Consider the following 72,089-nt stretch of genomic DNA (forward strand, 5'->3'; position numbering starts at 1 on the left):
AAGTAGGTCAATTCTGAATCATGAAGATTCAAAGGGTAGAAAAATATCCAGAGTTTTGCTGTACTTTCCCTTTTTGTTCTGAATCACAGGAGTTTGGTTATGGGTACCTGAAGTTCTCACCCCATGTTTTGCATCAGCACATATGGCTAGAAGGCTCTTTAATTTGGTATGACACCATTTTCCTTAGATAAATGGCTTACATGATTTTCCTTTCTATACCCAGCAACATTGCATCAGAGGACTATAGATGTCTCATTCAAGGACAAATAAAATCATATGTTCCTCTAATTGCAATTGCTCTTTTGAAACTGCACAACCAACCAGGAAATGCACACTGAAATGTTCAATTTCCAGTACACAGAAGAGAAAAAATGCACTGCTTTTTCTGAATACAACCACTAATGCTGTTAAAAACTACATCCCTCTCCTAGTTTGCGGGACAGTGTTCTAGCACAGCACATCCAAGGTCACTTGGTTTTCTGAGGGCGATTTGTAACTTTGATCTGTTTTAAATCATAATCTTAATATTTGTTCTCTTGGAACAAATTTCATTTTTTATGGGAAGACTTAGCGTTAGGATTTCATATCTTAAAAGCCTGTGGCAAACTTCAAGGAAGAAGCTGTTATTTTTGTGCTTTGTTATTTTGGATGTTCATTGCACGTGTGTATTTATAGTTGCACCTACCTACCTCATCACGGGCATTTATGAAGAGGCATTCAAGATGCAGTCAAGGCATCCATGATGAAGAGCACCCAACGAGTGGGTAACAAGGACCATCATGGCTCAACACAAAATAATATTCCATAAGTGTACAAGAGCAGTTCTTCCACTTCTGCAGTTTATTTAATGCACGGAATACTTGTAAACTGAATGCAAGATCACTGAATCACAGAATTGCAGAGGTTGGAAGGGATGTCAAGAGATCATCAAGTTCAACTCCCCTGCTGAAGCAGGTTCCCTACAGTAGATTGCACAGGTAGGCACCAAGCTGGCTCTTGAATATCTCCACAGAAGAAGACTCCAAAACATCTCTGGGCAGCCTGTTCCAGTGCTCCATCATCCTTACCATAAAGAAGATTTTCCACATGTTTGTTTGGAACTTCCTATGTTCAAGTTTTTAGTCCCCTGCTCCTTGTCCAATCACTACAACCACTGAGCCTGGCCTCATCCACTTGCCTCCCACCTTCCTTTAGATATTTATAAACATTTGTCAGATCCCCTTCCAGTCTCTTTTCCCCAGACTGAACAGACCCAGGTTACTCAGCCTTTCCTCATATAGGAGATGTCCAGGCCCTTTATCATATTTGTGACCCTGCACTGGACTCCTTAGAGCAATCCTTAGGCAGATCTGTGGACTAAAGGATTGGCCATCTTCAGTTTTTGCATTGTGACTTGAGAAAAGTTAGCAACTGACCCATCTGGTAAAACCATATATACAACACAATTTTTTCTCACAGAATTGTCATGAAACATGGAGCAGGAAAAAGGAAATCCAACTCAGATGGAGAGTTGAAATAGCTGTATAATTAACTTCCTCTGAAACTTCCATCTGAGATGGCAGAGCAGAGGGCTTGGAACTGCAAGATCCAGTGATATAACTTGTGTAAATCCTGTGCATTCTGGGCTATTAGGCTTACTGCAAGATCCAGGCAGTCTCTTGCAAACACATGAAGAAAGCAAGTTTCCACCAAACAACTACTGAAAAGTAATGGTTGCTCTAGGGCATTGTCTAGATAGTATTACTGTCTACTATTCAAAATTGGGAAGTCTTTCCTCAGCCTAGCAAAGCACGTAAGCGCATGGTTAATAACACACAGTGTAATAGTTCCAGGGACTCCAATCAAATTAAGCTATGTGCTTACAAGCTCTGCTGAACTGAAACCAGATTGCATTAGCTTGCTTTAACCTCTCCACAGATCACAAACACTAAGCTGGAGACACCTGCTTAGAGAACTGGAGGTAATAGAGTGATGCAGGAGGGAATGCTCTGACTGTGGATGTGTTGGGCTGTTGGGATGTGTTGGGCTGATGCTGAGCCCAGTATGCGACTCTGGGCTTCAGCACACCTAAGATTTAATTCTAGTGCTGTACCATGATTTGGGGAAATGAAGTCAAACTAACCAGAGACCTTGGGCAGGATAATTTTCTTGATTTTGATAAACATGCTTCTGTGTGCAGAAAGAATGGAACTTCTACATGTAGAAAGAGTGAGACACAAAGTGGTCTGTTGACAATATCCAACCCTATAAGAGATGACTGATGCAAGATACAGGCTGGTTTGAAGACTGTGATCAGTGGAGTGACAGCTGCTTCCAATCTGCGTGAACTTTGTGCTTTGTCACTTGGGGTTTTCTTACATTAGCAAGGAGTGTTACTGACACAGCTCAAGCTAGACTAAAAAACCCTGCCACTGCCATTGCTGTTACCCAGTGCTGTCCGTACAAAGACTAAACTGCTTAATGTCCTTCTTTTTAATTGAAATTGAATTTTTTGTCTGAGAAACAAATGATTGGTGTTGCTGGAAATCTAGTACTTCAAAACCATTGCAGATCTCATGTGAAACATGCTGGTTTTGTGTTATATCGGTGCCAGTCACAAATGGCATAAACTCCTTGAATGGTATACTTCGAGAAACATTAAACATGTTCAGTGCTGGAAATCTGTCAGAGATTGCTGACGGCATCCATTTTGGAGGCTATTACAGCTCTATCTAGGGACTTTCTGGCAAACTGCAGGTATCTAGGGACCATGTCAAAACAGTCAGATTCCATTTTTCATACTTAAAGCCTTTAGTTGTTTAAGGACCTGATTCTCTTCATATTATTTTCATCAAGCCATATCACAATAGGCCTGGGCATGCTAAAGATGAAGAGCAATTCCTGTATTTCTGTATTTTCTTTGGTTTTAAAAAGTCCTCAATCATGCACTGCCTTTACCAGGAGACTGAAGATTTGCTGTGGAAAACCCTGAGATGTGAAATGAATACCATGGGCACCTGGTTCAAACCAAAGCTCTCCATACAAAAAATAAATATAACATTTATGTGAAACACAGTCAGTCTGAATATGCGTTGCTAGCATTTCAGCAGTGGTGCTCACTATATTATAGTTATAAAGGCTTCTAAGGGGGTTTTCTGGTGCACAACAGTGGACACTCACAGCTGCTAAAATCCATCTCCATGGTCTACAGAGGGCTTATTAATAGTGGCCAGAGCCAGCTAGCTGCTGACACTTGGCTTTTCTTCCTCAATGTCTCACCTCACCAGGGAGGCTGGAGCTGCTGGAGCCATGCAGAGCCCATAGAAACTCTGCCAAAGCCCAGTCAAGCAGACAATGCCTAGGGGAGCCCTGGGCTGCTGCTCCAATGCTCTGTTCACTCCTCCAGCCCTTCCCACACACATGTGGCAAGGACCTGTAAGTCTGCTCTATGGCTTTATGTCACCATGACAAGTCTCCTTTTTTTTTTTTTTTTTTTTTTTTTTTTTGTACACAGCAGGAGCCTTTGAAATGCAATTTAGAGCAAAGCAGAGATTTGTTGTTTTAATCATTGTCACACAAACACTGGCAATAAAGGCTTGTTCAGTTTGTCCGTAATACTCTAACAAATACAGAACCAGAATTATATTCTGCTCTACTCTACTCTACTCTACTCTACTCTACTCTACTCTACCCTACCCTACCCTATTCTACTCAATATTATTAATGTGATACCGTATGAACAGTGACAGAAAGGAAGAAAAGAATGCTCTCTGAAGGCAGTGCAATACCTTGGCTCATTTTGCAAAGCTCAGAGAATGGTTTCTCAACTTGTCTTCCTAGAAACAGAACAACACCAGCTGATGACAGGAAACAACATATAAAATTAGAGGAAACATCTTTTTATTTTTTACAGTTACCATTCAATCTGTATAAAGAGACTAGTATGCTCTCTTTAAAATTTGTATACCACTTCAAAATGTCACCAGAAAGCTACATTATGACCATGACAGTATAGAAATTCTCAGTGCCATTTACTGCTATTTCTTGCACAGGGAAGGAAGATAGAATGAGTTAATCCATACCTTTTGTATTTCCACAGTTTCAGGGAACATTTCCCTAGTTTATTTCTCATATTCTAAGAGTCCCATGTGTTACTTGTACAAACTGCCCTTTCTTCAATACAAATAAGTGTATTTTTTTTTTTAAGATTAATTTAGATTGCTACTCTTGTTGCAACTCTTGCTTGCAACTTGCAGGCTACTGCTCAGAGGCTACAAGTTTGTAATTGTATCTATTACCATACTGGGAGAATAAAGTGTAATATTAAAAGTACTTCAAACCTTGTTTCATAAGAACACTTTCTAAGATAAAAGCATCGAATGTCCAGAGAAGTCAGCAATAAAATTCACATTGATTTACTTGGTACAGAATCAGTCCCATAGAAAATCTTGAATGATTTGGTCTACAGACTTCAGCTCTGAACGTCTCACAAAACTCATCTCACAGATAATAATGATCAAGTGTTATTTCATCAAAATATGAAAGCTAGCAGTGAAGAAAAGCTGTTACACAGTGAAAGCGCTCATAATATGAATACTCTGACCAAAACATTTTGGCATACCTCCTCACTCTTATTTTTTCTTGTTCTTGGGGGCATATGTCATTTCTGTGATACTTCCTACAAAAGATCAGCTCTTCTGTCACCATTAAAACACAGGTGGCAGATTTCTGTTATTCTCTCTTACACTGATAAAGAGTCTTCACTCTCCTAACAAAAGTCTATGGAATTAGCTCAGATTTGACTTGACTTCTGGGGAGCAGAAGGTTCTGTGTCACTTCTTTGGCCATTCATCGTGGGCTGGCATGACTTCAGTGACGTTATGGATTATTCAGACTCATTCTCCGACATGTTGTGCGAAGCAGTTTAACACAGGAGCCTTAGTTTCCATAGGAGGACACAGCAAATACACTGGATATTCACACTCACGATTATGTGTTAAATGTAGACTAGAGCCAGTTGTGGCAATTTCAGAAAAGGAAAGCTTTCAGAATTGCATTCCTATAGTTTCTATGACAGCAGTTCTCCAACATGCAGTGAAATAATGCCTTGTCTCAACCAAGCACTCAATTTTACTCTCCATGATTTGGATCACCCAGTAACAAAAACCTGTCCTTCAAATCTGGCAGAGCTTGGGCTTAACCCCCACCTCCTGTATCTTAAGCTGTAATCTAGGCATTGTTCTGCATAGCTTTTTCATGGAATTCAGCTTAGACTTCATTCTTGTGCTTCTGCAGGACACCACACATGTGTAACTTCCTTTTTGGAAGAAGGATTTAGCAGCTGCTCATCAAAAACAAGTGCGCTTTTCCAGACAAATATTTATGTGAATGCACTCAGGAAGAGCTTCTCTAACCATCTTCAAAGGCAGCCCATGTTACTACTATATAGACTTAAGCAGACATTGATTCCCTTCTTCTCAAGCCAAACACTTCAGTGGTTAAAGTATATACTGGTATATACTTGCAAATAAATGTGTTCTAGACTTAGTGCCCAAATTCAGTTCTTTATGAATGCTTTCTTTATAATAGGGCTTTGTTTAAAAACTGCTCAAGAAGATTATGAATTTCCTCTGTTGTTTTCCACTTGCTCAGGATAGGTGTTATATCAGCTGTATGGACCCGTATTTACTATTCACTGTCATAGCTCTCTTCACTCCAGGACAATATGGTTACAGGTGAAGTATCAGCCACCTCCCCTTGAAATCTGGCAACATTTATTTATCTGAACGGAACAGAGTGAAAGGTTGCTGCCTTTTCAGCCCTGCAAGCTGTACTTTCGCTATCTGGCCTCCTTAAAGTGGCAACAATCATAGAATCACAGAATGGCCTGGGTTGGATCATGAACCAAGGATCATGAATCTCCAACTCCTCTGCCACATGCAGGGCCACCAACCTCCCCATTTAATGCTAGACCAGGCTGCCCAGGGCCCCATCCAACCTGGCCTTGAATACCTCCAGGGATGGGGCATCCACAACCTCTCTGGGCAGCCTGTGCCAGCACCTCACCACTCTCTCTGTAAAGAACTTCCCCCTGACATCCAACCTAAATCTTTCCTCCCTCAACTTAAAACCATTCCCCCTTGTCCTGCTGTTATCTACTCTTTCAAAGTGTTGAAATCAATCAATCACATGCAGGTCCCACTTGGGGCTAGCTGTGGTCACATCTTAACTGGGGCTGCCCCCATTCTCATTCAGTTTGAACAAGCACTGGGAAATGCTACTGCCTTGCATGCATTAAACTCGAAATTATTTTGTTTATTCAGATCATAATCAGCGCAAACTTCCTCACGTAGCTGCCGAGTAGGCTCCGTGCTTATCCATAGGGAGCAGTGTTTTGAAAGCAAACATGCTTTGCTAGGCTGCTCTTGGCATATTTGCCATAATTCTCCCATTATTCACAGGGTGGGACCTGGGGTAGGGAAGTTAGGCCATTTGTCAGAGTACAACACTTACATAGGGGACTCGTTTTACTGAACTGTGACTGGTGCTGAGGAGCGTATACAGCTATATGTTTAGGTCCTCCAGTTTCCTACTGCAGCACAAGATCCTTGCTGATTAATCCCTTTACCCTTGGCAATCCGTTTATGTAACTGTACAGTCAGGGATATTTTTGCACTGTAAAAAGAGCAGGGAAATTACAGCAGTTGCTTTTCCCTTTTGCTCAGTTAGTGCAATTCTTTTCTCTCCACAGAGCCTCACTCCTTTCAGCAAGGGGTCACTTTCTGAGAACGAAGGAGAAAAGTTTGACCATTAATTGTGTTGCATGGTTAGACTTGTCTTTAGTCCACAGTTCCAACAGGATATAAAACCATTAGAGAGCAACAGGGCCCGAAGGAACGGCATGGAGCTGTGTCGGGGAGGGCAGCTGGGGGTCAGGGAAAGGGTCTGCACCACAGGGCGGTGGGCATGGGATGGGCTGCACAGGGCTGTGGGCACAGCCACCAATGCCGGAGTTCTGGGAACAATTGGACAGTGCTCTCAGACATAGGGTCTGATTTTGGGTGGCCCCGTGTGGAGCAGGATTCAGTGATCCTCATGGGTCCCTTCCAACTCAAGATATTCACTGCTTTCCTGATATATAAACAGAAGTGTGAAAATATGGATGGAAAGTTCCAGTGGCAATGTTAAAAAGGGAGGGCAATGACATAGCAAATTTTGATTTCATTATTTTGAACTCATTGATATAAAGAAAAAAAGTGTGCTTATTTCCGGACTTCAGCAAGTTGGACATCTGTAAAACAATGGATGAGTAGCAGTATCATGTTCTTTTGTAAAGTTTTACCACAACCTTAAATGTCTTTCATCTATTTAAGTCCATCATAGAGATGCATATAAATATGTATCTCCTTATTACACAGTTTTCTTATTCAGGAAAGAAGGAAGTTTGGGCATGCAAGTACTTCAGGATTCCACTTCTTTTAACTATCAACAGATAGTGAAACAGATGTTAGCATGCAATTGCTACTTGCATTGCAGGTCTGGAATTACAAACATAAGAGCACAAGAAAGGCTTCCAGCATCCAGACACTGATTGCAATCACACGGTCTTGTAGTTGTTGTGCATGTACTACTGTGCATGTAAACGTGCACATAGTCACAGCATATTGAGACAGGAGCTCTATCAGTTCAGTTTACCAGTGCATAATACCTGTGTAAATTCTAATATGTACATACAGAGAATAAAATGAGAATTGAACTGTGAGCTGCAAAGCAGCCTCTGAACACACATAGTTCTAGCAAAAATACAAGATTCTCAACCCACTCCCATCTTGGTCACTCCCTGAAAATACTGCAGTGAAGACTGCTGAGTGCTGTTTCCACTATTTAAAACTGAATACAATAAAATTAAATGTGTACATTTAAAAACAAACAAACAAACAAAAACAAAAAACACACATTAATCAAATAGGCTGCATAAAATCACAAAATTCCATTGTACAAAACCCACAGTGTCAGCATGAACCACTTACTTGTTTGCATGCTTGTACAGGAAGGTAGAGATGTTGAATTAATTCATTGCTCTTTCACATCTTTCTTATGTCACCCACCCAAGGCACCTCCAGGGTGTAAACTGTCCCACTCTAAGAGAAATGCCACAGTGATGAGATTAATACATTCTGAGGGGATCTCTTTCCAGAATAGGTACAGAAGGAGCCCACATGAAACAGGCATAGACCAGATGCTTACCTTCTACAAGGCTGAAGTTAAGAGAGAAAAATTCCTTTTCTGTATTTGTTTGAGTCTGCTTGGAAAGCTGAAGATAATGGCATTTCACTCTCTCAGACTGTTGAAATGAAGAATACTGGTGTATTATTACAGTATAAATACTTTTAAGAAGGAAAAAGGTTTCTGGAAGAAATAACTCTGAAATAAATCAGCCCACTGTTTCACAAGGCTTGGGGAATACATCTCAATTGGGTAAGAAAGTACAGGAATGATCCAAAAAGCTTACTTTGAATACCACTGATGTATGAGTAAATCCATTCTACTTAGCAAACATCTTAAAGTTCAACTTTCTGAAAACAAGGTGTAAATGTAACCAGAGGCAGGTCATTCATATCAGGGATTCCAGTTTAATAAAAATATACTGAGTATTCCAGGATAATTGAAAGCACAGAATATCACCACTTCACGGAGAACTTACTATATTATCTTGGTCTGATTCTCACGAGGTTGAAATGGCTGGACATTGCACCAACGTATATGCTTATTAGTGACATCAGTTGTGGGTATATAACACTTAAAAGAGTGCATCGCTGGCCTCATTCGCACAAACCATCTGTGTGCTTCTCCATGGATACTTTCCTCAGCCTATGTGCGATCCAACTTTTCTTTTTTCTCTTAGCCAAAAAGGCACAAGCTGTGCCATGTGATGTTTAACTTTCAGTAGCCAGTTATCAATTTACCACATTTATTTCACAAATCAAATCCAGTGAGAAAAAGAGGCTTTGAATCTCAAGGATCATTTCAACCTGTGATATTGTTCAGGCAATGCTAGTTAGTAACTGCTTTTGAAAGTGTTAGTGATTTTGCACTAAGCAGAAATATTGTCCTTGGAACATGATTCTAGGGCATTTCCTGCCCTTCAACAACTTTACTTTTGATTTCAGGTTGTCTTCTTAAAAGAATATGCCTTTCTGTAGCAGCAGGTATAGAATGGTTATACCTTATTGAAAAATTACTGGAGCTTTCCAAACAGAAATACTGTCACAAATGCTATTTTAATATAATAATATGAACTAAACCTTGTATTAAGAACAGCAAACTTGTGAAAATTTCCACCAATTCAATAAAATCCTTTCATCCCAAAGGGTGAGTACTCCAGCTCCGTACTGAGGAGAAGACAAGATTTGCTTCATACCAGAGTGGTGTGCTGAACACAGAGCAAGATAGGAGAATAATATTCTCGACCAAATGTAGGCATGTGACCATGCTCACTGAGTCAGCTTCCTTCAGCTCAGTACTTCTAAATATCTTCACAGAGGTCTTAATCGTCTTGCAGCTGTGCAAAAGCATCCTTTAGCTTAAACTTCAATAAACAGAGTTCAAACCAATGCACACTACTGCAATTTGGGCACATGAAAAGCAAACTCCACATAGTTGCTGAGTAAAGTGGGTCAGCCACCTCGTATTTACTGGCTCACTTAATTAAAAACTTACGAACTATGTGATATTCTGTTAAGTAACTTCTTCAAGGAGGTTATGTGAAAGCCTGAATCAGAGGGGAGTTTGGCTGTTCTCTTACTTTAAAAGCAAATGTGAGTGAGGGCACTTGATACCTGTGAATATTTATCATTTTGTTCAATTGCATCTTTTATTTTCCATTTTCTGAATGAAGCATTACAAATCCAGAGTGCACTTTCCTGCACCTTTCAACCCCAGATATGTACTACTGCAGGCCATGAACAGCCCTCCTCATTGGAGATCACTGACAGACGGGGAGAAGGGAAGCTGTGATAGGTTTTGGAGCAGCTGGTGGTCAGGCTACATGTTTTAATCCTCTGCTACTGATGTGGGCTGACCCAACCCATAGCCAAGTAGCTGTATAGCCATTCCTCCACTCTACCAGTCCCAGTGGGACAGGGAGAGAACAGCAAAAGTAAAAGCAAGAAAACTCATGAGTTGAGATGAAGACAGTTTAATAGGCAAAGAGGAAAAATAATAGTAAAGAAAAAGCAGTTCATTGTTCACTGATTCCCACAAGCAAAATGATGCTTGGCCAGTCTAGAATGGCCATATCTGAAGCAAAAAATACCTGAAATTTGTCTGCCTCTAACATAGTTTTATTGCTGAGCATGATGCTCTATGTTATAGAATATTGCTTTGGCCAGTTCAGGTCAGCTTCCTGGCTGTGTCCCCTGCTGATCTCCTGCCTACCATCATAGAACTTGTTGGGGCCAGAGTGGGAAAGCCTTCATGCAGTGTGAAAAGAAAATCCTGTTTGCCAGAGGTTGGTGCTGAAAGAAGAGACTGAAGAGTTTATTCAAAAAAAGAGTGGACCCACAGACACAAACTCCCATGGAATCCCTCGAAAATTCTAGAAGATACAACTCCTTTTATTTCCTAACTCCTTCCCACATGAGACACTCCTTTTTACCCACTGACCTTCCCAGTTCACCTACCCAATCATACATCCTATGCCTGACTACCTCCCTGGCAGCCTTGATCAAACTTCTTTTTCTAAATTCTAATTGATTCTCTCAAACAAATTAGTAACTTTGTTAAGCAAGACTATTTACAAGATCCCCTTCAGAAGCAGAGTGGCGTCTTGGTTTTTGACATCTTTGGCATCTTTGGTTTTGACAGGGCATCCTGGCCCTGTCAAGTGCAAGTACTGTTCAGTCATAGACAAAACACTGTTGTGTCAGCAAGGTTGCTTTAGCCCTTGTAGAAATCACAGAACAATATGGGCTGCTATAAAGAAAGTGAATTCCAACCCAGCCAGACCCAGTATAATTATTGATGGGCTGAAGAGGTTGCATAATGCAGCCTTACCAAGGGAAACCCTAAAAATAAATTACTTTTTTGGTAATGAATCAACAGTCTGTCCTGTCTTCCATCTATACAGTTCTGAGTTGTCCAAAAGACAGGACCCTTCCATGAGCCATGGCTGCTGTTGGCCTTAGCTGTGCTTCTTCCACCTGCCTTGAGTGGAGTTGTTACAAGGGAGCACAGGGGTGTGAGACAGATTATGCATATTACAGAATCGTAGAATGGTCTAGTTTGAAAAAGACCTCACAGATCATCTACTTTCAACAACACTGCTATGTGCAGGGTTGCCAACCTCCAGACCAGGCTGCTCAGAGCCACATCCAGCCTGGCCTTGAATGCCTCCAGGGATGGGGCATCCACAACCTCCTTGGGCAACCTATTTCAGTGTATCACCACCCTTTGAATGAAAAACTTCCTCTTAATATCTGCTCTGATGGAGATGGTCTCTAGCTGTCCCTCCTCTCATCTAAGGTCTCATGACCTAAAGGCAGTTGAAATGGATGAAATTGGATGTCAGGGGGAATTTCTTTACAGAGAGAGTGGTGAGGTTCTGGAACAGTCTGCCCAGAGAGGTGATGGATGCCCCGTCCCTGGAGGTGCTCAAGGCCAGATTGGATGGGACCCTGGGCAGCCTGGTCTAGTATTGAATGGGGAGGTTGGTGGCCCTGCCTGTGGCAAGGGGGTTGGAGATACATGATCCTTGAGGTCCTTTCCCTCAACAGGAGAAGTTATTTGTCAACTGCCTCCTCACAGCTCAAGACCTAAAGCTCTTTTACCAAGTCTTAGGACATCCACTAACAAATCAGCTTTGAACTACTCAGTAAGTCCTGTCAAATCTAATCAAATCTACTAAAGAGGAAGTATGGACTGCATCTCTCACATTTGCATGTGGTTTTTCAAACAGGAAGGTTGTGAGATCAATCAACATATATGGCCTGCCTATTCTTAGCTTTCTAGTACCATTCATTCAATGCTTTGGTTACTCCCAGATTCATAATTTGGGGTGGCCACTATTGTTTTGCAAAGACTGAGGGGCAGGATCAAGGGACAAAGTGTACCTGCAAGAAATTAATCTAAACTCTAGGCAGAGTGCAAACAGGGGATGGGATGTCCTCTCAATTCTCACTCCTGGCTCAAAACTAGTTATAAGCAGTTAATTAAGGTGCATCTTCACAGTAACGAGAACACTGTGGAGGATGTGCTGGGCCCCTGAGTATCCATCCCCCTGTGCTGGAGCAGCTAGTTGAGCATTTTGCTAAGCTCCAAAACAGAGCAAAACAAAATGCAATGCTTGTGAGACAGGCTAAGTGCTGTGTTTTGGAGGAACCTTCCAAAAAACTTGGAAGACTGCATCAAGTTCTCAACCAATAGGTAACTGCAAACTGAGAGGAGAGGAAAGAATTTCCTTTGCTGGCCAGGAAGCCATTTATAAGTCAGAATTAAACGATGAGACATTTACAAAAAGATAAACTCAGACATTTCATTCCCTGTCAGGAGAACTGAATAAGACTGAAAAAGCTGAAATGAATCTGCATTTATCATCTCCTGGTATTAGGGGTGTCAGGGTAACCTGCTTTTATGTAATTGAACTAATAGCTGTGTTTATTAAGATCATTAAATCAATGCTGTCTAGTAAACTTTCCTTTTATCTCACATCACCTTGTCTGCCCTGGAGAAAAGAAATGGTTTCCTAGAAGTGCATCCTTCCGCATCATACATGAATTGGGTGTCAGGCCCTGACACAGACTGATCCAGGGCTGCACACTGATTGTTTTAATGGCAAGGAGGAAGTTGCTGTTCTTAATACACACTGTTACAGCTATCACTGCACTGCTGCACTTTGGCTAGCAATGACTGCAAGCAATCCTTGACAGTACAGACACCCCCAGTTCACAGTATTGTTGTTAATCTTGCAGGTATAAGATGCAGCTGTAACTAAGGAAAGGGGCAGCGTGATCTGCTTTGCCAAAGGGAATCTCAAAGCAAATGAAGATTTTGTATTGGCTTGTTTGGTAGGAAAGGATTACAAGAGGAAAACACCTACTTGTGTTGTGCCTCTGCCATTGTGATGAGTCTGAAGTTTTCAAGCCTGCAGTTTGCACAGAATGAATTATTAAAGGAGATTCTACACTACGAAAGAGGGCTGGATATGCTGGGGGCACTGCATGGCAAGCAGCATGCACTCAAACAAGTATCAGAGGGGAAAGAAAAGGAAATACAGACCTGAGGAGTGCTATCTTCTTCCAATATGTTAGTGAAGTCCCTAACCATTCACATCTAAACCTATAGCAGTAGCTAGTGAAATCTTCAGATCCTGCCAATGCTGCCTCTCTTTCTCAGCTTTAACTGTCCCTGCTGCCAGGGTGTGTTCTTCTGTATCCTCCACAGCTAAGCTGACTTCTGTTTTTTATAAGTCCCAAGTATTTACTTCCTCAACTAGGGATGCCATACGAAGAGTATGTAGGTACAGACTAGTGTAAAAAAGTGGTAGGATGTAGAAATAAAAGCATGTGAAAATAAAATAGCTGTGTAAGCCATGAGTAGAATACACAAGAAAGAGGAAAAAAAACTTTCTTGACTTCAAAGGATTGGAGAGTGTGTTTTGAATGATAGGTCCACAAAGACAGAAAAAGCTGAGGCAGAGGTAGAGGAGAGCATCAGGAAACTACTTGCATATCCATACACCATGCATATTGGGCCTACCTAAAAACTCTGAGGGACAGTTTTGCCAACGTTCATCCATAGCCCCACCAGTAAAAGAAGAATTGCTGAGGGTGGGTTTCTGCACTACCACATCTCTTCCTTCTGCCAGCTCCACTCCCCTTGCTTCTTTTTCTACACAAAGGTGTGTTTCGTGTTAGCAGGAGGAAGATATACAGTATCCTCACTGCAGTAGATAGGTTATAATGATTTATATTTAGCTGCATCCCAGCACATCTATGGAGCGAGAGCTTTGTCAGAGGGAGCTGCTCCTGTTCCCAGGGGAATTCACTTCATCCAACCTCTAGCTTCGGTGGGATGCCTGGGAGTCCTTATTCCTGGGTGGTAGACTCTGTTTCTCTTGTTGCCCTATGTGTTGATAGCTGTAGTCATTTTGTGCATTACCAAGCTGCCAGTCACTAGCAAATGTATTTTTAGAAACAAACCCAGCAAACTTCCACATTCTAAATATTAGCGTTGTGTGAGTGAAATGCTGTAATTATGGTCTAGCAGTGCTGACCCAAAAGCTCCTTGCAAAGAACTCCACCGATAACTGTTTACCAGTTCATTTGTTGTGAAGTTTTCCTCCACACTTAGCAGCAAACTCCAGGAACCAGTCAATACCTTATTAGGTTACTGTACATTTAGACACAAAAAGCACAGTTGCTTCACTAATGTGGCTGAATATAAAAAAAGGTAATGCACTGTGAAGCCTTTTATTCTAATGGCCACAATAATGACAAAGAGTGAAATTATGGTCATGCCAAACAAAATGCCATTTACAGTAGCTTTGACAATGTTTTTCATGTCACTTACTTTGATTAAAGGTTTTTCAGTGGAACTGCTGCCAGAACTTTTGTTCTCTGAAAGAGCTAATATTGATATAGCCTAAAAATGTCTTTTCTGCAAAGTGTTATGATTGCTCAAAAGCCTAAATGTAGAGCATCCCAATGAGACAAGCTCCTCTGATTTGTCATCCTGGTGAAATAAGTTTCAGAACATAAATCACACATACTTTAAGGACCTTGCTGAATCAGTGCCTAACTACCTACATTTAAGAAGCTTTGTCACTGCCATAGTCACAGATTTCACAGACTAACAGGTCAGAAGAAGACCTGGCCAAATGCAGATGACGAAAATCCCAGCGACTCTTGGTTCCCTTTCCCTGATACTCAGAAGACCTCATCTTCCCTTTCCTGTCACTGGCCCATGTTGCCCTATGGATCTAATACTGTGACCCTGTGAAGTTATCTTCTTACAGAAATATCTTCACTACTGTCTGCTCTACATATAGCCTGCAAGCAGATAGTTTGGAAGGTGGGAACTTGGGGAGCACTGCCCTTCCTGCTGTAAGTGAAGATCAGGTTTGTGACCACCTGAGGAACCTGAACATTCATAAGCCTGTGCTTCCTGATGAGATGAATCCCAGAACTCTCAGGGAGCTGGTTGATGTAGTCACCACAACACTCTCGATGATACTTGAAAAGTCATAGCAGTCAGGTGAAGTCCTTAGTAACTGCAAAAAAAAAAAAAAAAAAAAAAAAAAAAAAGCAAATTAATACCCATTTTTAAGAAGGGTAGAAAGGATTACTCAGGGAACTACTAGTCTGTTAGCCTTGGCTCAGTGCTGGGGAAGATCATGAAACAGATCCTCCTGAAAGCTATGCTTATAAGGCATGTGGAAGACAGGGAGGAGATATGAAATAACCAGCATGGCTTCACCAAGGGCAGATCCTTCCTGACCAACACTGTTACTCTTTATGATGTTGTAACTGTGTCAGTAGACAAGGGAAGAGCTACTGATCTATCTATCTGGACTTCAGTAAGGCTTTTGACATTGTCCCCCACAGCGTTCTTCCCTCCAAATTGGAATGATATGAATTTAAAGGTGGACTGTTGGATGGATCGGAAACTGACTGCCATTCAGACTGGCTCAAGCAGTGGGCCCAGTTGAACTTCATGAGGTTGAACAAAGCCAAGTGCATGATCTTGCACCTGGGTCGTGTTAATCCCTGCTACCAGTATAAGCTGGGGGATAAGGATGGAGCATAGTCCTGACAAAAAGGACTTTGGGGGTACTGGTGGATGGCAAGCTGGACACGAGACAGCAATGTGTCCTTGCAGCACAGAAAACCAACTGTGACCTGGGCTGCATCCAAAGAAGCATGGTCAGGAGAGCAAGGGAGGTGATGCTGCCCCTCTGTTCTGTGCTGGTGAGACCTCACCTGGAGTACTGCATCCAGATTTGGAGTCCTCAGTACAGGAGAGATGTAGACCTGTTGGAGAGCCATGCAGAGGAGGGCCACAAAAATGATCCAAGGGATGGAACACCTCCCCTACGAGGTCAGGCTGAGAGATGTTCAGCCTGGAGAGGAGAAGGCTCTGGAAGTGGCCTTTCAGTATCTAAAGGGGGGCTGTAACAAAGAAGGAGACAGACTCTTTATCAGGGTCTGTTGTGACAGGAAAAAGGTAAATGGTTTCAAACTAAAAGAGAAGAGATTTAGACTGGATTTAAGGAACAAGCTTTTTACAATAAGGTTAGTGGGGCACTCATACAATTTGCCCAGAGAGATGATGGAAGCCCCATCCTGAGAGACATTCAAAGTCAGGCTGGACTAGACTCTGAGCAACCTGACTAAGCTGTAGATCTCCCTGTTCACTGCAGGGGAGTTGGGCTAGATGGCCTTTAAGGATCTCTTCCAACTCAAATGATTATATGATTCTATGATGTTTTTTTCAGAGATGGTAGTTTGCACCTTCAGTCTCTATATTAGACATCATAATCTATGGTCTTCATAGAATCACACAATAGCTTGAGATGGAAAGGAACTGAAAGCCCATCCACCCCAAACCCTGCCACAGGCAGGGCTGCCCCCCACCAGCTCAGGCTGCCCAGAGCTCCATCCAACCTGGCCTTGAGCCTCCAGGGATGGAGTACCACAGCTTCTCTGGGCAGCTTGGGCCCATGCCTCTCTGCATGCTCAGCAAAAAGTTTTCCTGACATCTAATCTAAATCTTGCTTCTTTTAGTCTCAAACCGTTCTACCTTGTCCTTTCGCTATGTATCAGTCTTCTGTCCCATTCATGTAATAAAAACTAAAACAGACAAACTTATCTATATGTTGTTTCATGCTGGGCAGTGACATGTTCAAATGCTATTCATGCCAAATCAGAAATAGCTTAACTCCTTTTGGATGTTTTTGCTTTGCACTGGACAAGATTTTTTCTTCATCAGGTATGATGATTTTTAGATGTCTTTCTTACCTGCAGAAAAATATTCCTGGTTTCAAGTAAAATCTCTTATTGTTTTCTTTCCTTTCCCTTTTCTTTTTCTTTCTTCTTTTCTTTCTTTTTTTCACCACCGAGGATAACACTGATGGCAAATGTGTTTGTGAGCAGGCCTTTCAAGTCAGCTGAGGGCTGCTATTGTGTGGCAGAATACAAAGGCTACATTGAATCAGAAACAAATTGAGGAAATTATAATTTCCAACCCCTGATGTCTCTGGGCTGGGTGAGTATGCCTGTGTGCATTTTCCATGGAGCTCACTGCTCTCCAGAGGTCACCTGCACACTGCACACCTCACCTGCACACCGAAGGCCTCATGGGACTGGTGGCCCTGAGATGCAAAGGAGAGAAGATCTCACAGTACTAAATAAAAGCCTTGGGTTTCCTTTAAATCCTGAATCAAAACAAGGCCTAAGAGCAAAATGTGCCCTACAAATTCAGGTTCAAAAAGAGTTTCCCTTTCTGTACGCATCATCCTCTATGTGGATACACCACACGTTCTTCCTTTTATACTAGATGCAGGTTTGAGTTAATCCAGATTTCCCTGGCTAACATCCCAGAGCAACAATTCCAGTTTCCACACTGTTCACATTTGCATGGTTTTGTCTTTCACCAGAAGGAAAGGGAGACCACAATTCTTACCACAAGCACCTATACAGTTTCCTCACTGGAACAGTTTCCACAGAGCAGAGTTTGGAGTGGAAAGGCTGGCTGTGAATAGTAAGGTTTTTCATTAAGTAAAAACCTAGCGGAGAAAGCTAGTGCCCAGATTTGATGAAAAGTTAACGAAACACGTGGAACATCCCTCTGATCTGCAGCTCGTTTTGAACAGAAGCTGAACTCAAACAGGTGCATCTGAGGTTTTTGATAAATGTTTCATAGGTATTTGTGCATACTCCCAGAATTTGGAGGCAGCAAGGGACCTAGCAGTTAAACTGTGAGGTGCACAGAGAGAACCAGGACAGTGGGTTGGAAGAAAGGTCCTTCCATGTTTTTAAATGAGAAAGAGAATGCTAATAAGAAAGTGCTTTTTAATTTACTATTCTTTGTCTATCAGCTATTACCTCTGAGTAAATTAGCTGGTAATTAGTTGAAGGAAAGACAAATATAATTAAGATACATTGAAGTACATGATCCCATTTACGGTTTTGCTGCTAGAAGATTGGAACTAAAATGTTGGCTTACATTTTGCAATCTATTTTTTGTCTTTAAAGCTTGCTTGTGTTATTCATGTTAAGTCTGGCCTGCACATAAGTCATTATAGTACAGAAAAGGAACACATAATGTGTGCAACGCAGCTCAGTTCTCATTTTGACAGTAAATACATTAGAAAGTTGGTTTGCTGTAGTTGGTTGACATCTAGCAAAGAGGGTGGAAATCTTTAATGCTATCAAATACTCAAATACTGCAAAACAAAGAGACACTGCAATTGAATTTGTTTTGAAGTTTATACCATCATGTAACATAACCCAAACCAAACTGCAATGCTGAATACTTAAGAGTTTACAATTGCTTTTTCAACTATGTGTAAATTATAAATGCTTGTTTCTTTTCCAGACAGTGTAGTTAATGAGACTCTATCTGCTTGGAAATAGACTTGTCTGTTTAGAGAGGCAAGCTATGTGTGAAACACAAATGGATAACCAACAGGCTCACAGCTCTGGAAGTAACACTTCCTGACAGCACTGGGACAGCACTGCTTTAGCTAGGAGAAGGCAGTCAGAGTCGCTTATGCAACATAACATGCCCTGGCTGCCTTAGCATGTGAAGGATTTTTCCCTGCTTCACCAACCCCAGTGAAAGAGCCGTCCATTAGAAAAGCACTTCCCAGCAGCCCCATTCCTCCCTGCATCTTACCATTGTGTCATGTCTCAGGCACATCAGATGCATCTTTTTCTCAAAGATGCTGAGTAAAACTCAGTCATTTGTTAGCTCTAATTAGCGTGGAAGTAGCAGGAAATGCTGAGCTTATGGAAAGCAGCAGTGCAGACTACAAAACCTTGTAAAATATTTATCTCTAGTTTCTATAGTACACTGTGTATATGGTATTAAAGAGCACCTTGAGTCCATACAGATCTTTTGTCTACATGTTGCAGAAGCTTCCAGAATAAAATGCCCACTGTCTTAGGAAGGAGAGAGTTCCATATGTGGCATTATGGCCTTCTATTTCTCCAGTCTTTATAAAATGCAGGGTTCTCTTCCCACTTTCAGATTAACTTTGATAAAAACAACACCATGGATAGTGGGTTTATTCTGCATACCAGGAAGCTGAGAAGTAAAACTCAAAAGAAATCAAAGGATGGGAGGAAGAAATGGGAAGGAGCATCTGCTTTGTGAGGGGGGGCAGTGCTGCTCAGCAGCACCCTGCAACTCCCTCAGGAGCTTTTCTCCAGAGGCTTCCACCCCGAATTCCTCCTCCCCTGAGTGCTTCATGTTGCAGGGTTCCTGGCTGCCTCTTGGGCAGAACAGATAGGTACCCAATTTCACGTTTTCTTTCCTCTTAAAGTCCTCTGTTTCCTGCTGGCAATTATTTGCTGCTTCCAGACAGGCTTTGTAAAGCCATGATACACTGGGGAGTCATTGGTAGAGCAGCCTCAGAAGTGTTGCTGACCTGATTGCAAAGTATCACATTAACAAAACAGGACTTTTTTTTTTTTTTTTTTCCCTTTGCTCAGCCCACTAGTAGAGTTTCTGCTCAATCACTCCATGTGTGTGGGAAAGAAATCCAGACGCTGCTGCATTACTCACTGGCCTGAATATGGAAAGTGTTTCCATATGTTTTTTATAATGTGTGTGTACACATTACAAACTGAACTTTTAAATCAGATGCTTTGAATTTCTAACAGTGATAAGGGATCAGAATTAGGCTGTCTCTGTCACGGAGGAAAAAAAAAGGCTTTTAGCTTACCCATCTAATTTTTTCCTTGGTTTTTATGCCAACATTTTTGATGGACACATAGACCTAGATAAAGGAGATGATTACAGCCAAGTTAGCACAAATAACAAATCTACTGAGACTTGAAAGCATTGTTGTGGTCTCTCTTCTTTCCTTCATTTCAAGAAAATATTACTGTAGTGTTTATTCTTGGCTGGTTTTATGTAACTATGATATCAGATGCCTGAGATTCAGATACTATCAATTCATTTATATATAGTTATCCTAAATACAAAGGAAACATTAAGCACTCTAAATTAATGTGTTTAATTACCTTCAGCTAATCTGAATAAAGCAATACCACATGACAGGCAATGAATTTTTCACTCTTTCAACTTTATCTGTTCTCACAGAACATGCTGGGGATGACATAAAGAAATACCACTGCTGTGGTCGTAATTTCTAACTACTGGGAAAGCCAGCCATCACCTAAAAGTGCATTGTCTGTCACAGCTCCTTGAGATTATGAAATGTGACTTGAGATAGTAATGGACAAGAATGAGAACTTAAAAGAATATTGCCAATACCTCCAGTTTGCTCCAATTAAGATCTGGGAAGCCTCTTCAAAGTATTTTGTATCGTGGCTGAGGAGAAATGGCAATGAAAGAAGAATAAACTGATCCACAGATTCAATCAAGTCACATCAGACTTCATTAGCAGTGTAGCACAAATGGGCATCTCTCACATGGGGAGAAACTTAGAATTGTTGAACAGCTTGGATTAGGCTTTGCTGGGCTGCATTCAGCTCATGGGCCACAGGTTTGACACGTCTGGTCTGGTCCCTGATTTTCACCCACAAGCTCTCAACCTGATTGTGGCTATTTCTCAGAGGCAGTTCTTCACACTCTATCCAACCCCTAACATAGAGGACAACTCCTCTGCCCCTCTTTTACTGCCTGTCTTGTCTGATAAGTAGCCCTCAATCATTGTGCACTGGTCATGAGAATCATCCCACCGCATCTGTGATTGCAATTAGGTCAGAATTGTGCTGTGGCTTTCAGCTATTCCTGCTTATTACCCAGGTTGCATGCACTGGTGTAGAGGCACTTCAGCCAGGCTATTGGCAAGGTTACCTTTTCTGAGGAGTCCTTGCAAGATCCTTTGGGACAATTCAGAGGTATTTCCTCACTGTTTCCTAAATTGCTAACATTCTCTGGCCTTTCTCTGTCACATAGAACTCCATCCCCTTCCCCTAGCAAATCCAGTTCAAAGTCCTGGTAATCAATCCAGACAGCATTTTCCCCAGATTTTTTATTTTATTTTATTTTATTTTTGTCCCATCTACTCAGTTGTACTTCATCTGATGATGTCTTCTCAAAGACCTGTCCAAGATCGCTGAACTCAAAACCTTGATCATGCTGCCATCCACTCAACCAGTCATTTACCTCACCTGATCTCTTCCTTCTTTCTGGGTCTCAGCTGCCAATCAGGAGAAAAGAGGAGAACACTACTTTTACTCTTGATGCCTTCAATGTCTTTCCAAGTCACGCAAATTCTCTTTTAAAGATTCAATTTCCTTGTTGCAGACAGCAAATCTGTCTGGAGAGGTTATCTAGGTGGCAAATGGGGATTTCAGTGCTCCTCTATGAGGAGTCCCCAGTTACTAGGACTCTTTACCCTTTTTTGCTGGTGCTAGTTTTGATGTGATTTCTCAGCCGGTCTTGCTTAATATGTTTGTTATTTCCTGGGGTCACACTGCTATCCAGCCTCTCTTCTTTTTCGAGCCCCAGAGCTTCAAATCTGTTGCTCAGGGGCACTACAGTGGTAGTGGATGCCTCCTTCTGCTCCAGGCAGCAATGAGGGTCCATACCCCTTTCACCTTGAATGTTACTGTGATCTTCTTCCTCAAAGTGGGAAGCTGAGTTAGCTTCTTCACCTTGCAGAGACTTAGGACAGGGATGTCAGTCCACGGGTGTTGGCCCAGACTGTTCCCTATCCATCTTCTGCTCTGATTCCAAGATACTCCTCAGCCTGGCCATCTGCTCAAGAAGTTCCCAGATCAGTGACTACAACAGTGGCCATCTCCAAGCTGGCCGAGGTAACAAAGACATCATGGGAGCCATCATGATACTCAGAATCTGTCCTACCATGAGGGAACCAGGCAAGGGCAGGAAGAATAAGAGAATAAAGGTGACTTTTGCAATGGGGAGACATTTTATGGAGGAGACTAAGAGGACAGAAGAGATAGTAGCTTCTGTATGGGAAAGAAGGGCAGGAGAAAGCAGGAAGGTGTGGAAAGAAACTTCACTAACTCATAGGGCACGAAGACAAGAATTTGGAGGGGGCCTCCATAAAAAAGGAAAGGAAAACAGAAAAGTCTGGCAAACCTCGAGTTTTGAAAAGAATCACTGCTTGTAAGGCATCAAAGCACCTCTGGGGAGATAATTGCTCAGGTAAGAGGCAGCCTGAGCCTTATAAGGATAATGTGTTTTTTCTGGTAAAACAGACACTGAAAACTGATATTGTCTAGGTAGAAAGGGTGCATTTGATTTTAGTTGAAATTTATAGGGAAGGGGTAGTTATGGTGGATGATATAGAGGTGTTACCCTGGGTGAAGATGGAAGGAAATCTAGTTTTATAGTATAAAGAAAACCAAAACTGCAAGGTAGTCTGGCATAGATCTTGACAATGACATGGCTTTCAAGGAAGTGTTTCTTCACTGTGTATGGTGTAAAAGCAATGCCATAGGAGACAGACTTATTAAAAAATACATAGCAAGGTTTCTAGAAAGGATAGATATTCATTGAGGAGAGAATAGCTCATGGGATAGTAAAGTATATTGAAGATTTAGCTTTGCAAACCATTGCCAGAGCTAGCCAGGTTGGGATTGCATGAGTAGCCTGAGAGATAGCCTCAATTCTAACCTGATCTTCAAATACATGTGAAACCTTCTGAACCTGTGACTTAAAAAATAGCTCTCAAATGGGCACTTGGGGGCAGTGGTTGCTTGGCTGTGAGGCAGAAACTGTACCTGATTGTCTGTCTGGAATCATGCAAAAGCCACCCTAAGCAAATAACCATAATGAGAAGGCAGCATGGGCCAAACCACAAGCCCTCCAAGTCTCAGAAAGCTTCGGTTTTTGGAAATACATTCATGTTCTTTCATGGCATTGAATTATGAAGTGATTCCTTGGTTTTAACTGGACCTTCAGGTCTGAGGAAAGCATGTGACCATGAAAGGGCTCAAAAAATGAAGAGGTTGCACTTCCAAGTTTGTCCCTTCCTATTTACTTGTTAGCTACACTCTAGCTTTTTCTGTCTTTTTTTCAGTCAGAAGACTGAGCTATGAGAAGCCTGCATTAAACATCTGTGCCAGAATCTTCCTCAGAGGATGTTGGGTTGGATGCTTTTGTTCTTTACTCTCTCCATCTGAACAAGGTATTTAATGTCAACGTTTTTAACACCCTTTGTTGTTTTTGTTGAGCTCCTGTATCTCCTTAAGGCCAGCAAGCACCAAAACAACAGCATCATCCTTTCCTGTATTCCACGATTTCTCATAAAAGAAACCCCTGCAAAGAGGTAGGATGGAAAAGGAGAGGGATTGAAACCTTACTAACAGTCATCAGAAAGTCCTCTGAAAAGTGAATACAGCCAAAACTGTGTTAGTTCTTTTGCATGATTCTTCCTTTCTATGGGATAAAACGTGCTTGGCGCTGTTTCTTCAGGCAGCAATAAGAGGAGGACACAGACAGATGTACGTAGACAGACGTAACCCACTCCCCAGCTACAAGTCACCCTAAGACAGCTGGCCACAAGATAGTTTTGATCCTCAAAGCCGTCTACCTGAGCAACTGTAATCTTCTGCCCAGGAGAAAATACTTCTTTTCAGCTAGTTTTCTTTATCAAAGAGGCCAAGATGGAAGCAGGAAGTGTTCAGCCCTACAACAGAGGGATGACACAAAAGCAGTTGGGGCTTCTTCAAAAAAAGCACTGTGAAAATGTTAGGATTTTATTGCAAAGTCTTTTATGGATTATAACATGAAAGTTCAAAAGGACGACTAGGAAAAATGTCAAGGCCCCATTCTTGGGAATTAATCTGAGGAAGCAAAAGCAATTCAGTAGGTGATTTCCATGGTCAGCCATGCATAAAATAAATGCCCCCATCAGAAAAAAGACTTATAGAATTTTATATTTTAATTTTGTTCCCTTTCTTCTGCGCTAAATGGCCCAAACTTTGTAAAACATTAAAGCATTATAAAAAGAAACACAACTGATGAAATCAAAGCACAACACTGGTAGAAAAAAATTATCTTAAAGATTAAAATTCTTTAAATTTCTTTATCCCCCTCTTCTGAGATCTCTCTGTATTGGTGAGATTTTGGAGGAAAGGGGGCTGCATGTGTGATCTCTGTGACACATACAGCTGGCTACCAAAAGGACCTGCCATCAGCCAAAGCTGAGCCCACCCGCCCAGCTGGTGGCATCTATGTGATAGAATAGTTCAGATAGGCTAAAAAAGACAATGCAGCAGCCATGAGAGAGTGAGAAAATGTGATAGACATAACTCTGCAGGTACCAAGGTCAGTGCAGAAGGAGGGCAGGAAGTGCTCCAGGCACAGAGCAGCAGCTCCCTGCAGCCCAGGAGAGGCTCATGGAAGAGCAGGCTGTCCCTCTGCAGCCCATGGGCAACAAACGGAGCAGATCTCCACGTGCAGCCATGGAGGAGCCCATAGTGCAGCAGTGGATGAGGCCTGAAGGAGGCCCAGCCTATGGACACCCCCACAGGAGCGTGTTTTCTGGCAGAACAGCAGCCTATGGGGGATCCATGCTGGAACAGTCCATTCCTGAAAGTCTGCACCCTTGGTATGGACCCATGCTACACCAGTTCATGAAGGACTGTATTCCATGGAATGGAGCCCACCTTGAAGCAGGGGAATAGTGTGAAGAAGGAGCAGCAGAGACCAAATATTATGGACTGACTGCAGCCCACGTTCACTATTCAGCTGCACCAGTCAGGGTGGGAGAAGTGCTAGAACAGCTGGAAGTGAAAGAGTGAAGTTGAGCCTGGAAAGAAGGTGGATATGGGGAAAGTGCTTTTAGTTTTCCTTTTGTTTCTTGTTATCCTGTTCTGCTATTAAATGGCAGCAAATCAAATTAATCTTCTCCAAGCTGAGTCATTTCTGCATGTGATAGGAACCGGTGAGTGATCTTCCTATCCTTGACCCACAAGCTCTGTCATCTCACTTTCTCCTCCTCTCTCAGTAAGGAACAGAAGTGAGAGAGAGGCTGGGGGGGGGGGAGCTGTGAGTTGGCCAAGTTAACACCACACTTGCTTTCACAATTATTTAAGAAAGAGCTAATTAAATCTATTAATGTAAAACAAAACTCTTTGGTGACATTATATTAAACTTGCCATATTTCATGCACAAATCAAGACTGCAGATTTTATGCATAATTAATTTTTTTAATGCTCCCCTTAATAGCCTTCTTGGTTCATCAGCCAAGCAAAAGAGCACATTGTTTCACAGGAAATCCTGTGGAAAAAAGACTAGGGAAGCTCATTCTTTCTGCGTCTTCCTGACATGAGTCCTTACGAGCTTTCTGTTATCAAGCAGATAGCTAACAGGAGAGTAGCTGGAAGTGTCCCATCTCACTTCAAGGAGTGCACAAAAGGCAGAAGTGAAGAACATTTCCATCGGGAGGGCTGAAGGGCCTGTCTCCTCCTGCACCAGTACTCTGATGATGTTCTTTAGAAACAGATCCAAATGGAGAGATCTACAGAGACAGTCAAACATCTCATACAAATACTGCTATTTTCCACAGGCTTTTCAGTAAACTGGAATAGGAGCCCTGTTTACTTACCTTGGTAATTCTAAGTGCTATCATTATTGCAAGATGAATTTTATTTTATTTTACCTTTATAATTTCTTAATAACATAAAAAAATGAACACCTCCTTTGGTCAATTAGTTCAGCACTCATCACATTCCTCAGCAGAGAGGTAGAAATGAAAGGCCATAGTGTAATCTCAGTAAATTCAATAGAGACTGATATCACTGGGATTGATGCTGAATCTACGTACGTGTTGCCAGAGGCAGATCTGGAAAATGAATAGAAAAGCATGCAAAGCTCGGTAGATATTTGGCTACCATCCATCAGTACTTGATAATTAACCAAAAAGAATAAAATAAAATGTGATCCTGAAGTAATCCTGTTTGTATTGTTTTATTTTGTTTTGTTTTTATAAAAGAAAAACATGCATAAATTAATAATACATTATGCAGAATTAAGAATCTATGATATCTGTGTCTGAAAATGCTACCAAAGTTCTGGATTCCATCACAATTCTGCATTGTCCCAATCAGGTCATTTATCTTTCTCCACTCTGAGATTAACTTTCCTCAATTAATGCTAATATCAGTTCTTTTTGTTCTAATCAGACTCTTCCAAAAGAGCAATAAGCAGTGTAGGATTAGTATTCGTAAGAAAAAAAGAAAAACAAGCATATTATGCCTGCTGGGTTTTCACTGTTAGTGTTCCACTTCCACCTACACTATTAATAAGGCTCTGGGTGAAACTCGTTTCTTTGATGATGGAAAAAAAATAGCAATGTACTTCTAACAGAATTTTTTTCCATGTAGAAATTGTTATAAGCAGAACAATTGCGTGGATGCAATGAAAGGCAAATGTCAGAGTCTGAATCTTTTCCTCTCAAATCATTTAACATTGACAGTGCCAATGCAAATAGTCATCCAAGAAAAGTAGAAATTGCAAAATAAAATGCCTACCACAGTAGTCAGAAGGCCTTAACTTTATAGTATGTCAGCTGCATGGAGATCAAAGATAAAAGAGTCCAGAGGAGCACAGATTATGCAGCATGAGGGCCACCTCACATTCAAGTCCCCTCCTTTCCCCTCTGCCTCAGCCAGAAGCTAAAGAAGCTGTTTGAGTGCATTATGGCCAATTTCTAGTTCTGGTTTTGTCTGTCACAAAATGTGTGAATTTAATCCCTTACAGGTGGCAAAGGTTTGTTGACTGAAGACAGCTTTGAGGAACAGAGCACTTAGCGGTTTTGTATGTTGATGTTTCATGCCTGGATAGAGAAGGGATGATAAAACCTCCACAAGGTTGGGTTTTACACACTGGATAAAAAGCACTAGAGAGGTTTCATTATTACTGCTCTTCAAAAGCTCTCTGCAGTGCAGCCTCACTGAATGTGATGCATTCAAGTCATCAGGAATGAAGAGTTGTGGTATTTCACATAGGGTAAGGCTATGAAACAGGAAATGAGTAAAATGAAAGGCTACTGAGATATCTCTCTGTAGCTGAGAGGGCTCCAATTCAGCCTTATCGGACTATTGCAAGCAGAAGGTGCTTGAGAGAGTGTGTGCTAGGAGTAGAGTCCTTAAGCCTACAGAAAGGAAAGGGCATAGGTTAAGGCTGTGGATCAGGACAAAGCCCACTCCAACCAGAGCGTAGTCATGTACTCAGGCAGGATATTGTCTCCCCTTTGCTGATCAGCAGTGTATCTCAGAGCTTTCCAGGCTGGATATCCTCTTATTGCAGTGATCAAGGGAGAGGCCAAAATACTCATGTGGCTAATGCCTATCCTCTTCTGAATCCCATTTCTTTCTCTCTCAAAAAAGGAGGAAAAAAGAAAAACAAACAAAAAAATTGTTTCAGAAAGCTAGGACTAGTGCATATTTTCTCCTGAGAACATATCTGCTTACAGATCACAGGCTAAAGCCTAAAGATGGTTTGTGAACAGTGCTGTCTGTTGACCACTGCTACTCTGAGTATTTTCAATGTGCCATAGAGTCCCTCAGTGCAGAAGAACACTCCACCTATATGTCTTCATACTACAGATAACACTTTGGATGGAGGCAGCAAGTGGCCTTGAATGCATGGATGGAAATTTCAGGACCTTGTAATCAAGGTAGAAACACTTCAACTTCCCACAAGCAGCTGCTGCCTCCCAGAAATTTTGAGGAACTTTATTTTTTTCCTACAGACTTCTGTTCCCAGCGTAACCCTCAGACGACACTAACCTACATGTGGTTGAACATTTTCCCATAATGGGCTGCAGTTTGGCTTTTTGCTATTATCTGGAAAAATTAACTCTTTAATAGAGGCGTTACTACCAGTACGATCCTGGGACTGGAGCTCTATAAATGAGATGTTTAAGAGAGGTGTAGGATTCAGTAGTGCTACAGATGAGAACAGATGAAGCATATAGAAATTATATTTTTAATCCATTGCAGAAACTGCACTACATAAAAGCCAGATCACTTTTGGTCAGTGCCAGAAGTATCTCTAAATAAAGTAATATGAACAATCCTAGATCAACTGTGTCTCTTTTTAAAAGCACATGTGCTTATTTTTCTTTCAAGCTTTAGAGTAGTAGAAAGTTTTGGAAACATAGAATAGCCTGGTGCAAGCATAGAGTCATATTCAGGCAAATCAGAGCACGGCCAAAGGCAATTTCAGAGGATTGTAGGTTTGATTAACTGGTTTGATAGCATTCTCCTCTGGAATGAACTAACTCCATCCTTATATATGTAGGCATGTAGATATATATGTGGCATATAAACATAGCCACAGTACTGTGCTTATTATCAAACTACAGAACAGGTGTTCATAGTCCAGAGCACAATGATTGATGAAACAAAATCAGATGTATGCCTTGGTATTCTGTTTGGTGGTGTCTGAAACATTTCCTATCAAGAGTACACATTGCTTGTGTCAAATGCATCCTGCAAGAACTACAGGGCAGGGAAGACTGGCATTCCTTTCCTGTGTCTAAGTTTTGGACCTGTCTGCCGCAGATGTATGTGTTGCTTGGTGCCTGCCTTAAAAGAAATGTGACATTTTTATATCCTCTCTTATACTACCAGTGCATATGGCAAACATACTGCAGACAGTTACCTTTTCCATAAAACTTTTTCCAGATGTATCATCTCTACAACTCTGATATTAGTTCCGAGTCCTCATTGCTCTGCCTCAAATTAAATCCTCAGATACTAACTGCTGTCAGCACTTTGCGAAGTTGGATTTATCATAACTTTTGTAGGAAGCAGACACATATCCTATGCTAAGTAGATAATGTTCCTAAACATAGCGGGAAAATAGGAGGATTCACAAAAACCTAACAAAATTACCTCCTTGAGAAAAACTAGATGGAAGCACACTACAAAAAAAGACAGGTAATTACTGTCATCCAGGTAGGGTCTGTAGGTTTTCTTTTGAATGCATTTGAGGACTGACTCAGTGAGTTGGCCCCAGAAGAGAGTTTTCCATCTGTATCCTCATCTCTGGCTTCTCAGGCACTGCTGGAGCTGCAGTACCCTGCATGATGCAGAGGTGGAGGCCCACCACCAGCTTGGGCTCTGTGGCAGCCATTTCTGATGAGCTTGAAGAGCCAAGGACTGGTGTGGAGGCTGCTCCATCCAGCTCTAAAGGCAAGCTTTGCGCTTGAGTGAGTGCTTGGGAGGTTTGGCTACCTTTTGCTCACTGCTGATCATCCTGGCACTGATCCCAAGGATGGGAGTTTGCTCTCCCTCAAAGGCATGATCCCATTGCAAACTGTTGACAGTGAGATACAGCATGTGCGCTGCCCACCAGGAGCAAAGCAGAAGTAGCTCTTCTCTGAAGAGAGAGGGCTGTATTCTGCCTGGGCATGTGGTAAGGAGAAGGGAGCAAGCAGGCCAGATCTCTTGTTGGGAGGCCTCCTACGCCCTGGTGTGCGATGACGTTTTGAGGGTTTCTGGCCACATGTGAGGCTGGATAGCGTAGATATGATGGTGTGTTGGCACGGATTCCATGGCACTCTGTTGAGATGCTAGGGAGGTGGACAAGTTTGCTAAAGGATGTGCCTGAATGCTGCTTAAAGGGCAGGGACCAACGGGATCCTCCTCAAGGGTATGGCTGTTGCTGCTACTAAGGGGAAGGAGGCAGAAATTTGACACTGTTTATTCCTACATGGGGGTTTTTTTCGGTTCAAAGACTTTTGTAGTACCACCCTCCTACTCCCCCACTGAATCTGTTACCTCTCGTTATTAAGCAATGTCAATCATGGGATCTAAGACCATCTTATTTCTTGCCAACGTAGTGCTATTGCTGTCTGAATTTTCTAAAGGAATTAACACTTCAGGCGTCAAATCATGAAATCATTGTAATGGGCAAACATTATCTGCACTCAGGTCACATCTCCGAAGGTCTAACATTGATTTTAAATTCTGCAGCCCTGCTCAGGCTCTGGCAGGCTTAGAGCTGCCAAATCTGCTGTCAGCCACCTTCAGAGGTACACGTGCCTGCAGTGGTGGGACTGTCCAGAAGGAGGAGGACAGGACAGGGCTGGCAGAGGAACAGAGCAGATAGCTCCCAGCTCTCAGCAAATATCTTTATCGTCCAGAACTAAAATCTCCTTTTATACATCAGCGCGCCATATGAATGTACTCTGTGACTGTGAAAAGATACTTATAAAACAAATATGGAAACCCTTCTAATAGAAATGCTCATCAACGGGGTTTTTCCGTAATATGTTTGCTGATGAAAAGTTGCTCACTTGAATGCATTTGTTTTCTCCAGAATACAGTGAGGCTTGGAGGTGGCGGGGACATTTTTTGTTTCTGTCTCTCTCCAAGGGAGAAACTACTTACGCAGTAATGAAGGTAGCCCATACTGTTGAGGCTACTCTGCATCCAGAGGTTAGCCATTAACAACACTTTGTCTGCACCACAGATAATTTGAGTTCTCTTATTTGAAAGCCAAATAGTCATCTTCATTTTTGTAGATGCAGAAAATATTCTAAAGAAGCATTTGAGTCTTTTGTGTAGCCCAGAAACAAATACTGGATCCCTGTAAGTAAAAAATCTTCAGTTCTTAAGTGCCATTAGAATTCACCTTGTTTTGCCTTCCCTTTTCTCATTTTTTTCCTTTGTTTTTCCTCAGATAGTATCAAGAGAGAATACACTGCTGCAAGTGAAATAGCTTTGATCCAGGATTTCTCCATGCTCTGAAATTGCAGTTCTGTATACCCAAGTGACAGCTAGGTAGGGGTTTCAAACAACCACTTGCTTAATGAGCGCTTCTTCATTAAACTCACTGCAGGAAGGGCTTGAAGTTCATCTGGTTCTCCTGTCCTTCACAGATGAGGCTCTGTAATTCCCTCTTGAATTCTCAGTCTGTTTTTTGACTCTAAGCCTTTTAAAAAAAAGTTATCAGTGATGGTCTAGAAAAAAATGAATATAGTTTTATGATTGTATTTTATAATTCACATGCTACATATGCCCCTTTTAGAAGTGATCGAAAGAAAGTGTGGAAGAAAACTCTGGTTATGAACAGGAACTGGTATTCTCAAGACACACACTGTCTCTGTGTCAGTAAACTTTGAAGGCACATCCAAACTAAATCTTCTCACCTCTAATTGCTGTTCCATTGTTATTGCACAAACAGCTGTTGAGAAGTAAACGCAGAGGTCTCCAAATATCTTTTTTTATAGCCCTTTCACTGTCAGAGCCACCTGCCACATGGAAGACTGGTTCCAAATCACCTGTGATCAGTTCTGCAAAGAGCAGATTTTGCACTGTTTTCTCCTTTTCTGTTCTCTTATGTCACAGTCCTTTATACAGTATGTACAGCATTGGGTGACAGTAGAGTACATCTACCAAAAGTCTTGGTGTAAAGAAGTGCCTGAGGTTCATTGCAGCTCCCTTCCATCTCAAGTTGCTGAAGTTCCTCCAGCCTAAACATACCTGGGTAGCTGCAACCCCTGTTGCAATAGAACAGGATGCTGTGGACTGACTATGCCTGCATTTTATTTCAGATAGCAATGGTACTCCCCTGCTATTTAGCATCTGAAGACAAAGTTGAGCACAGCTCAGCCACTCATGACTGTACAAGCATTTTATACTTTCAGCTTTTTTTCCAGGAAACTCTGTGGTACAAAGGGAGCAGTTCTGCTTAGATGAGTCACTGGACATGTACCTATGGGCCAAGCCATGCATGGGATTTCAGCTAAAAGGCACTTTTATGGGAAATATGGAATGTGACAACTGTTTGCACTGGAAGTTTCTTCTCAGACATGGGGCCATGTTTTCCTGAGGGTGTATGAGCTCCTAAGCACTTCCTGGAAAGTGGGACTGAAACATTTTTGCCTCTTTGGGCAATACATCTGCTTACCATATCTATAGCTTGAAAAACCTGTCTCTGGAGCTATGGGCACGTGCTTGTTTCTGTCTCTTTTTCATGCCCCTTCTTATTAACATTTTCGACAGGTTTAGGTTTTTCCCTTAGGAGAGCTAGCAAGAAATGAGTAAATGCTTATGTTGCTGCTTTTCATCTATTTATTTTGCCTGTTTGTTTTTGCTCTTTGGAGACACTATGATGCATGAATAAGCTATGATCTGTCATACCAGAGGGAGGAAATGGGAGACAGTGCGTGGAAAATGTTCTCTAGTTTTTCTCCTTTAATTTTGGTAATGACATCATACTAAATGATCAGGCTTTTCCCCGGAATTGAGTTTGCTGTTTTTTCTTTTAATCATCCCAGGTGTATATGCTCACAGTAAATCTGAAAACAATTTGGAATACTTATCTTTAAGTCTTTCAAGGTCTGTATTATACCCCATTTAAACAACCAATTAATGTTTAATTTCATTGTAGTTTTCCGATACAAGGCAATCACTGTCTCCTGCAGTGCCGATAAGAACTGCAGCAACAAAGGCTAACACTCCAAGTAATAATTTAAAGACAGAGAAAGGAGGTGAAAATGAAAGATTTACCCCTTTGAAATCAAGCAATTATAAGCCTGCAGTGGCCATTTCCTGCTGCGACAACTGCTAGTTAAAAAACGAGAGATATCCTTAGCATATAGGCTTCACTGTCATTTGGGGATGAAATAGTTTTTATTGGTTTTATGCAATTTTTTTCTTAGGATTTTTTTTGTTTTGTTTTCATCTCGGTTGTTGGCAGGTTTTTGGCGTTGTTTGTTTGGTGCTCTTTTTTTTTTTTATCTTTGGTTGTGGAATTGATGGACAAGTTTCTTTGGTCATATTAAGGCAGAACAAGTAGCAGCAACTATAACAGACTCAAAAGCAGTAGAAGTTTCCCCAGTGCTTCCCAGTTTGTTTTAGTGCTGATCTGTGAGTATCCTTTGCTGTAGAGGGAATGCCTTTGAAAAGCCATATAGACTCTTACTTGAGTGTATCTGCAACAGAAGCTCAGCTATCAAGCTTCTAGCATTTGCAGTTAAGCAGAGTGTCTGGTATGTGATGGTTTCATGACATAGATCCTTATCAGGAAGAAGCTAAGCTGAAAATTACTTATTTCATTTCACACAAGACAGGGAATGGAGGCAGGGCTGGAAATAAAGCACTGTAGCTAAATTGAGAAAATTCAAATGGGAACAGCTTTGCTGACTTCACCAGAGTCTGGCTTCTGATTACAGTATTTGAACCAGACTTCTCCAACTGCTTAACACAATGTCTCCTTAGAGTCCTAAGTCAGGATTTTACTAATTAAGACTACATGCCTATATATGCTAGTGTACACATCAGTGTAGTTAAAAGTTTATTTTTTTCTATTATATTGTGTTTTTCTTAACAGTAACAGTTAAAAATAAATAAGAGAGAAGGAGAGACCAGAGATTGGAAGCATAACATGCGCAGGACATCTGCAGATACTCTCATGACACAAATAATACATTAAAAATTCTAAATCTTCAGAGGTTTGACAGCATAGCTGCAAAGGAATGACTACAATTTCAATGCTAGCTGTTTTCAGTGTATTAAAGGTTACTGTCTATGTGTTTCCACAATGATGTTTATGGTACTAGCCTCTTCTTTTTCTCTATTAAAATCTTTAAATTAAAAAGATGGAAAGAAAAAGAAATTTAAAAAGAAAGAAAAAGGAAAAGAAAAAGAAAAAGAAAAAAAGACACCAAAAGACCTTGAGGCAAATTTTCTTTTATTTTTGGAATCCAAACTTTGCCACTTCACTTCCTTTGGCTGCAACACCAACAGTATGGTGGTTCAAGGTCACATGCTGTATTGGTACCTTCTTCTATTTGTTTCTGAAGACCCAGTTTCAGAGGAGAATGGCTGCAGTCAGGCACTGGTGGGCACTTGCCAAGATCTGCAGCCTCAGGCAATAGCAGATGCTTGTCTGCTTCCAGGAGACAGATGCTGCTGGGCAAGCTGGTGGATTTCAAGCACCTGGTCACTGCTAAGTTAAAGCACTCTGTCTTGTGTCCATCACTGCGAGCTCTGCTAGGGCTTTGCCACTGATCACACTCAGAGATGCCCTTGCCTCTGTGTTTTTGACCAAAATCTGGTTTCAGGTGAGGTTAGGTGTGAGGGAACAGGCCTGGATGGATTATCTTATACTGGGAGGTATCTCTGTTGTGGTTAAACCACCCCTGTTGCTGAAGGAGAGCTTCCAGCCCAGGGTGAGTGAACAATGATGATGGCTCCTGTGGTTGCTTGGCCTATAAATACAACAAAGGTCATATACCGCAAGAACTTGACTATCAAGCACCAGCTGATTGAGGAAGCCCTTGCCAGGATTCACCTATAACCATGGTCACACCTATAGCCACAGAGGCATGTTAATGGGAATGCTTCATGCAAGCGCACATGTGGATGCAAGCTCATTACACTATGCCTGGGCATCTCAAGGTCATTTGTTAGGTGCCTAACTTCTCAGCAGGCTCTGAGGTAAGAAAGGGACCCAATCCTCACCTGTTGAGGGAGAGGACAAGTGACTCGAAGTGTAGAAGACATCAGGGTAGAATGAAAGCATGTTCATCTCCAAATGAGGAACAGGTTGGATATTAGGAAAATTTTATTCTTAGAAGGAGTGGTGAGGCAGTGGCACAGGCTGCCCAGGGAGGTGGTGGGGTCACCATCCGTGGTGATGTTCAAGAACCTTGTGGATGTGGCACTGAGGACACGGTCTAGAGCAATCACAGGCATGGGTTAGTGGTTGAACTAGATGATCTTATTGGTCTTTCCAACCTTCAGGATTCTGTGATCCTATGAACGTCAGGAACATCAGCATTTTCTCCAGGCCAGGGCTGAATGGAACTGCAGAGGTGATGTGAAAGAGATCACACAACCCCACAGACAATAGAGGAGTAGCACTATGACAGAAACATACTCCCTTTGTTCAAATGGTGGGGAATTTCCACTGGTTCATGAAATGTAATAAATGTGCATTCTCTGCATTCTCCAGTAAGACATGGATTCTTCTTCTCTTTAAAGTTATTACAGTATATCAGTCCTCCAAATTCATGCACGTTTATAGATTGTACAAGGTAACAAGGTGGTCTGTGGCCAAACTGACAGAAACAGAGTTGAAAGGAAAATGCTGTTTCAGATTGAGGCAGATATGTGGTATGGAGAAGGAGCACAGAAACCTTAGCCATACCGAAGCCAGTCATCCATCCTCATGCCCCTGTAACTTTTACACTGAGTGTGGTCCCTGAGATGAGAATGGTGATTTTCCTTGGGGAGATCACTGTTCTCTCTCAAAGAGGCCATGAGACTGCCAGACTTGTAATGCCAAGCTAGGGTAGGTTTTGACAGTTCAACCATCTGTCTTCTTCTCATGGATGGAGCATGGGCTACCTCTCAGAGCACTCACACCTGCCAGTACAGCTCCACCTTGCTCACACATGGCCACACTGAGGAACCGGCTGGAAATGATGCAGTGGCAAATAGAGGTTGCTAAAAAAGACATCTGCACATGCGGTCTGGTGGTGGTCACCACAGTGAAGTGCTTTCAGGATGGGATATGGAGCAAAAGTCTCACTGACAGCTTTTGCTTATATAAAGTGCTGGAGTCTCAACCAAAAATAATTTGAAAAAAATGTTTGCTCTGAACTGGGGGAAAGAAAAATTTTTTGCTAAAGCTAAAAAATTGGAAAGCAGCAAAGTGAGAAGTAAAGGCAATCAATTTTCATAAATGAAAGGTTTAAATTTTGATAGGAACCACACTTTGTGTGTTCAACTGGGCTTAAATTGCGATACAATGATACTGTGGACCCCAGAAAATAACTTAGACTATATCAACATAAGAAAAATGCATTTTCACAGTTTCAGAAGTACTGTATCACTGTTCTCAGCAAATATTTTTTGTTGAAATCCATAATTTGGATTTAAGTGAATAGGAAATAATTAAATAGTAGATTTGTAGTCAGCTGTTGTGCAAAGCTTATTTGTAACTCACTGTGCTAGGATCCATATTAGAGACCAGTGTTGGACCTTCCTCTGAATCTTGGCACATCACACCTTTGGTCAGGCATTAAAAGAAGGGATCAACTGCAAAGAACACTCCGCAGCTTGTTGTCCAATTTAAAATTTAACTTTTTTATAATAAATGTTGTTTGCTTAGGCTGAAAGCTAAAGAATACGTTAAGACTTAACTGCCTATTAAGATTAATTCAAACCCGAAGTATCATTTAAAAAAGTCTAAATTCTCCATTACAAGAAAAAAAATCCATGCAACTACCTTGTAAATAAATACAAATTTGCCTCAGCATGATCTGAAAGAGCTCCTCCCCCCCAAGACTGGCTTCTTGTCACAGGCAAATGCTTAATAGGTTGTGGCTGGAAAATCCCAGGGAAAGCTGGAGATTTTTATGAGATGAGCACTGATTGTGCAGGAGCCTGCAGCTATTGCTGACCTGCCTCTTGCACAGAAAGAGGATTATTACATAAAAAGAGTACTGGAAATATTGTATAAATAATACATTTTAATTTCTTTCTCAGCAAGAGAATTAAATAGAGAGAAAGGAAATAGGAGCAGGCAGAGGAACTGCTTCTGCAACTGAGTTAGGTGGGATTCCTTTATTTTTATTTTTATTATTTTTATTGTTATTGTTGATACGTGGAAAAGTCTTTAGAGGATCTTATCTGGGTGCAGGTGAACATATACCTAGTCCCACAGGCTCCCTTCATCTCTTCCAGTTACAAAGAGATGGTCTTCTGCATACATAAAAGCACATGTACTCCCATGAGGGTATATATTTTTCTGCCTTTTTTTCCCCAGGATTTGCCTTCTGCTACTCCCTCCTTACCTATTAGACAGATTGAACAGAAAGAAAGGCACTATTTGTCTTTCTAATTACTGTGCACATGGAGGGATGTCAGCCTGAGTTCCTCTCCTAATTGTTAGCTGTCGAGGGGCTCTTCTGTTGCAATGTTTAGTGCCAGAAAGCAGCCTGCCTTCCTGCCTTGCACTGTAGAGTGTGAATACAACACCATAACCTCAATATCTCTGCTTTCCTTTCCCTCACTTCCAGTTGCTCTCACCTGGAGACAGCAGCTGTTTCTGCTCGCCCATTTTCAGCCTCAGGTTCCTCCTCAGGTTCCCCCCTCCATTTTCCATCCCTCTGGCACTGATGTTGCACTTCATGCAGCTTGTTCACCTGTATCCATGACAACTGGGATGACATCAGCACAAGGGCTCAACATCACAGTGAGGACTCCAAACCAATTAAGTGTTAATAACGCCTTTTTAATTGCACTTGAAATACTTCTGGTGCAAAAAAATTAAAATAAAAAAGGGGTGGATGGGTGGTAGATGCAGAAGGTGGGGGAAAAAACTGTCTTTCCTTGCTGGCTGCCGACACAATGACAACACTGCGCTTTCTCCAGGCACCACAGCAGTCTTGGCTGCTGTCAGAAATCATTCTTGCGTATCACCAAAGCAGTCGCTCGCATCCTCAGCATTGCTACGACCAGCTGCAAATGCTTGGATGACCATTAATGTGTGCTTGTGCTTGAGATGGGCAGAGGAGTGACACTGCTACTGCCTTAATTCCTGCTCAATTAGGGAAGCATTCAGCTTTCCTCAGGCCAGATCTCTGCCATCGCCTTACCCTAGGCCATCACTCTGCTGCTGGGAGTTGCTCCGGGAGAGTTGTCCAGAGCAGCCCTTCTCCTGTGAGAACACATGGCAAATCTTATAAAGTATCAGTGCTAACACATCTGGGTAGGGCAGAGCTGCTTCCATTTTGAGCAGAGATGGGCAATCTTGATTCCTTATCCTCATCCAAGTAGGCAACATTTCATAATGTGCAAAATTCCTGAACGCAAAGCAGGGAGAAAAAAACAACTTCCCCCTAATCAGATTTGTATAGGAGCAGCCCTTCTGACTTGCAGTGGGTATTAGCAATGTAGGTCAGGTCAAAGCCTGACAACTGGAGATCTTTCAGCAGTGGGGGAACAACTGTATTCCTTTCGTCCACACATTCTACTTAAATATCTGTTCCTCAAGCCCCCTCCATTACCTAGAGCCAGGGAGCTTCCGCTGGCTGTGTCCCCCATGCTGCCTGGTAGGGCACATGCTGTCTGCACAGTCCTTGTGGTGTGGCTGTTCCATACTGAGCAGGCTTTTGCAGAGAGAGAAGGACATCAGCTCCACAGTTCTGGGGTGGTTTATACTGCAGGGAGCACATTTGTCAATGTTTCATCATGAGTTGGGTGGAGACGAAACTGATAAACTTCATCGAGAGCAAGGCTAGGGTCCTGCATCTGAGGAGGATGCATCAGGACAGGTTAGGGGCTGATCTGTTGGAGAGGAGGTCTGCAGAGAAGGACCAGGATGTCCTGGTGGACAATGGGTTGGCCATGAGCCAGCAGTGTGCCCTTGTGGCAAAGAAGGCCAATGCAGCATAATCTTATCCTGGGGTGCATTAAAAAGAGTGTGGTCAGCAGATTGAGGGAGATGATCCTCCCACTCTGCCCTGTCCTGGTGAGGCCACATTTGTAGTGTTGTGTCTAGTTCTAGCTTCTCAGTTAAAAAAAAAACAAAACAGGTCTTCTAGAAAGAGTCCAGTGGAGGGCAGCAAAGATGATGAGGGGCCTGGAGCATCTCAATTACATGGAAAGCCTGAGAGAGCTGGGAAAGAGAAGACTGAGAAGGGATCTCAGAGACGTTTATAAATTCTAAAGGGCAGGAGCCACGTGGATGGGGTCATGCTTTTTTCAGTGTGTACAGCAGGAGGCAATGGACAAAAAATGGAACAAAGAAAGTTCCATACAAACATGAGGAATAATTTCTTTACTCTCAGGGTGACGGAGCACTGGAACAGACTACCATGAGAGGTTGTGGAATCTCCTTCACTGGAGATATTCAAAACCCACCTGGATGCTTTTCTGTGCAACCTACTGTAGGGAACCTGCTTTAGCAGATGTTAGACATGATGGCCTCCTGAAGTCCTTTTCAACCCTTATGATTTTGTGATACTGTATGTTGAAAGTGTTTCAGCTTCAATTCATTGCCTGGCCAGTGCAATAATCCTTCCCCTCATGAAAACAGTCCCTGTTCATCGATGGCACCCTGCTGAATCATAACAGGTCAACTTTGAGCTGCTTGTCTTAGATCCTATTTTTTTCAAGGAGCAGGTCTTTGATGTCCTACATGATACATTTCTTCTGTGGAAAGATCTTGTGAAGCTGTCATTCCCAAGAACAAGATGAGATTGAATGCAGGGAGCAAACTATCTTGGCAAGTGGGGCAGGAAGGCCATCATTACCTGGAAGCTCAGGTGACATCAACCTCATGGTACTCAGCCTGAGGGTGGAGCCCACATGCTTGATAGAGCTGTCCTCATGCTGTAACAACAAATGCCAAACAGGAAAAAAGGACAGAGAATAAAAAATGAAAAGAAGAAAGCATAGAAAGGGGAAGAGAAATAGGAAATAAAAAGTAGAGAAGAGAAAAAAGATGTCATTAAAATAATGAACCAGTTGTATCTGGGAAGAAAGCAAACAGACAAGAAAACTGACCATTGAGGCTGGGCTTCCCGCTGACTACCTGTGTGAATAGCACTGTGGCAAATCTTGGGCTATATGGGAAGACTAGATGATCAAATCAGTTGAATAAGATCAACGTCCATACTCATTCCTCAGAAATATACTAGTTATTGCTGCTGCTTGGGGTGCTGCTGGAAGGTTATTTCATGGTTTGATGTAGTTCTTACCATTTACGTTTAAGGGGCTGACCGTTTATCACTGGTATCTGTCAGTGTGACTAGAAGTTAGATATCTGGCAAACACCAATATACTGAGTCATTTACTTTTATAATAAGGGATAAATTTTAGCCTATGAAGAAAGCAGCTCATTCATGTAACAATCTTTGATGCTAATCCATGAGGATTTATGTTGCTCTTGTCCTATCTTATTTGTGTGAACTCCTCTACCTTGTTATGAAAGTAACTGCACTGCCTGGCTGACAATGCCCTTTTAGCTGAACCATGAACTGATTTAAATTGAGTATTGGACTAGTTCCCTTTGTGCTCCATTTTCCTATAAATTGGAGAAGGTGTTAGGGGAAAGCTACTTGAGTGAAATAAATGTTTTAATCTTGAGCTAGTTCAACTCCTTCTCTGTAAATGTTATTCCAACACCTTATTTCCAAATGTCCAAATGTCAGTAGAGTAGAATAGTATCCAGCCACTGCTACAGATACTCATGGCAATCCTTCAAAGCATGCTGAGGAAAATCTGTCAGCTAAACTGGGCACAAAAGTAAGCGTCTAGTGAAAAATCAGAGGAAGTTTTAGAAAGGATTGAGTTTTAAATCTCAAACACATTTTCCTAGCAGAAAGAACAAGTCTCAGAGTAGTAATTCCCAGCCCAGTTTATCCATCAGTGTCCTGTGGTCTGTGCAGAGTTGTGTGCTGAGGGATCTGAACAGTGCATCTGGGAGAAATCCCTGGCTCAGATAGAACACCTGTAACACTACAGGTGCTGTGTGAATGATGAAGCTGGAGGAGAATGAATGAAATTTTGTTTGGGAAAGACTTCTGTGAGTCACAGCTGGAGAGAGAGAAAGACGCCACTGTACTTGTCCTGGAGGCAGGAGAGGAAGATCATTGTGGGTGCAGCTTCTGTGACAACAGTAGAGATCCATTTTCAAGGACATCTGCTTTGAATGAAAAGAGGGACTGTCCAGGGAAAAGCTGCGCTCCTCCTTGAAGACAAGCAGAACCTTTGCAAAAAAGCTTCTCAGTGTGGGCAGGACAAAAGCTGCTTGCTCAGTATTTTCTCTACTGTGACCTGAGGAAACATCCACCTTGCACATACCTAGAAAAGCCCTCAACGGGGCTTCAGTTGCTACTGGAAAAAGGAGGCCGAAGGCTAAACCTGCTGCTCAAATGTTGCCCCAAATACTTTGTTTTTCCAGTTGAGTGGGGTTCCAGTGGAACCTGATAGAGAAGCTCCATCCCTGAGTAACATGCTTGAACAGCAATGTCATGCTGAGATGTCAAATTCCATAATCTCAATGTTCTCCAACCACTGCTAAAGTTCACAGCAAAACTATGAGTGACTTAGCAGAGAATAGGAGCAGTCTCTATTAGCATTCACTGTACCTGCTCATTGACAGTGCTGTATGTCACATTATCTCATCACTGTAGGCATCCAGTGTGCCATCCCACAGGATACATCCTCTGCATTTTGAGCAGCTGGATCCCGTGTGCTAAGGCACTTGTCTTCCAGCCTTTCTCTAGCAGCCTGTCTCACTGTATCCCTTCTGCATTTGCATGGGGCACTCAGCTTGTGAAACTCTGAATTTCCATCAGTTCACGATCAGAAGGGCTAGAGCAAATCTATGATTTGTTCCAGGCAGGCAACAGCTGAAGTCTGAGCTTGAAAATCCACCATAGCCTTCATGTGGATCCCTACAAGCTGATGCTAGGATTTGAAAAAAAGGAATGTCTGCCATTAGCTCTGAATGTGGAGGGAAGCACCTAATAAGCAACCCATATTTGGGAGCTGTTGACTGCTCAGACTGTCTGGAACTAAATCATTTGTTTACATGATTCAAGATGAGTTCAGAAGCCTGATTGTAGCTACTCAAATCTGAAAGTCTTGTTTTAAAGTCTGTCTAAGTGTTTTTGTACATGTGCTAATTTACTCAAGATGTTCATTCAAACCATTACAAAATGGCTTCTAAAATCAAAACAGGAGGTGACTTTGCTGCTTTATCATCACAGTACAGTCCTTTCCTGACTGCCACCAGAGGAAGGCTGGTAGCATCAAGAGATGTGCAAACGCTCTGGGTTCTCATATGTATCATCTGCACTATGCACTTCAAACAGCTGTTTATTTAGTTCTCCCACCTTGCCAGAGATGCTGAGGGCTTTCTCCTCAGCTGCTCTATTAATCATCTTGGAGTAGGAGTCATAGAATCCACCATCACAGGCTTGAAAGGGACCTCAAATCTCATGCTGTCCAAACCCCTCCCATGGGCAGGGCTGCCCCCCACCAGCTCAGGCTGCCCAGGGCCCCATTCGGCCTGGCCTTGAGTGCCTCCAGGGATGGGACACTACAGCTTCTCTGGACAGTGGGAAGGAAGAGAAACGCCTTTGTGTTTTCAAAACTGCCTTTGATTTTAGGAGAAATTCTGCAGAGGCATCATACACTGGATACCATGCTGTCTCCTTGAGCTGCTGTTCAGCTCCCCCATACCTGCTTGGCCCCACACAATAGTCTTTGGGATCTATGGGTTCTCTGATGTCTTGCAGGCAATCAAAAAGCTATGGGTTTTGTTTTCATGACATTTCCTTCAAATAGAGATTCAGATTGAAGGATTAACTAGCTCCAGTAATGACCCTGCCTGTAGCACTAGACCGCTGGGAATTAGCTTGTCATTCTGTGGCTCATTTACAAATGGGGAAAAATGGTCTCAACTCCATTCAGCTATACCACTTTTCACCCCAGAACTGCTTTTACAGCTGATGTTTGAGCTGCAAGCATGTATTTTCCTCTTTCCTCATTACGCTTCCAGCTCTCTCAGATATTAAATAGCAGGTGCATTCGAATAAAGCATATTATTCTGACAAACATTTTCATCATGAGGTAAATTGGCACTAACTGCTTTAAAATACTTACAAAGTAATTGAATACAGCAGTATAGGTTACTATGCAGAAGTCTGTCTCTAATAGTTTACGATTACACACATTTCCCTGCTAAAGGGTGAGACTGTTCTGCAAGTTGAGGTTGTTGTTTCAAACAAGAAGCAAAAAAAGGAGAGAGAAGAGACAGTGGTCTGTGCTACCCCCATAGGATATTCTTAAATTAAAAAAAAAAAAAAAAGGAAAAAAAAAACAAAAAAAAAACACAGATGGTTGTATTTTGCAGCAGCTTTTGAAGAAAACTTTAAAGAACTCTGCAAATTTTGCCAATGCTTTTTTTTGGTTTGCGTATTTCTTCTCAGTCTCCTGTTCTACCACACATGATTGCAAATCTGTTTCAACTTATAAATAGATTTCTTCTTGCAAGCGGAGAGCTTTGTAACAGCAAGTTACATGTTCCAAAGATGCCAAAGGTGAGGGGATGTTGTTACTGTATAGAAAGTTTTGGGTGGCACAGATCAATGCTTTCCATTTGGTTAATGTATTGGATCAAAAGTATAATTCCTGCCCCTAGGAGTTGACAGAATAAAAGGGACACCATCAAACTGTAAAATACATATTTCCCTGAAATAGTGTTACCTACTCTTTTGGCAGTTAATGCTTACTGCTAAAAGGAAAGCAAAGGGAGAGCATATATCTCCATTTTTACACTTTGGTTTGTATCTTTACTGGCACTTCATACATAGGTTTTATGGCTTTACTGCTGTTCTGTTGCCCTTCCCCTTTCGCATACCCTAAGATTTGTTGAGATTAAGATCGTCATGTGCTGCTCTGTGACAGAGTGACAATTAAGAATGACAATTCTTAAATCCTGTGACAGAATGACAATTAAGATTGTCATGTGCTTCTCTGTCCTGTGCTCACATGCCTGCCTTCCCTGGCCCTCGCATGAGCTATGGCATACCATGCAGGTATGGTGGGACCTGGGGGATGCTGGAGGAAGTTCAGATATTGCTGGAGGCAAGAGGTGAGCAGAGGCCTGCTCAGAGCAGTGCCCAGAATGCCACTGCCTCCTGAGAGTCTCCACATTGCACAAAATCAGCTTCTAAGTCAGGTATCCTGTAGGCAGTGCTTGCCATCACATCCTCTCCCAGTTTCATGGTGATTTAAATAAATAAATTCAATTTGCAATTTCAGATGCCTTCCATGAGAATACTGAATGAAACTTGTTCTGAAATTTCAAATGCACCCAGAGATGCCCTCTGCCATGGATTGGATGGGTTGGTCTTGCTGTTTCTACTAGCCATAGGGATCTACCATGGGATATCTTCAGTCCCCCATCGTTCAGACCAGAACATCACGTGCAGTGCACGGTGTTTGTTTTCCATGTACTGCTCCCATGGGGACAAATTCTTGGGGAGAAGTGACAAATGCATATGCTATTCCCTTCCTACCTGGGGTGAAAAATGCTCAAGGCCCTGAAACAAGATCATGGAAGCCCTCCTGGGGCCTGTGCACCAAGTAAACCAGCACCACCATCTACCTGCAGTGGTAAGACCAATACTATATGAGCTGTGTCCTGGGACCCAGACAGCTCTGCTAGTAGCATTCCTCACCACTCCCCTTTGGGCTTGAAAGAGCTTCCCCAAACCTTTGTATTCTATCCCTTCTGAGGTCTAGAAGAGTTCTGCAGTTCTCTTTGGGACCGCTGCCTACAACAGCAAATCCAGCTCCTCCAGTATGGGGGCTGTTTGTGGCCAAACTTGGCTGCAATAAAAGCAACCAATATCCTTTCTATGAAGTGGTAGGTACTGTAAATATCTCATTTTTACTAGGCTTTTTCTCTTTGTCTGTTGGATATCTGTTAGACATAGCAAATGAGATCTATTAAAGCTCTTCTGTATCTTCGCATATTGGCAAGCGTTGTTGAATCTGACATCAGTTTCTAACTGTGCAAACATTTTTGCTTTTGGCTTTCTGTTGAACAAAATATCAGCCAGTAACAACACATGCTGCAGTGGTACTGTTCTGTAATTTAGCAGTGCTAAATAGGATACAGAATCTGATTTTGAAGCCTTTTGCAATAAGTAATTTAGAATACCAATGCTTTCTCTACTAGCCCTTTGTGCAGGTAATAACAGGAAATGACAGTGACATATCCAAACCTGTATTTCACTGCAAAATGCTTAAGTTAGGGCCCATCGAACTGTGACTAATTGCTAGATATTACTATGCCAGGTCTGTCATGTCGAGATAAAATAAATTAGATATCTATCATTACAGGTTGAGATACAGCCTTGTTACGGAGTGCTGTCTCAGTGCAGTGGACATAACAGTGTAGGACAAGTTTAGCTTGGCTTTTTTTTTTTTTTCCCCCAATGTGTAAACAATTCATGTCTGCTTTCCTTCAGAAAGGACAATTATTCTTAAACTAGAAAAACATCATTGTGACCTGGTTTTGTAGCACATATAATCAACATTAATAAATCCCTTTTCTGTTGCTACTTAAACCTCCTTAAAGTCCCTTTAACATTTAGAGGGCTTTCATTATGGGTCTGGATGTTCCATTCTGTGCCTGTAGGTATTTGTTTAGTGTGCATAAGTCTTGAGTCTGAGGAGATAGATACCAGTCATACCCAAAATACAGGCAGTGTATGATGTCTAATTGAGGTTTACCCTGAGCCTTTGTGTAATGCTATAAATTCCTTCAAAATTCCTACAAGGCTCTATAGAAGGAACCATTTTCTCCTCTCCTGCTTCGCATCAGTGCCCTCCATTGTGTCAATAGGTGAAAAATAAAAGCATATGCACTACAATCATGCAGGGGTCATGGTGCACAGAAAATGTCTGTTTGGAAGTTGGTTGTCAGAGAAGGCTTGAACTGGTGGTTTATTGATTGTCGTACAGTTCTTGAGATCAAGGAGCCACTTGTGGCCACATCTTGTAGCCACATGGTCCATCCTTTCCTAAAGCTATTAATCAAACCACCACATCTAACTCTAGTTATGAAATTTGCTACTGATTTTGGTGAAAACTGGGTACCATGCTCAGTTATCTATACCTGGAGAAAAATGTGAGGCTGTTGAGAAAGAAAACTTCAGATATGTGCAATGTTCAATCCGTGAGTGGAAAATTCAGACTGCAAGTTGATCGGAATTTTTACGAAGTGTGGTTTTTGGAGGTAGTCTGCTCTAAGGACTTCAAGAAATAGTCACCTTCAGAGCAGAAGACCCTGGTAATCTGTCCTGCCCTGGCATATGTTGACAAAGAACCTTCTGGAAGAATTAATTTCCATTCACTGGGATGTACCTGTTGAGCAATCCTCTGTGTTACCTAGTCAGTGATGCTGAATATCCACTTAACTCATCGTAAATGATAAGGATCATAGAAATGAATGTTATCCCCAAGAGTCTATGTCTTGCTTACAGAAGCTCCCCAAAACCCCAGTACACAACAAGATAGCCTTCTTTGAAGTTTTAAGGGGACATAAAATAGGAAACCTAGTGGAATAAGTTGTTTCAAAATAGCTGGCTATAATCTGTGATTAAACACAAGAGAATGAAGCAGATCCTGCCTTGACAGAAATGGCCTGTAGAACAATTAAGTCTTTCTGACATCTTTCAGAGTAGGCCGTAAGGACGTAACTGAGTCTTCACGTACAGACTTTTATGCTTTTTCTAATGTTCACAGTGGCCATCAATCGGGCTTTTTCCATTGACATCAAGTTAGTCCTAGGAGTGATGTGTTAAATCTCTCTAAGGAAAGGATAAGAGAAATGGCTGTTAATGTTATGGAGGGGAAATTCAATTTGGCTTGGAGCGGAAAAGGCATCCTGACCAGACCACATGAACTAATATGAGTGCAGTTAAAGATATATTACTAGAGTTACAGCTATATCAGAAGAGGAAGGAATTTTCTTGTGTTGGGAATTAGGAGGTCTTTTAGAGGGCAAGCAGCCTTTGTGAAGCCAGTCAAGAAGAAATGATTGATTCAAAATTAAACTCACAAATTTTTCCTCCAACTCAGTCTTGTAGGCATCATAGTCTGTCTTTTTTGCCAATGAATGAGTCAATAATTAATGAATATTACTGTTACTGGAACATTTAAAGACTAACATATCAGCAGATTAGATCTCATTTTGAAAGGAAATACAAATAAATTCATTGTTACCTGCCTAGCCTAATGCCAATTTTAATGAAATGACTCTATAATTAATTTTGACTTCCAGCAGTTCCCTCGGGAGTTGATTAATACTACCATCTTCTGCTGATGCCAAGTGTTGCTCCAGCAGTCATCCACTTTTTGAACAAAAGACCTGAGGATGGACTGACTGTGTCATTGGAGGTATCCTCAGCCATCCGTTTGGCTTCAACAGGCGATATGGAAGTCACAGGTCTCCTGGATGCCCTCTGTCATGTCTGCTGATCTTCTGCGGGTGTTTCAAATACAGATATTTTGGCAACAGAACTGAGTCACCAGTATATTGTAACTGCATATAAACCGTAACCAAATCCATCCCCCTGCTCCAGCTGATGAATTCTAGTCTCCATCTTAGATGCTTTTGATGTGCCAGGAAATCTTCTGGGCCCACTTCCTTCTCAACCTGTATGACTTCTTATTGCCTAATTATCTTTTTCAGTATAATCATGAAGCCTTCTAACATTTATCTTTCTCCCCAAGGAAAATATATCTCAGTCACTAGAAAATGACCTTCAGCTTCTACTGTGAACAATGAAACAAAAAGCATTCAGAACAGTATCAGCTTCATCTGTACTTTTCCATTGTCATGCCTTGAAGGTCTCATTACTTTCTGGTAATTTCTCCTGTATGTAAGTAGTTTCTCTTTGTTTATCCTAATTTTCTTGGCCATATCTATACTTCTTATACATTTATGTATTTACATACATGCATATACATGATATTGTCTTTATTAACTTCATCTCTACCTTTCTCCTCTGATGCTTTCACAATAATACCAACAATTCCTGTCATAAATAATTTCAAGATACTTTATTAATTTACTTCAGTTTCTTGAGGTCTCATGGTACATGCAAATTTGGTATGTCTGAACTCTCGGAGGGATTGATTAATTTTCCTTCTTAGCAGAAGGAGTAAAGTCATTCCCTATATGCCACTATAAAAAAGGCTTAGAGAACAAAGCTGGAAGCTGTGCATAGACAGCACGAAGCACATGGGAAACCTTGCATTGGGAAGTGCTCATGGGGTGAGAAGACCTTACACCCTCCACTTCCTGGCTGATCCCAGATGCAGCCAACTTCCTGAGTAGCTCATCTCTTGTTTTTTGATCCCTCACTATTAAATGGAAGAAAAATCGCCTCTGAAACTGAACCAAGGCAGTGGCCCAGACCTTCAGTCTATTGCATGATTGATTGCATGAGAAGCTGGCAGCCAGAGGCTTGGATGGATACACTCTTGGCTGGGTAAGGAGCTGGTTGGAAGGCCGGGCACAGAGAGTGGTGGTAAATGGAGTCAAATCCAGCTGGCGACCGGTTGTGAGTGGTGTTCCCCAGGGGTCGGTGCTGGGGCCTGTCCTCTTCAATATCTTTATTGATGACCTCAATGAGGGCATCGAGTGCACCCTCAGTAAGTTTGCAGATGACACCAAATTGGCTGGAAGTGTGGATCTGCCTGGGGGTAGCGAGGCCCTACAGAGGGATCTGGACAGGCTGGAGAGCTGGGCTGAAGCCAATGGGATGAGTTTCAACAAGGCCAAATGCCGGGTCCTGCACTTCGGCCACAACAACCCCAGGCGACGCTGCAGGCTTGGGGCGGTGTGGCTGGAGGACTGCGTAGAGGAAATGGACCTGGGGGTATTGATTGATGCTCGGCTGAACATGAGCCGACAGTGTGCCCAGGTGGCCAAGAAGGCCATGGCATCCTGGCTTGCATCAAAAACGGTGTTGCAAGCAGGAGCAGAGAGGTGATTGTTCCCCTGTATTCAGCACTGGTGAGGCCGCACCTCGAGTACTGTGTCCAGTTTTGGGCCCCTCACTGCAAGAAAGATATTGAGGCCCTGGAACGTGTTCAAAGGAGGGCAACAAAGCTGGTGAGGGGTCTGGAACACAGGCCATATGAGGAGAGGCTGAAGGAGCTGGGAATGTTCAGCCTGGAGAAGAGGAGGCTCAGGGGAGACCTCATTGCTCTCTATAACTTCCTGAAGGGAGTTGTAGTGAGCTGGGGGTCGGCCTCTTCTCTCGTGTCGTTAGTGATAGGACCAGAGGGAATGGCTTCAAGCTACGGCAGGGGAGATTCAGGCTGGACATGAGGAAGTATTACTTTTCAGAAAGGGTGGTCAGGCACTGGAATGGACTGCCCAGGGAGGTGGTGGAATCACCGACCCTGGGGGTGTTCAAGGAAAGGCTGGATGTTGTGTTGAGGGACATGGTTTAGTGGGAGCTATTGGGAATAGGTGAACGGTTGGACTGGGTGATCTTTTAGGTCTTTTCCAACCTTGGTGATTCTATGATTCTATGATTCTATGATTACATACTCTTCTGCTACAGAATCTTCACTGTCAGTCTGAACATTTTTCTTCAAGCACCTTCTCCAGTGATTTTCAGGGGAACTTACTGCTTCCTCACTATTATCTGCCTTGACTAAGGAAAATTTTCACCCCTCTAGTCTTTTCCTTGAGACAGTTTCACCAGTCTGGGGAAGAATTTTGTGCATTTAATCTCTCTGGCTTTAGCCTTTCCTTGCCTTCATTCCTTACAAAAAACACCTGTTCTGTGGAGGCAGTCCAAGTGAGAAGTATGATATTACCATATTTTTCCAGCTATTAGGGATAAAGCTCCAGTGCAGGCTCCCTTGGCTTCTCAGCAGTCTATGTCCTAGTTACAAGAGGACAAGGCGTCCTGAGGTTGTTTACAAGTCTAGTTGTCCCCTGAGGGTTGTGTATTGTATTATCCCTTGAGCCACTTCTATCTCAGTTAATCTGATCAAAGTGGACCTTCAAATTCAATTGTTTTGACTTTTCTCTCAGATTTTCACTTTTATTTAACTCCAAGGCCTAATAAAATTGCAGACAGGGCTCCCCATCATTCTGTATATTCTTTCCTTTAATAGTTTCCTAATTCTCCACAGTTAAAAGTCTTCCACATTTATGTTCCTTCTCTTTATGTCTGCCATTTTTCTAGGTTTTACCATCCCTATATTACACTGAGTTGTTGGGTTAATGGCTCTTTCACTCGGGAATTAGGAAAATAAAGAATGATTTTTTTTGTCATCTATTTAAAGAGGGCGATGAGAGTTCTTAATTAAAGCAATCACATTAATTTTTTTGTTTTCCTTAACCTGAACTTACCTTTTCATTTGTTGCAGTTTCATTGTGCCTTTTCCTCAAATAATGTTTTTAAAAGAAGTCCCTGGAAAACCTCCCTATTTCAAATAGGAATTCCTTCCAGGAAGCCATTAATTTAATTTCTGAGTGTGTTTTTTTTTGTTGTTGTTTGTTTGTTTTGTTGTTGTTGTTGTTGTTTGTTTGAGTTAGACTTACAGAGAGAGATGTGCTGCAATGGCAAACATTATAACCTTTTTGGTAAACCATATTCTATTAATGTCAATGAATCTCGAGGTAGCTTAACTGTAAAAATATCTGGGAAAAAAAAATATCTTTACCTTAGATATGCTATGACATCCTACTCTGTTATTTCTCACAATAAGCAGACATAGACATAAAGATATAAGGATTTTCCTATGGAATCCATTACACTAGGTCCATCATCCAAATGCAGTTACATGCATTATGCTTGTAGACAAACATGTAGGAGAAAATAAATTATAACTATCATGACATTTACTAGGCATGAAATTCCAGAATTTATAAGAAAGGGGTTGGAGTTGTACCACTACTCAAAGTTTGAGGTTTTCATAGCAACATTCACACAGCTATGTTGTTTCATATGGACTGACTGATAGACTCTGTTTTCCAGTTCTCTTACTATTTTGAAACTTGCATGGCTGAAGAATCTTCATCAGACATTCTTGGTGCAAGTAAATTCAATACTATTATACTATTATGTCACTCTGAGCTTGAGATTTTATATACATGAAATGCTACCTTTTCTGATTCATTTCTTCTTCTGAATGTTTTCCTATGAAATTCACAGTAAATACCATACTACAAACTTTCTCTATTTTAAGACACCCTAAAGCCTGAAACCTCTGCTTTCTCCTGTGGAGACAACAGCCTGGAAACAAAGGACAGAGAGACCCAATATGAACAGTAAGGATCCCAGCTTATATAATCTAATTGTAGAATATTCTTATTTCTATGAGTCTGTATCACTACTTCTTCCTTTTTCTTTTAAGATCAAACTTGTTGAAGATAGTAAAGGGGGAATATGCTATCTCAAAAATCCTATTTTCTTGAAACAGTTCAAACTAATTGTGCATTGATTCCTTGGAGATACACAAATGCTATGTATCAATTGATTTTAGAAGCTAGAAAGCCAGGGTTTGAGATCACTAGCTAGCTAAAGAAGCTGAGGGTCAAAAATAACAGGATAATAAATGGCTGTGGTTTGGTCACACAGTTGTGAGGTAGACAGTTTATATCCTCCAGCAGTGCATCTTATTTTCTGATGCTGCTATAACTGGAAACACAACAGCCTCAACTGCTACGCCAAATCAGTGCCTTTGGAGCGGTGTTACAAACTCTTTAAGAGAGGTCAGAAAAGAGAAACAAATAAGCAACCTTCAGACCATTTCTAAAGAGCAGCTTAAAAGACAGTTTGCTTTGCATGTATCTTATACCCCCGACTTTCTTTGAGAATCTGCTTTGACATTCAGACAGCCAAAGCGCTGTGAAAAAGAACATGAGCTGGGGATTGCGTCTGCTGCCTGAAGCATATGAGGGAACTCAGGGAAATGATGCATGTGCAAAATTCACCTTGAGATGAAAGCAACCTGCAAAAGTAATTTTTAGATTCAATTTGTCCACACTTCAGTCTATCAAGCTCTCTGGAAATAAGCTCGATGTAGTACCTGTGGGACCTTACCAACATCTGCGTGGTTCCAACGTCTATCTCCACTTCAGGGATGCCTGTGTTTTCCTTGCTGAGCACAAAAGACCACTCCCTGGCCCAAGGAGAAAAGGTCATTTCCTGTCCCTACACTGCAATGAGAGACCTAGTGGCAGCAGTGGATTGGCAAGAGTACATCATGGGGTGCACCAAACTCCACTGTGCTGCACAGGGCACATGGGCTGCAGGGCAAGCCTGTGAGAAAGAAGGGCTTCTTGCAGACTTATCTAATTACCTGTGTGATTTTTTTTTTCTCACTTTAGCCAGCACAACTTCATATGCACAGAGATAGCTTCTTGTTGCAATAAGATAGCCCCTCCATACGCCTGAAAAGGACTGATCTGGCATTTTGAGTTAGGCAGTTTGTCTGTTTGCACCAAGAAGCCCATCTCTTGCTTGCCCATATCACTGATTGTGCTGTGACTAATTGCCATGTTAAGGAGTTATGCATGTTGACTTTGGGCTGAGAGTTATACTACTGCACCTTTTCTTGGTTAAAAGCTCTGGGCAAAATTTTTTAACACCTTGTTGTGTGAGTAATTTTCAAAACTTAATTTGTTGTGAGGTGATCTCCTACATTTAAATCCTCAGGATAATAAATCCTTAATAGCATGGACACAGGCAGCTCTGTCAGATATATAGCATCACATGCAGATTGTTAAACAATGCTATTATCCTAGTCTCACCATGAGGTTGTTCTAAGAAAAGGAAAATCATGGAATCATAGAATGGCCTGGGTTGAAAAGGACCACATCTAGCTTCAACCCCCCTGCTGTGTGCAGGGTCACCAACCGCCAGACCAGGCTGCCCAGAGCCACATCCAGCCTGGCCTTGAATGCCTCCAGGGATGGGGCATCCACAGCCTCCTCGGGCAACCTGTTCCAGTGCCTCACAACCCTCTGTGTGAAAAACTTCCTTCTAATATCTAACCTAAATCTCCTTTGTCTCAGTTTAAAACCATTCCCCCTTGTCCTATCACTAGTCGTTATCTCTCCCTTCTGGCCACAGTATTTTCTTAGAAATTCCTGGGTTTTAGATGATAGAGCTGTAACATTGATGGAAAATAACATCCAAGGGAAATGTGAAACTACACAGCAACAATAATCAGAAAATGCTGCTTTCTCCATGCATTCAAACAGTCCATTCCAGCTTTTGTAGGACTGCTTATACATGTTTATTTTCCCTCATTTCAGGATAGGAGTGACTGAAAGAAACAGTACAGTGCAAGAGATCTTGTTTTGTTTGACAAACAGATCTCCAAAGGAACTTCTTGCTGTCTTCACTGGAGCTCAGGGAGAGAGAATGAAAGTTTGTAATTAAAGAGAAATCATTTCTAGTTTCAACAGAATTGCTGGGTACTAAACATCTTATCATGTACAATTTGTAATACCATCTTCTATAAAAAGTTAGAGTATATTGTTTCCATATCAGTGATGCATTTCATTCAACTATTCAGACAATCATTTTAGAATGTTACAGAGTTACTCCTTTCATTATATTAAGGAAAAAATCCTGATTGGAACAACACATTCAAGATTATTTTAAATATAATTTTATTAAACACTACAGCTACTCAGAAAAAAAAAAAATGCTGTTTCTCCTGTGGAATATATCAAGTTCTTACTGAAAAAAAGAAAAAATCACTGCTGATACATGCAAAGTGTCCAGGTTTTAATAAAAGTTGTTGGTTTTTGAGGTAAAGGAAAAAAAAAAAAAAGAAAAATTGAAAAATAAAAATGTCATCCGAGAAAGTATGAAGTTTCTGACCATAGCTGTTAAATGTCCATTAATATCTGATTCATGTAAGTAGTATTTCCAAAGTACTTGCATCCAGAATCAGAAGACTTCCCAACGACCTCAGTATCTTCAGGATAGGACATATGACAAAATGAAGATGTACTCAGTGCATCAGGCTGTCTCCTTTTCTGCAGCTGCAACTACTGACCTCCATAGGAAATCCGGCCTATCCTTGGCAGAAAGTCATACTATCATCTCTGCATCAATAATTTTAACAAAAACTACCTTTTGACATTGTTTTGGTAGAAGAGCTGAGAGTTTTGAATTGTTTTTCATTGCCGTAATGAAGACCAACAACAAAGGACAGTATACCATCCTCATACTGTAATTTCATGAAATCCCTGTGTTCTCTTAGGGGTCTTTTCCAACTGAAGTGATTCTATGATAAAATATTTAATGCATAGCTTTATACACAAATGCTGCAGCAGGAAAAAAAAGATGGCCTTAGATTTATTCCTGTGTGCAAACTCTTCACATGCATAAGTGCTTGTAAGATGAGCACTTAATCTTGCAGTTTCCCTATTAATCAAATAGGGGGCTGGGAAAAGCATAGGAGATGTAACAGGGGTGGAAAAAATCAATACTGTGATTTGGGCAGAAGAAATCAATGCAACAATGCAGCAAAAAGAAAGGAATGTAGTGGTGTGGACAGAGGTAATCAATAAAAATACACATACTTTTGTGATTCACTGTGATTGAACTGGTCCAAATAGGACAGAAGACTAATCTGGACCTTTATCTGAATCCTGTACAAACGGATGTTTGGGAGGCTCCTCTGAGCAAGTTTTTTTTATATATGCAGACACACTTTTCCCCCCTTCTTTTTCTTTTCTTTTTCACTATGCCTCCAATCCCAGGTTCCAGCCAGCTCTGGATTCACAAATGAGAAAATACTCAATATCTGGAAAAAAAAAAAAAAAAAAGAAAAGATTGCCAGCATAATCTAATGGTTTAAGTTGGTCTGAATAGCTTGTGTGCTGTTTATTCTGTTGGATATTGCTGTTTACTGTGTGCATTTTAAACGTTGCCTTTATTTTCTGTGTTTTCATAATGAAGTAAAGGTCTTCACCAATCCACTTTCCTCCCCTGAACTAGATTTCTAAGTTCAGCCATTTCTTTGCATCAACTTAGCAGTTTGCCTCCCATCCTGAGACATGTTAAAAAAGGCAATCCCTGTATTATCTGTGAAGGCAATTTTTCCAGGCTTTTAGTAAAATCCTATTTGACTGGCTGCTTTTGATGTGATATATATAATATATATACGTTCTGAGGATATTCTGCCCAGACTTAACTTCTGGCTTGGTCTGTCTATAATGCCTCATAGGTTGGTTGTTTATTTTTTCCTTGAGTACTGCTAAACTAGGTATAACCTCAAAATTGATTTCTCCATGAAGGAACAACCTCTCTCTCTTTTTTTTTTTTTTTCTTCTTCTTTTTTTGCCATATTAAGGCACAATTTTTTATCCCTTGTTCAAAATTCCTGACTTTGTACAACACTGGTTGGAAACAATTTTTTTCTGCTTTGCTGGTGGATACAGGATATTTATGCTTCAATTCCAATGTATGGGTTCCTGCAATGATAAGATGTTACATCCATAAGCTACATATCTGACCCCAATTCTGCTACCATTTATTACATTTATCTCATTGCTACTGTGCAGAGTTCTGAAATTTCAATTGCTGCACACTTTACACAGCCAGATCCACATTTTACCGAACTATTACAATACTAACACTCAACAGCATGAAATCTGAACTCACTGTTTTAAAATGCCACTGGTATTGCCCACCAGCAGGAACAGCTCCTCCCACACCAGTTCCTAACAAAGCAACAAATGCTTTCTCCCAGATGATCTTGGATGAGACTCATAGCTTGGCTTTGACCTTGCTATCCTGCTTGAATCTTTCCAGCCCTCAGTATCCTCTGGCTTTTCTGCAGGAGCCCAAGTGAGACTTTCTCTATCACTAAAACAAGAGAGCTGAGGCTTTCTGGAGAGAAAATCACAGAATCATCCTTTTTGAACTGAGGAGCCCAGAACTGGATACAATACTCCAGATGTGGCCTCACCAAGGCAGAGTGGAGGGGGAGGATCACCTCTCTTGACCTGCTGGCCATGATTTTTTTAATGCATCCCAGGATGCCATTGGCCTTCTGGATCACAAGGGCACACTGCTGGCTCATGGCCACCCCGTTGCCCACCAGGACCCCCAGGCCCTCCACCGCAGAGTTTCTCTCCAGCAGGTCAGCCCCTAATCTGTAATGATGCATGTGGTTATTCCTCTCCAGGTGTAGGACTCTACCCTCTACCATGTTCCTCTTAGCCCAACTCTCAGCCTGTCCAGGTCTTGCTGAATAGCAGCACAGCATTCCAGTGTGTCAACCACTCCTCTCAGCTTTATATCACCAGCACACTTGCTGAGAGTGCACTTTATCCCTTTGTCCAGATACTTGATGAAGACATTGAAAAGGGTAGGTGTCACACGAGTGACATGTTTTAAAGCAGTCACAGCCATGGGTAGGTGGTTGGACTAGATGATCTTAGTGGTCTTTCCAACCTTAGTGATTCTACGATGAACAAGACTAGGCCTAATACAAACCCTGGGGAACATAGCTAGTTACAGATCTTACAGGCCACTGCTAGTCACAGGCCCACGTAGCTCACAGGAATTGCTAAAACAAAATGACATTGCTAAGTGTCCATCAACTTGCCTGTCAGGGGCACTGTGCTCCTGATACAGGTTGTTACTAAATCCTGACAAATCTCATGATTGAGGGTATTTTTTCTACTGCAGCATGTTAGTCCTGCCAGGAGGACTTAAATGTTTGTTTACAGAGAAAACAGGAACGTGGTGCTACTGCTTCTTCAGTTGGCACTAAGAACTGCCTCTGAATGAGCTGGTCTACTCAGCACTGCCAGAGCCAGCACTCAGGTAGAGACCTGTGACAGAAGGTTTCAAAGGAGTTGGCTTCTCAGTGATGCATATTTTCCTAATTCTTATATTTATTTTCAAAGCCTTTCTTAAACAGTTATTTCTTAATAGTTTATGTGATTCAGAAAGCGTTTTGTCGTGCTGATAAGTGCATTCCTGGGAAAGAGTCCCACTCTGCTGAGGGGATATCACTTCCTAATGTGACTGTGCATTTTCTGCACTTAGCTAGCACAATTGTTGATCATGTGCATATGGCTCTAAATCCTGGTTGATGACCTAGCCAGGGCTGCAGAGGGAGTGAAGGACAAGTGGACAAATGGAAAGAAACGTGTGTAGCTTATTGCAATCAAAAATAGACTTTTCAGTTTGAAGAATCTGAACTTACATGTGAACCTATGGAGCCTGGTTTTCCCCTCCGAGCAATGCAGGCATGGTGGTTGAGTTCATCACCAGGTCTCGCCTTGCCATGTGGCTGCAGCAGGTCCCACCCTGCAGACTTAGACCTGGGATATTGGAGCCATGCTGCACCCTCATCAAAGAGGTATCCTCCAAGAGGGTAACCCTCACTATAAGAAAGATACTGAGGCCCTGGTGTGTATCCAGTGAAGTCTAGAGCACAAGACTTACAGGAAGTGGCCGTGGGAACTAGGATTGTTCTGGAGAAGAGGAGGCTTGGGGGAGATCTTATTGCTCATTATAACGATTGGAAAGGAGATTGTGATGGCATAGGGGTTGGCCTCTTCTCCCAGGTAACATGATGAGACAAGAGACCTCAAATTACACCAGGGGAGGTTCAGGTTGAATGTTAGGAACCATTTCTTCTTGGAAAGAGTGGTGAGGCAGTGGCACAGCCTGCCTAGGGAGGTGATGGAGTCACTGACCCTGGAGGCGTTCAAGAAAGATGAAGATGTGACACTGAGGGTCATCGTTACTGGACATGGTAGGGACAGGCTGGTGCTTGGACTAGATGATCCTAGTGGTCTTTTCCAACCTTAATGATTCCATGAAAAGAGCAGGGTGACTCATAACACTCAGCCATGAGGTCCATGGTATGGGCAGGAAAGAAGCTCCTTCATCTGCTCCTTGTCAGATGGGGGATGGGATGGGAATATCAAATTCTCATAAGGGATGGGAAGATCAAATTCCCTGATGTTTAACTTTTTCATTCATTTGACAGATGCTTTTTTAAAACTCCCTCAAAGGTCTGTGTACAACTTCTTCCACTGTGCTCCCATTGTGATGACGACACCACATTTCCATCAAAATGAATGCCTTCTCTGGGAGAACCAGGAGAATGTCAATGACAATTATAATTAAAAAATAACCTCTTCATTTTCAAATGCATGTCACAGACTACGGAGTAAAACTCAGCAGTGTTTCTTAATGATTCCAGCTTACATATTTCCACACTGAGTCAAAAGCACTTGGGACAGGATGTTCTTCACAGATGAGCAAAACCCTGTATGATAACTGCATAATTTGAAATGTGAAAATCCAGTGTTACAATTTAAGGGGTAATGCTAATATACTTCAGCGGACCGTGGGACAAGATCCAGATCCCATCTACACCACAGCAAACCCAGAAAAACTTTTGTGAATTCAGTCTGATGACTTTCTTGAACATAAAGATTTACATCCCTGTAACCAAGAGGAAAATTATACCGTCCAATCTTAAATCACGGTTTTGGCATTAATGCTACTACATGCCCAATTCTAAGGCTGTCAGAAGAGAATTTCAAGGATCTATTTATTGATTAGGAAAGAAGGTTGCCCTTTCAGAGCACATCAGCCTGATTTTTCACTTTTCATCTTCCTCGGACTTCTGCAAAAGTAAAGGAGATTTGGAAACAGCAGGGAACTGGGCAGCCTTTTACATACGGGGAGCTGCTCCAAAGTGATAATCTGCTGCAAGCAACTACTGGAAATGAAGCAGCTGGAAACATTTACAGACAAGATCTGAAAAAATCCCTCAGTCTTTTCTGGGGCTCCTTAGTTTAGTGCCTGTTCAGGTAGTGCAAAGTTCTGAAAGAAAATCTTGCCAATGGCAAAAATAAATCTTGATTTTCAGGCTAGGCATGGTGGTATTCGAACATTGCTGCAGTTTTAGTATTTATGTGTTTGGTGGTAAAAGTGAGTGGGGAATGGAATGAAAGTTTCTGGTTTTCATTCATAAATTGGAATTACAAAACTGACCACTTCTTCATTCAAATGTTTTATGCCTCAGACCAGTGCAAGGCAAGTAATTGCAGCTAATTCAGAAAGTTCACAAACTCCCATATATGCAGGCAAATATGCACTTCCCACTGTGTATATTGTGTGAGTCACATTCAATTAAAGCAAATAGATTTGGGCCATGTTGGGTTTGACCCTACATATCAATGAATGTATGTTCTTCCCACTGTGTGTTTGTGAAAGCTGCCTGAGAATTGCTTTATTTTAGCTGGGGTGCTGACAAGGAAGGGAAGTGTAATGAAAACAAAGCAGCCAGCACTCACAGACATCATCTACGTGCTGAACTCGGGAAGTCTTTTCTCACTCTGGATTTTAAAATGCTGCATGCAGTATACATGTCACTCAGCCTAGATGCAATCCTGATCTCAAGGAGTTGTAAGAGTCTCAGACACGTTTTAAACTTTGATTGGCTGAGGATTTTTTCTGCTACTTTTCATTTTACAAAATGACATTTGCATGGACAGCTTTCTGTTAAGCTTCGCTCAACCAAAAAAAAAAAAAAAAAAAAGAAAAGAAAAGGAGTATATATATATACTTATATATATATAATGTATATATATATATATAAGTATATATATTAAATATATAAATATATTTAATGAGGAGGAGGCACAGATTTGGAAAGGAGATGGGAGATTAACTCTGTCCACATCCTCCTGGATGCTTCAAAGAAATCGTTTATGAAACTGGCTTGCTCCAGCATGAACAGTTTGCCTGTGATGTGTGAAACTTATGGCACAAAGCAAGACAGAGTGTCTCATGAGGGGATGGGTCATAAAAAGTCTACAACAAGTCCACCAGACAGGGAAAAAGAGAGAGATTCAATATTTAATTTGGTGTATGTTTCATATCTTGATGTATCTTTTATAAATATTGACAACAGTGTTATTGTCCATCTATTTTGGATACCATAAACAAATAGTTCCATTTTTATTTTCCTTTAACTTTTGAGAAAAGCGTGATTTCAAAGTAACTGGATAAGAAGATTATTATCACACAAAGGAGTGTATCTGTAAAACAGAGTTACAAGATAACCACCTTCCTCCTTTAGCATATGTCTGGACCATTCAAAGAGGAGTCTGCACAGGAGCTGAAAGGACTGATCTGAGAGCTGATAATGACAGGGAAGAAAGGGTCTTCCAGTGGCCACTCATACCCAGGAGGGATCTCTGCTATATGAGGTGATGGACCCAAAGGCCAGTGTTCCCAAGAGAGAGGCCACACAATCCCTCTGAAAGATTCCAAAACCTAAGCTATCTTTGATGTTGTCCTGACCTTGAGAGACATTTCTTTCTGTTCTCTGCACTAGCCAAAAAGCTTTGACTGCAATTACAGTTAAGATTTTCCTGGGGAAACCATTTCAACAGAAAATGACCTTCTCACAAAATCCACAGTTTACACGAGGAAATTTATTTTTGCCCCAAAAGATTCTGATTCTCCTAGAGAACTAGAAGTGGGCTGTCCTGGAGTTTCCTCAAGAGCACACTGATTCCACATTTTTGTTGGAAGAGAAACAGGAAAGTTAACCTGCAATCATAATATGTTAAAGTTAAGAAAGTTAACCTGCACTCATAATATGAAGTAGATGGAAAATAATAGCAATAGAAAAAGAACTAGTGTTACAACTCTCAGACTGGAATGTTCCTGGAACTTCTTTTTATTATTTTTTGGTTTTGACTACATCCTGGAGCATAACCAAAATACAGTCTCTGTGAACAAGTTTTTTTGGTGGCTTGTTTTTTGTTTCCTTATTTTTGCATGGGGCTTTTGTTGTTTTTTGTTTGTTTGTTTCTTCTTGTTTCTTTTTTTTCTTGGCAAGACTGGATTTCTGTTTTCCAAGCCTTTCTACTGGTTGCTCCCTTCATCCACTTCTCTTGCTCTTATCAGTACTGGACCTGCTTTCATAATTCTATCAGCAGTCTTTTGCTCTTTCTTTCTTAAAGCATCCTTTGGAAAAAGCTGATTTTCCCTTACAAAGGACTACACCTAAAAATAGGAGGAGGACTAGTGCTGTTGTGATAATACACTGAGTGTGACTTTTTGACTGTATTATTCTAATCTGTACCCTTCGTTCCCATTAACCCTGTAACATATTTTCCCCCTCTTATTTTTGTCTAGTTTGAATCATTCAACTTGTAGCCTTTATGCAAGTAAATCAGTGAAGCCGAACAAGAGAGGATTGCTCATTAAAAAGATCTGTTTTATACCACCAGACTTCTCTCTTGGGAGAAGATCAAGACTGCTTTTTGGGAAAAACTTCACACCTTAGTGGCACTGTATAAATACTGATTTTAAGACTGAATAGCTGAGGATAACATTATAAACTCTTGAAGTGAGGAAGAAGTATCTTTAACTATATTGACTGTCTCTAATCAATATCTAAAGGAGAGCTAGAAGACAGAAGGGGACAGACTCTTTGTCAGGGCTTGTAATAGGACAAGAGGAAACTCTTTCAAACCGAAAGAGGGGAGATTCAGACTGAACATAAAAAAGAAGTTTTTTACAGTAAGGTTGGTGAGACACTGGCACAGGTTGCCCAGAGAGGTGGTGATACCCCATCCCTGGAGACACTCAGCATCAGGCTGGATGGGGCTCCGAGCAACATGATGTGGCTGTAGGTGTCCCTGTTCATTACAGGGAGTTGGACAAGGTGGCCATGAAGGGTCCCTTCCATCTCAAATGATTCTACAATTCTACAATTCTATGATTCCATGATTCTAATCAAGCACACGTCTCATTATTAGCACTGCTGCATAGATTAGAAAACCATTCTGCTCTCCCTTTTCCTCTTAGGTCAGTGAGTAAATAAGGCCTCTGCACTATCTCATTTGAAAAAATAGGTTGAGCTTGCTGCTGTTAGTCTGAATTACTCATGTTCTCCAGGAGGACTGACATCCCCAGGACAGGCACAGAAAACAAACTTTGTTGAAATGCTGTGGTTCAGAGACAACTGTGCTGCTGGCACTCCTCTCACAGTCTCAAAGAGGACAATACATACGTTTTTTACAAAGTCACAAGATCATCCACAGCGACCATCATCTTCCGTATTGCAGAACAACATTTGAGTGGGTCTGAACATCGTGAAATACTACTAGGAAGCCTGAGACAACCATCCAGGGCAAAAAGCTGAGCTCAGCAACCCAGATCTAGAAAGGAGGGATGCAACCATAACTGTCAAAAACAAAGCCTTCCAACCAAACTCATCCTTTTACACTCAAGTCTTCTTCATCCTTAGAGAGGGGGAAAGCTCCCTGGATGCAGCCATGAGAAGAAGGGAAGACAGGTGTCATGGTCTGTCTGTGGAGCAGAGACACAGAGCTGTTCTACTGGCACTACTACCTGAACACAATGCTAAGTCATGTCCATGGGAGCAGACAGGACTGCAGGTAGTGCAAGCAACAGCAGGCTCCAGAAGGTGGATTTACCATGTGCTTTGGTTGAGTGGCTCCAGCAATGCAAATTGCTGTAACTCTGATTAATTAGGCTGCTAAATCAAATTTACAGATGCTATATATTGCCATATAGGAGCACAAAGCAGCTGGAGATTTCCAACAACATTTCATCCTTATGGCCTCGCACACACACAAGGTTTTCTTGTTTTTAGCCACTGAAACTGTGCCAGGTAGGAAATGTTTCCTACCAATTCACACACATAAACCCTGAGTAGCTATCTTGGCATAACTGTTCATTATGGCTGCCTTGCGTTTTTAATTCCCAGACTAGTATAAAGCACCTCCTGGAGCAGTCGTGCTCAAATTAAAAAGATCATAGCACTTGGACTTAGTACAGCATCAATATGCAATCATTCGTTAAACCACTATGGCTTCTCATATTTTGCAAAAGTTTGATATATGATGAAGCTCAATATTAAGCAAGAGAATATAACATGTAAGAAGAAAAGCAGAAAGGGGACAAGATTAACTCCTCTTGAATCTATTTTCACTTGGTCTGAAAAAAATCTGCATTGTCCTTTTAGTTCTTCTAAGGCCAGACTGCATCAGGCCCAGGGAAGCCTGATCTAGTGGTCAGCAGCCCTGCCACAGCAAGGGGTTGGAACTAGATGATCTTTGACGTTCCTTCCAGCCCAACCCATTTTATGATCTTATGAATCTCTGATTACTGATTCTCTCCTTGGCTGTAACTTTGAAAATATTTTTCTTTACCATCTTTATTCCTCACCAAAAAAAAAAAAAAGACAGGAAAAAAGCCATTTCTTCAAACAAATATCTAAAAGAGTTTCTACAACTGATTACAGACTGATGCTGAGTGGAAAGAGAGATAATTATGCATGTACTCATAGATGTTGCAGGGGCGACTCTAAACAATCATGCATGAATTATATCTTAAACAAATGTAATTACCAAACAATTCAGAAAATTGTGAAAAAGCTGGTGGTTTTTTGTAGCTATTTCCTTTCCTGGCCTGTGTTTTGGATTGCTTTCAAGCATCCCTGATTAAATCTGGCCAGAAATCTTCTGGTGGAATCCATTCCCAGAGAGAAATGACGATTCATCAGAACAAAACACTGATGAGTGTGGGAACCTGTGGAGCTGGGTTCAGCATACATGGGCTTCAAAACTTGCCCTCTGTGAAGGTTTCTGGCAGAAAGCAGCTAAATTTCCTTCTGTCCCATCTGCACCTCCCTTGGCAGCCCACCAGGCAGCCTGCAGAGAGGAGCCTTTAGACTTCCTGCAGCCATCTCTGCAGGTCTCTGAAAATGAAAGAGATCAGGAGATAAAAACTTAGTAGCTACCCACTAGACAAAAATCTTTATTCTTAAAATACCAGTCTGTCCCTACTCAACTTTAAGTGTCCTGATGTAGGACCTGAAATCCCAAAGCAGACTGCAAAATCAGCATAATACAACTCTTGTCTGAAATTACTTACATGTGACCCCAGAAAAAGATTAACCTTTGCTTACAGCAGTATGTCAGAAAATGTGTCATGAGCTCTTTAATGCAGGATATTTGAAAGCTTTTTGACCTATATTTCTATTTCAACTTCCCATGCTAATGCTGCATTAATCACCAGTCCCCAGTGCTGGACTTCCTTCTACTGGAGCAACAAGTGAGAGTTGCATGCAGTTGCAACCATGCTCTTGATGTTTTTTTATGTGCTTGGAGCTCTGCACATACTTGCCTCAGAGTCTCCTCTTCAGTTACCTGCAGGACCTTGACAGTATGCTGTAATGTGTCCTGTGCCATGTTTCCCATGGGGTCTGCACTGAGCCTGATGCTCTTCAACATCCTCATCAATGACATCTACACTGGGATTGAGTGCGCCCTCAGAATATTTGTGGATGATGCCAAGCTGTGTGGTGCAGCTGACATGCTCAAGAGAAACGATGCAATCCAGAGAGACTTAGACAGGCCCAAGCAGTGGGCCCAGGAAAACTTCATGAGGCTCAAGAAACCCAAATGTAAAGTCTTGCACCTGGGTCATGGCAACCTCCACTGTCAGTATAACGTGGGGGATGTAAGGATAGAGAACAGACTGCCAGAAAGAACTTGGGTATTGATGGATGGTGAGTTGGACACGAGCCAGCAATGTGCCCTCGCAGCCCAGAAAGCTAACTGTACCCAGGACTGCATCCAAAGAAGCATGGCCAGCAGGGCAAGGGAGGTGATCCCACCCCTCTGCTCTGTGCGGGTCAGACCTCTGTACAAATTCTGATTTTAAGACTGAATAGCTGAGGATAACATTATAAACTCTTGAAGAGAGGAAGAAGTATCTTTAATCATCTCGGCTGGCTCTATTCAGTATCTAAAGGGGGGCTATAAGAAAGAAGGTCACAGAGTTTTTGGCAGGGTTTGGTGTGACAGGATATGAAAAAACACTTTCAAAATAAAAGAGGGGAGATTTAGATTGCACATAAAGAAGTTTTTTACAGTAAGGTTGGTGAGACACTGGCACAGGTTGCCCAGAGAAGTGATGGATGCCCTGTCCTTGGAGACACTCAGCATCAGGCCTGGGGGGCTCTGAGTACCATGATGTATCTGTAGGTGCCCTTGTTCATTACAGGGAGTTGGACAAGATGGCCACTAAAGGTCCCTTCCAAACCAGATTATTCTATGTTCCCCTCAGCAGAAATTATCTCAATTCTCTTATTCCCCAAACCCCCTTCTGGGTTTTTGCTCAGATCACTACATCAGCCAAGGCAGAGCGACAGGGCTGTCACTGGGATGTGTGCTTTGGCACAGGGATTCCCAAAGGAGATAACAGCCCTGAGGGACATGCCAACACAACCTCTACATGCTGAAAGGTATTTTCTAACCACTTAGCTCAAAAATGAAGGGGATGGGACACTACACAGTCGGGTTAGAAGGAAAAACAGAATCAGGGTAAGGTGAAGGGCTTCATCTGACATTTTCTTGTGAATCCATACCACCAGGAATGGCCCTTCTGGCAGCAAGATGGTACTGCACACTGCCTGAAATCTCTTTACCTGTATCATGCCATGAGCCTCCCACTTGCAGTTCTGCAACCTGCCTCTTCCTCTCTGCTCTGTACCCTGCTGCCATGACAGTTTTCCCTTGCTGCTCTCATGCTGTTGTTCTCATGTTGTTATTCTCATGTCCATGTATCCACAAACTTCTTTGGTGTGAGAATGACCCCCCTTTTTCCCCTTCCCTTCTGACTCATGTTTTTCTCTCCTTCTGCCTCTTGTGCTCCAGTCAACACCACGAGCATCAGAAGTTGAATAAAACAATAGGGACTCCAAACGGGTAACAAAGAAAAACATATGGGACTAGGGGGGAGTAAGGAAAAAAAAAATCATCCTCACTGTCAAGATAATTTGCTGCACTGGAAAGAGAAATCTTGGGAAAATGTTTTTCGGACACCCAGAGTGTGGGATGAGCTTCTCTCTTTCCCATTGCATTCTCTTGCAGAATAAAATCTCCTTTTTATTTCCTGAAAGGTATCTTCATATTCACTGTTTGCTACCAGCTATGGACCCCACAGATAGACTAGAGAACATAGGCCTATCACAAGTCTGTTTGTGTTATAATGTTCTGAAGGACACAGCTGAAGTCAGAGTCCAGCAATGAGCATCCCAAATCCCTTTTCTGTTAAGGCTTTTTAGCCACACTGGGAAAAACAATCTATTTTAAATCTTTTATTTCAGAACAGTGCACTGAGCTCGAGTCACAGGATGCACGCTCTAGTGATTTATCTGTGTGATAAGCAGTTTTAGGCAGAACTATTTTCAGTCCAGTTTGAGACAAGATGTGATCTACAGGATGCATTCAGAAAGCTTAGAGAAAATATAATACATCAAAACATCAACCTGAGTTGCTTATAGCTCTTTAATTAACCCCTCTGATCAGAAGAGACCTTTCTGAATCATGTGAGCTCGTACTTGTCTCTGGTCTAACTCTGCTGCTCACTGCTCTACCTTTGAAATCTGCAAATGCTTCCTCTTTTTTTTTTTTTTTTAAGTCTTTGTATAAATTGAAGTACATCTGGGCTTTGATTGTGTGCAGCTCAAGTAAAAAAGAGTTAAAAATTGATATAATCATCAGCAAGATTCAGCCTTTCTTTAGGAAAATGAGACAGGAAAGGGATTGTCTTTACTAATTTAATTAATTTGGTACAAAGAGACAGAACATTATGCCATTAACCTTGTAGTAATTCAGTTTTCTTAACCATAGCTGGCAATCATAATTTCTATGGCTGCCAAAAAATTCATTTGCCTCTGGAAACTGGTTTCAGCAGCTGAACTCAGACTGAGACCTACTGGTGTTAAATGAAACCCTGCCTTATTGGGTCTAGAGAAATGCAAACATTTCAGCAGATACACTTTGTATACTCAAGAGAGTAATATTTCACTGTATTTCCTGCATGTTTTGGATTTGTTTGCAACTCTAATTCTGAGTGAATCCCACGGGGACAAGTGGATGACTGTGGATTTCTTGCAGAATTCAGCATTCCTGTATTTGGCTTTGGCTGTGTTCAGCCAGTAGAGGTGAAAATTGCTCAGATACTTCAATTTCCAAAGAACACACTGCTGTAGGTTAACAAGATTGTTGAATTGCGAATGCTAAGAAGTAGCTGGTAATTGGCTGTAGATGTGCATGTTGAAGGGCTTGTCCAAAACCGTACTTTTGAACTCCCAAGCAGATGTCTGCCACTTGCTAGCTATGAGTGGTACAAGCTGGTTCTGAATTTTCATAGTACCTATACCAAACAAATGTGGTATGTATTGAATTCTCCTGTAGTGCAGACAGGTAAGACAGAAACGCCAGACATGATCATGAGTCAGATCAAACACCAGAGATGTGATGAGTCACATTGTTCTTCTGTACACAGACTTTTAGATTAGGAAAAGCAGAAACTTGGGGCTATGGGAAGAAGAGACAATCTAAAACAGGGACTTCCCGGAAGAAAAATTTGCCTTGGAGGGAAGGGATCATAGGTGGAGGAAGCTGAAAAAGATCTCAGCTAGAAGAAAGATCTTTTAAGTGGGGAAAGATTCTGGATATCAGAGAAACTGATAGAGAGAAGTGAGGTGGGATATTATGGGACCTTGGACAGTGATATTTGAGACCATTAACTTTAAGCAGCAGCATGATATGAGTTGACAAGACTTTTGCCTAACTTTCCCACACCAACAGTGAGCACCCTGCTGTAGAGTTGAGACCTCATAAATACAGTTCAAGGGAATGTGACTGAGTGTGTGAAATAATTAGAGAAGATAAAAGCTTGATGGTTCTTTAAGTAAACTCAAGGTTAAAATTCACTTGAGTGCAGTGAGCAGTACAAACCCTATCACTTCAGGAAAGTCATGGAGCTAGTATAGTGTCCTTGTATTGGTTTACTTTGTAGGAATGAATTTAATTCCCTTCCCACCCTAGAAGTCATTATCAGTAGCAGAAACTAAAGACTTCCTTACTTTCTTAGACCAAGTATATCATTGAAAGAACCAAACTGAATGGAACAGGTAAGTCAGCAGGCTTTGGCTTCTAATGTTCTTTTTAAATGTTGTCTCTTTCAATCTTCCTAGATCCTTCTGGAATGGAAAGCTAAGACAATGTCTTTTTCACATTTTTTTTCCTTGAATATGACTGTCTTTTGCTATCAGTTCCAGATTTCTTTTTCCTTCAAGGCAATTCCAGCACATGAACACAATGCAATGTATATAGAGAGATTTAAAAGAAAAAAAAAGGATTTCAGATGGTTAGATGGTTTTATATACACGTAACTTAACTGTGTCGTTAGCAATGACATCTTCAGATAGCAAAAAAACAAGTAATTATGGACAATTTTCCTCTCTTCTGTTTACTTTTTGTCATTTGGCTAAATACTGAATTTCTGATTGGAAACTCAGCTGGGAAGCAGTCGTGTTTCATCTTGTTCTCTCCCACTTGTTTGTCAGCTTTCTCCTGGCCTCCATACGTATGCTTCCTGAGAGAACAGTGCTTAGATCTAACCAATGGGAGAGCTTCTAGCAGTCTCTTTGACCCTATTAGAATTGTAGAATCATAGAATAGCTTGGTTAGAAAAGGCCTTAAAGATCATCGAGTCCAACCACAACCTGACCATACTACCCTAACAACCCTCCGCTAAATCATGTCCCTGAGCACCACATCCAAATGGTTTTTAAACACATCCGGGGATGGTGACTCAACCACCTCCCTGGGGATCCTATTCCAGTGCTTAACAACCCTTTCTGTAAAGAAGTTTTTCCTGATATCCAACCTAAGCTTACCCTGGTGCAGCTTAAGGCCATTTCCCCTCGTCCTGTCACCTGTCACCAGTAAGAAGAGATGAACCCCACCCTCACTGCAATCACCTTCCAGATATTTGAATAGAGCAATAAGGGCTCCCCTCAGCCTCCTCCGCCCCAGACTAAACAGCCCCAGTTCTTTCAGTCTCTCTTTATAGGGTATATTCTCCGAGCCCTTCACAAGCCTTGTTGCCCTTCTTTGGACCTGCTCCAGCACTTCAATGTTCTTCCTATACTGAGGTGCCCAAAACTGAACACAGTACTTGAGGTGAGGCCTCACCAGTGCTGAGTACAGAGGCAGGATGACTTTCTTAGTCCTGCTCACCACACCATTCCTGATACAAGCTAGGTTACCGTTGGCCATCTTGGCCACCTGATCACACTGCTGGCTCATATTCAGGATTATCCATCAGTACACCAGTCCCTTTCCATCAAGCAGCTTTCCATCCACTCCTCCCCAAGTCTGTAGGGTTGCCTGGGATTGTTGTGACCAAAATGCAGGATCTGGCCCTATTGAAACTCATACAGTTTACCTTGGCCCATTGATGCAGTCTATCCAGGTATCTGTTGCTAAGAGAGCTTTCCCGACATTGCTCTGAGATACCGGATGCAATTCCAAATATGCTGCAATACCATCACTGTGGCAGAACAGTAGAAAGACATCTTCTCTTAAGAAGGCTGCCTTGAATGACTTTCAAGACAACCAGCTCCATTCTATGAAAAATAACATGCTGGAAGTTGGTCTGTGTAGTCCTTTGCTTAAACTGTGATTTACCTACTGGCCAATTCATCTGATGGTATGAAAAGACATCTCTGGCCCTTTGAGGAGCAGGTATTTTCAAGCATAGTGATTTCAGCTTTGAGTTAGGACAGAGAGAATAGTTTACTTATAATCTTGCCTACTACATAGTTTGAAGAAACATTTCTTCATCAACTACTGGGCCTTCATCAACTTCAGTGCTAAGGGGCATCTAGAATGGTGCTATAATGCACGATGGGAACTTATAATGAAAATGTGTTAGTAATACAACATCTGCACTTATTTTGGCATCACTAAAGTTAATGGTTGCTGCTGATTTGTGTTAATGAAGATGATATTTCAACCCACTGCTTGTCTGGCTTCAGCACTGAAGAGTTTGATATATTTTTAGACCAGGCTGAAGTGGTCTGCACAACTACTTGTGCTGAGATTGCCAGGGCTGTGAGTACGAAAAGATGGAAACAGATGTAAAAAAAGAAATGTCAAGTCTTTGCAAAATCAGGAGATGCAATGTCAGCAGATGTGTTCTAAGGTATGCCTCTAAAAGGAGTCACCATCGGATGATGCTTCACTCCACTGTCCTGAGCATCCAGAGAAAAAGCAAAGAGCAGTTGCTTTCAGCCATTGTGCTCTTCAGCCAATGGCTTTGGGGATGACAGCTCACTCTGCAGATATTCAGGAACAGATTAAAATATTGTGAGGTTTGCATTTATTGATTCGACTTAAAGAATCATTCATATAGTAAAAGGATGTTTTAAGGTTTCCCTTTAAATTTCTTGTTTTGTTCCTGTGAAAATCAAACAAAATTCCATGAAGAATATGTAGATTAACTTTAAAGTTATTTTGGCTATTGAATGAATGACTGCAGCACAAGAATGTTTAGCCTGCAGCACCTTGTACACTGCAACTAGTATATAATATTACCCTGTTAACACTAATAAACTCCAAATTGCAGAACATAAAACACTTGACAGCAGTTCTGGGATTATTTTGGCCTCAGTGAAGAAATACAACTATCATAGCTGTGTAGAAGCTATGTAGAATTTATGACACATTCATCTCCAACACTAATTATAAACAAAGAGATTTGTGAAGAGCCAGGTCGTAGCATTGTAATGTAATTTTAAAAGGATTTAATATATTTTTTTAAAGTTAGTGAAAAAAGGGAGATGTAAAGGGGAGAATGATGTAGGATAGTCTGTGCTTATATGGTGCTAAGGGAATCAGTTTATCCTGCATTCAGTAAAGGCAGCAGGCAAGGCAGACTCACATAACTGATGATTTCTGTGCTGTTATACCCTGCCCGGTAAGACCCTGGCACCTTACTGTGTGTCCTTTGGACAAAAAAGAGTAGCAATAAGGACCAAATTCTCACTTCTATCTAATAAAAGGAAAATAACAGCTGAGAGATTTGTAAATGTTTGCTATAATTCTGCAACAGAATAAAATGTTAAATTCCACATACTGCTCTGGCACTCCCATCCTGATCATCATCAGTGAAAATATACCTTCAGTGCAGCAGCTGTAGCAGCTCTAATAAGATATCTACATAGAGAAAATAGGCAATCAAATTTCTGCAAAGTATGAAATTTTCCATTAAATTGTCTCTTCCTTTTATATAACACAGCTGCAACAGTTCTCACTAGCTTTTCCTATCCATGCCTCAGCAAACATAACTCTCTCTTGAAGGATATTTTCCAAATGACTCATTGAGATTCAGAAGATTTCCTCTGAAGGCTTCTAGACCATGACCCCAAAAAGTGTATCTTGTAAAAAGAAAAAAAAATTATCCTATCATCTACAGCCGTAAGTTAAGAAACTGAGCATGTTGCAAATGAAGAACATACTCTGATAAATTAAAAATGGCTGCAGATGTAATGAATGTCTGTTGTTTGCTACTAAATGAATCTCTGGTAATTTAGTCAATGTATTAATCTTCAAAGGCTTTTGATGCTGTGGTGTGTTTAGCTTTGTCTGCTGAACTTTATAGTTTTGCTTTTAATAAGGCAGTGGTTCTGTGATTTCCGTCTGAGTAACAAGTCCTTATTGGTAGACTGAATTGCTTAGAATTACTGTAAATTGCAGTGTTTGCCTGCTAATTGTGTTGTTTCTGAAGTCTTGGATGAAAGGTGTTTTTCTTTTCTAGCACTAATCTGTTGAAACCTGTCCTAGCTATACATACTATGCCTATGAAGGTTTGTCACTGTGTTTACAGAACGAGTCAGATGATTTAAGTGGCAAACATATTTGTCTAGGGCAGTTGTTGAAGTAATCAAAATGCCAATGCATGCTTACGGGGGGTAATGACAGTCATGGGAAAAGCTGCTGTGGAGTCTTTTTTTTTTTTTTTTTTGCCTTCTCTTTACTCTGCCATCTTGAAAAGGCAGTAAGCCTTAAGCTAATTGAGTCAAACCTGAATGGATCACTCAAGACACGTGAAATCAGGTGCGAGGTTTCTCTTATATTTGAGTTCTACCTATATTCTGCCACAGTGATGTAAATAATACCCTGGCTCAGCAGAACAGCAGAACAGTTTGGGTCAGGAATCTCTCAAAATAAATAACCCTTCTTCAAGAGTTTGATGTGTTTGAAAGCTATTTCACTTTGAAATGTCTTGAAATTTTTCATTGAACCTGAAACAAAATGTTTTGCTTCCTCTGGGTATGGCTAAGACCATACTCTGTACTTTAAGACAGGGAGAAAGTACCAAAAAGCAACCATTTGAAAACCATTTGAAAAGGAAAAGGCAAAAACTTCTGATAATAGAATATTTTGCTGTTTCAGAAATATTTCCTCATTGTCAACTCTTTTGGCTCCTGGTTAAACCTCATCCTCCTGTTTGG

Source organism: Centrocercus urophasianus, unplaced genomic scaffold, assembly GCF_019232065.1.
Source record: "Centrocercus urophasianus isolate 14NV4802_14NV808 unplaced genomic scaffold, USGS_Curo_1.0 seq_12, whole genome shotgun sequence".
NCBI lineage: Eukaryota > Metazoa > Chordata > Aves > Galliformes > Phasianidae > Centrocercus > Centrocercus urophasianus.